The sequence below is a fragment of the Chroicocephalus ridibundus genome, chromosome 2, assembly GCF_963924245.1.
Source record: "Chroicocephalus ridibundus chromosome 2, bChrRid1.1, whole genome shotgun sequence".
Classification (NCBI taxonomy): Eukaryota; Metazoa; Chordata; class Aves; order Charadriiformes; family Laridae; genus Chroicocephalus; species Chroicocephalus ridibundus.
This window is the reverse complement of record NC_086285.1, coordinates 5,413,407-5,468,786: the sequence shown is the minus strand read 5'-3', so window position 1 is coordinate 5,468,786 and position 55,380 is coordinate 5,413,407. Positions and strand designations below refer to the sequence as shown.

Here is a 55,380-nt window from a genome sequence, read left to right as displayed (position 1 = left end):
TCCAGCCTTTCCAAAATTTCTTGACTGCTTTGCAGGAGTCCTTCTGCTCGAGGAAAGCTGGTGCAAAATACCTCCGCTGGTGTCTTGCAGGGTCTCTGCGCTGTCTGTTCCCTGGTTTTCCCACTTCAGACTCAGAGGCTCCTTTGCAACTCTGCTTCCCACCTAGGGCAGAAAGAGGGGAGCTGCTTTGATCTCCGTGCCACCGCACAGAAAACCCACTGAGGTGGGGTCAGACCCTGGCACAAGAAAAAGCTCCCCTTCTCTGCTCTGGCATGGATTTTGCTTTCCCTTTTTTTTCCTCTTTTTTTTTTTTTTTCTTTTCCTGAAATAGCTGTAGTAGTAGGCATCCTGAGGTCGAAAAGCCAAAAAGTAAAGCGAAACACTTCCACAGACCATGTCCAAACTGAACGCCACTGTTTGTTGTTTTTTTGGGTTCTTTTTTTTGCTCTGTTTTGCCTTACGGAGGGTTTTGACATGGTGGTGTTTTGTTCTGCGTCAGAAGGAAAACAAACCCTGAAATACCAAATTCTTTCACACAATGGACTTTCCTTTCTCTAAACATCCCTGTGAGATGGGCCTCTTGCAGCTCTCTCCTCTTCCCAGAACAAGGGAACAAATACTAGGAAATCTGGAGAGATGAACTGCACGGAGCTGGCTGCAGCGGAGGAGTGCGCACCAGCCCCACGTTACTCAACATCTCCACTGCTGGCTGGTCCGCACCCAGAGCGGGCAGGTGAACTTCCAGCAAGTGTTGAAGATCCCTGTGCTACTGGCAGTTTTCTGCTGCACATCACAGATGCCTTTTTGTGTCCCTGCAGGATGTGACAGGGGACAATTTCAGGTCCTCATCTCTTATCCTGGACTCTCTGTCATCTGCTACCCCTGTTTGTCATGTCACCTCCACGTGCAGTTCCAGGCTTCTTTAGTCACTCTACCATAGCCCCAAAAGTCTCTTTGGGAAATTCCCCCTTTTGTGGCAAATGCTGGTTTGTGGGTCCTCTCTAGGCTTGTGGTACTATGGAGGCACCAGAGAGTGTCCTGTGGAGATGAGAGAGGTGACCAGCAGAGAGCAGGAGCTCCAGGGGGACCTTCGGACCCAGCACCCTTCCTTGGGCAAGATGGTGGAGGTCCCACAAAACGTGAAGGTGATGTCATAGAATCATAGAATCACAGAATGTGTTGGGTTGGAAGGGACCTCTAAAGGTCATCTAGTCCAACCCCCCTGCAGTAAGCAGGGACATCTTCAACTAGATCAGGTTGCCCAGAGCCTCATCAAGCCTGGCCTTGACAGGAAGAAGCTGGTTGCTGCCTCATAAAAATAAGGAGGGAGAGGCTATCGCATGGGATCCTTGGGAAAATGAGGCTTGTTTCATGGTTTAGGATATTATCTTTTTCTTCCCGCCTTCTTTGTCTGCCTTCCCTTTCATAAAGTTGTGCTTTGATAAGATTTTCTGTTTTATCACTTGGGATGAAGGAAGTCACACAACGGTCTGAGATTTGGTTTCATTTTTCCTGGATTTGGAGGGGAAGGAAAAGGGGGCTTGACACAGCATTTAGCAACAGCGCTGGACACTGAACCAGGGCCAGACAAGACCTAGAGAGGGGGCTGCAGGTCCACCTTAGTTGATCCAGAAGACTTCGGCACTATAAGTGACATGAAGAAAGGATCTTGCCTTCCATTAGATCTTTCAGGTGACTGGCATGCTTTGAGGAACAGAAATCATCATTAGAAAATATTATATATATTTAGGCTTGATAGAAGTTCAGTTCAACTGCAGTGAACTCATTCGCTTTTGTTATGCTCCTTCAATTTGGGGGAAATACACTGACACTGCTTAGCAACATTTAATCATTTTGGCAGAGAACAATAATCAGGGAAGACCAAAGCTTATATCTGTTACCCTGCCCCAGATGGTTACTTGGTCACCCAAATAATAAGTTATCTGGCCTTGCCATTCGCTTCTAATCAGCATTACTTTCCGAATTGCAATTAAGCACCCTGAAATCATAGAATCATAGAATATCTCAAGTTGGAAGGTACCCATAAGGATCATTGAGTCAAACTCCTTGGTCTTTGCAGGGCTACTATAAATGTGTATTGCATTTAATGTTGGATTATTACTCGTTCTGCAGTGTGGCATGCTATCTCGGGCAGATCCAAGAATATAAGGCAGTAATATCTCCGTCTGACCCAGGCAGGCAGTCGCTGGTTTGACGCGGCGCTGCTCAGCAGTGGGATGTGCTGCCAAAGCAGATACTGTAGGTTCTTTATTTCCTAATTGTCACTTTTTCTATGACTGCTTCAAACAGAAACAAGGAGCACGGAAAGAACAGTGCTTCCCCTGTCAGGGATGGGGCGGAAAAGACAGAAAAAAAGACTAAAGGAAGAATGCGGTGAAAGGCACGACCACATCCAGGGGCCTGACTCTGATCTCGCTCAAACCAGTGTAAACAAGCAGGTTACAAAACCGAGGAGGTCTGACTGTGTCGCTGGCACCAGAAGAACAAGGAAAACATATTTTAGGTCAATTATGCCGTAAAATATACGTGAGATTTGCAAAGCACCTAAAGCCATCATTATCACGCAGTGCAGTAATTCGAGTTTTAGGGCCAGGTCTACACACTAGGGCCACAAGAACCAGATCTTTAACCCAATATAAAGTGACTCTGCTGTATTGTTTGGAAAGGTTTCCTATGGTATTGAAAGATTTATGACCACAAGATCTTTCTGCTGCTCTGCTAACCTCCCTGTTGGGACACCCTGCAGCTAGCCCAGACTCATCTCCCCATGTTCTCTATGTTCCCATCAGGAACCAGGCAGAGATACCTGGCTGGCATGGATTCAGCTAGCTGTCCCTCCTAGCCACCTCTCCACTGGTCACTGGTGCTGGTTAGGAACACAGGGCTGCTGCTCCAACTCCACCCACACCCTCCAGGATGGACCTAGAGACTTGGAGGATCATATAGTCAAGGCTCAAGAGGGCTCTTGGGCACTGTGTTAGGCTAGATGTATTGCTCCAGAGTATGGCCAGGGATTCCCTGGAACATTGCTTTATTCAGGGGCATCAGGTATCCCACAGTCCCATGAGCAAGCAGACTGTCATGCCTCATGATTCATCCTTCCTGGTTCCCATGGAGCAGTGAGAAAACCAGAGAAGCCCTTGGTGGTTTGGGTTCTCCTCAGCTGTGGTTCATTCCTCCAGTCCTTCTTGCTCTTACATCCTGCAGGGCAAAACAGAAAAGATCCCAGTACAGAAGCAACAATCAATATAATGGTCTGTTTTCCTTCATGCTAACCAGGCACCCACTCCATTGATGTCCCACAGGTGTCCAGGAGGAATCAGAAGGCATCTGGGAGATGATGAAGGGTGCTAGTGTATTGTTGCTTGAGCCCCTGCAGAAAGGGGTACAGGAAGGGTTTCAGGCAGTAACAGCATCGTGATTTAATCAACTTCAGCAGGCTCTTTGCCAGGCCAATTCCGTCCAGCTTGTGTTGAACTGACTGGCAATGAGGCAAGTGAGTGGCAGCCAACTCCAAATGACCAAGACTAGCCTCATTTGCTCAGTAGCTGATTCATGTTTTGGTCTTCCGCCCCACCCAGTCCAGAGTGAGTTCAACACTTCTCCCTGTGCATTGCTTTCCTGCCTTCAAGGCTCTCCCTCCTCCAGAGATCTTCCCACATTCACAGCCCAACCCTCTGCCACCAGACCTCTCTGTTCTCCTGGACTGGCGACCATGCAAGGTAGGAGCCAGCAGCTTGCTGGCTTTGATTCATCATCATCTAGGAAAAGTGCTGGCTGATCCTGCCGGCTCTGCTTCCTCTTGCACCATCTGCCGTTCATGATAGCCATCCCCAGCACAAAGACTTGGTGTTTATCTCCACCACCCTGCCTCCTGGGGAAAGGCCACTTCTAGGGTCACTGTGCCCATATGGCACTGCTGAAGATGGCATCTGGGAAGTGGAGCTGTAGAAATGGTGCCATGACATGCTCTGGCAAGGCAACAGCATCCTGTCTTGTTGCTTTTTCTGAGGCTTTTGCTAAGGTAGTGACTCAGAACCATCAGCCTGTCCTCAAAGCAATGCCCTTCACAAACCTCTCCACCATACAAGAGCATCCATGTGTCCTGGTGTGCCAGGGAACGAGGCAGTGCTGGCTGCGATGGCTGGTGGGATGGACAGGCTGCCAGTTGCCATGAAAACTGCAGCATGTGCTCTGGATTTGGCAAAAAAGCATGGTGATGGCACCAGGGGAACACATTATATCCCACCAGATTTGAACCACCACTTAATGTTCCAATTTTGTCTCAATGACTTACCTGTGTATGGTGTGAGTTAAGAATCAAAACCTGATGGCTTCCCATGGGACTTAGACTCTTGAAGGACCATTTGGGCTCCCTTTCCTTAAATGACTACAGAGCAGAGCGAAATGGGTTTTCTTTCCAACAGATGGGCTGCTGACAGAGGCTGTTGGAGGCTGAGAGATGGAAAATCAAAGAAGACGCCCTGAAGTGGTCCGTCACTAGTCGAAGAGAAAAAATCAGGTGAGGTCTGGTTTCCTTATTTTGCCAAGCTATTCAGATGCTCCAGCAGTACAATAACACAAATATTTATTAATTTTTCCTCTCTTTTCTGGTGGGTCAGGAAAATATTATTACCTTGTCTTAAAGGCAGGAGAGTGGAATGTGTCTTAAAGATGGGAGACTGGGGTATGTCCTTTGGGACAAAAAGGATCTGCTTACGTAGCACAGGTCCCAGAAGAAGCAGGGTTGTGTCATAATGGCATTCTGTAAAACAACAGAAAACAAAAGCTTTTCTTTCTCTCTAAATAAATCAGTTCTGTGTTTCCTTTGTGGTTCACTTTTAAAGGCTTGCTGAATTCAAGGAGGATGTGGTCACACTCATTGGAAACTCCAGATGCTACAATATATAAACACAAATCTGCATTAAACTCACATTTTTGATGAATTAAATCTCATGTGATTTCACTCTATTTTTTTGCTGGGTGATGGCAGGCTGCTACAGTTTTCATGTCCCTTGGAGAGCATTTGCCTGATACCTCTGGTATCTCCTCCTTGATTTGACAGGATCCAGTCTTTTGTTATTTACTGATGTCACTGTAGCCTAGGAGAGAAATCAACAGAGTCATGAATTATGGGCTATGCTGGTAGGACATTTCACTCTGATTGTTTGATTTTAGTGTGAACAAAGTCCAGATAATTAAAGATGAGTTCAAGCTACAACACTTCACTTCTGTCTTCTGAATTGCCCTAAGTGGTGAGAAGTGTCTGGGTTGAGTACTTCCATGTGGGTCATTAGGAAGGCGAGATCCTTCAGCAAAGCATGGATCTGTGTGTAGGTCTGAGTCTTGAAGAAGCCTAGTAGTATCGCAATGCAGCTGTATCTCCACTCAACTTTCACCAGACTTTTAAAAAAAATCTCAGAATCACTAGGATGGAAACACTCCGTGCCATTCTTCAGCTTTAGGCATGGCATCCTCCAACTGGTCCTTCACCCGCAGGACATTTCCATCCCACCTACCACCTTCTGCTGCTGAGCACCCGAGGGAGACGGAAAGCAGCGCCCTGGCTTGTGGGTGTGTGTTTCTGAGAAGCACGAGGGCACTGACTGCCAGGACATAACATGTACCGTCTCTGCAAAGGTTACCACTAGCATCCTCATTTTGTGCACAGAAAAGCAACTCCCAACACTACCTTAAAAAAGAAAAGAGGGGGGAGGAGGCCAGAGTCTTCCTTTCTCCTTGAACTGCAAAACTCTTGGACTCTGAGCAAAAGCGAACAGCAGTCACTGCATTTTGAAGTCACTTTGGAAGATGATGTACAGTGCTGTGGTACAACAGTGAGGGGAGGGTGTCCCCAAGCACATAGCCACCCTAGGGCATGATTAGAGAAGCAACTCAAGACTTTTTCATCTGAATGCTCCATTTATTATAAATAGCCACCATTTTTAATCATAATTTACTACCCGCTGGAAGGCCTGCAGTAATGCCGTTGTCATCTGCAAGCACTGGAGCCTGGGGAGAAGAGGGTAGGATGTGTTTAGTTATTTGATGGCCTTTTTCATGAGGGCCACATTCTGATCTACCCTTGCGCACAAAGCGCTGCAGTTTGGAAAGTCTGGGCAGTTTTTGGCAAGGCCCTCTTTGTACACCCAAACTACAGCGCCACACATACTCCTTAAGATAGTCAAGATACATGTGAATGCACTCTTGCCTACCCCTGGAGTTTATAGTTCTTCCTGTTGGTTAAAAATCTGAGAGAATTAGACAAATATGAGTACACTGGGTCTGGAGGATGCCTCAGCTTGGGGTTTGGAGATTTAGCTCATGATTTGTAATTCCTTGACACCACACGGGCAAACACTTGCTTTGCTGTCTGACGGATTCCCACAGTTTCCCATGGTTTCCAGCCAAGGGCTTGACCCAGAGAATCAAGCCCATTACTATGTGATTCACAAGGTAAAATCAACAACAACAACAACAAAAAACCCTCCTGGAAACACAGCCTGACTCCATTGCCCTGTAAAATACCACAATGGCACAATCAGATATGGAGCAGTATTTTTACCACCTGGGAGGAAAGGAGGCATGGACCCTATTTGGATGTGAAATTAGACCAGTGCTTATTTCTAGCAGATTCAGCCTAAAGAGACTTGGAGCTTATCTTCAAATTTAGAGGTTCCCTGCTGCCTTATGAGGAGCTTCTCTGATAGATTGGGTTGGGTCCATTTAGGGAACCATGGGTTTGCATCGCCTCAGGAGAGTCCCTGTGAGGAACAAGACAGTGAAGGTGGGGGCTCATCCCAGCTGTTGTCAAGAAACTGATTTTTGGGTTGACAAGATGAGGGGCTTTCTTTGTGATGGGTGGGACAAGGAGGTCACCAAGAAGCTAAAAACTGAGAAGGAATAAAATGAATATTTAAAGAAAAAAAAAATTGCAGCCTCTGGCAAAATATTTTCTCTTTATATCCTTCCATGGGGTAATGGTTATTCGGCACCTGATTTGCGCTGGTGTTGTGACTCCTCTCAAGACGTACATAGGAAGCACTGCTGCAGTGCATGTGTGATGGCCTGGATGGACAACTCAGTCCCTGGGGAGGTGTCTGGTGACTGCCGGCTTTGATGAGACCTATAGAAAAGCCACTTGGAGAGAAGACTGAAGACAAGCGCTTTAGATCCCAGCTGGTTCACGTTTTACATGTGGTCATAAAAAATCAATCATTTAGCATGCAATCAGCAGATGGAGTAAAGTTTTTTCAAACCAGAACTGCAATAGGTCATTCACTAATCTCTAGCTCTCATGGTCAAAGGCCCCCTCAGATGCATGTGGGGGACTCTCCTATCCTGCTCTGATGTCACGCAGCGGGTGACAGCCGCTTGCTGTCTTGGAGTTCCCCCAGGCTCTGGACCCATGCTCAGGGGTGAAGGCACTGATTAACGTTCAATGGCCTGTCCCACCAGAGACTGGATGGAAAGTATTGATTTCCTTTAAGAGCTTAGGAGAGGAGGCGGATTCACAGATGCAGTTGTCTCTCTGTTCACAAAACAGTGAGAGTGAGGACTGCCAGGGCTCAAGCTTTCCACATAGGCATTGACCCTGGTGGGCTGAGCAGTGGATCCGATATCACACCATCCATCTGGGGCTGTGCACTTGCTGTGGGTTTGTGTCTCCTTGGAGGCAAAGGGAATACAAAGACAAACCCCCTCCCATGCCACATTGAAGGCTCCAGTCATGGAGTAGGAGGATAACACTGAAATAAGACTCCATAACATGCAAGATCTTGTTCTTCTATACCAAACCACAATGCAGACCCCTGTCTCCTATGTCAGCCACCATGGAGCTAGCAAATATTAAATAAGCTGCTGTCTCCACCAAGCTGGGACATATTCACCCTGGGAGCCCCAGGCTGCCATCTTTTGCTGCTCCTTCTATGAAATGCCACATCCTCTCCGGGGGATGCTTTCAAGCCAAGGTGCCCTTTCAGACCTGAGCTTCAAGGCTAGGAGCAAGCCACCTGCGATCAGATGTAGAAGCAGAAAAAAACATGACTAAGGCGGCATGAGGTGTTCAACCTGGTGACAGTGATAATTGACTCAGATTTGTTCGGCTCATGTATATGCACTGGTGCTGTCGAAAGTGGCATGTGAGAGCATCACCAGCACTGAGGTGCCGCCGTTTGCTGTGTACTGCACATGGGTGCAGTTACTGGACGCTGAGGAAGGTCATTAATCTTTCCCATGTAATTGCCTTGAGTGTGAGAGCAGTGAAACCCTTGTTCTGCAGCCCCCCGCACTCAAATCAGCAGTGCTCAGAGGGGAAGTTCAAAGAAATGGCTCCTCAGATGGAATCCTCACGCACCCACTTGAAGGACAGTGGCTCCTCTCCAGGAGTGTCACAGTCACTTTGCAATTTGGGAACCTTGAGGTCGAAAGCCCTCCGCGGCACACACCTGAAGGGGCACTTCATCTTCTCTGGCTGAAGGAATTTGTCTTAACTAAAGCGTTTCAATTAAAAGTCAAGACTGAATCACTGCAAAGTGCCGGAGACAAGAGTCATTAATACTGGAATGCAAGTTTTAAATTAGTTTTAATATGCTCTGCAAGGCATCCATAAAAGGCCCTTAATCAATATGCATTTCAATTCCCTGCATTAGGGCTTGGAGAATTTAAATTCACAGCAGTGGAAGGGTCGGGAAACCAACCTGAATTTCTATCAGAGCTCTTGCACATTCAAACCTGGGAGACCGCCTGGGTCCAAGCTGTTGGGTGGGTGTCATCAGACTTTTTTGGTGGCCTGTGCCAAAATGAACTGGTGGTCCCAGACCCTGAAGAATGAGTGTCGGGGCACATCATTGACACGGGGGCAAGGTTTTGAGTCCCTGTCAGTGACAGCAACCAGATTTTGCTTGGCCATCTCAGCCAGTATCAAATATTCACAGGCACTACTGGCAATTTAAGCATTACCTGACCATCCCCTGGTGAGAAGAGCAGAGAGGATGAGGGTGGGCTGAGCCGTAGACATTAGCTTTCAGGGCTGGAGATGCTCATGCTTGGGGACCCCAGACCTTCATGCGCAGCATTCACATGCCCTCATGGCATACGCCATAAATTTGGTAACTCTCCCTGCATAGGTACAAGGTTAGTTTTGCGGCCAGTGCGCAGCAAAGCAAGCTGATACTCCTGCCTCCCGCTGCTGCCAGCAAGAGGAGACCCATCATCTCACAGCAGGAGATGGAGAGGCATGAGCTTTCCCAAGGTGAGAAGGGACAAGGGGACCTGTCCGAGAAGGCACTTGTGGAAACGCAGGGATTAGGTGGTTTGAAGTTAAGCGCGTGCTTAAGCATTTGGATGGATCAGGGCCAAGGGTGCAGAAAAGAAATTTCCGGCAAGGAGAAACCTCTAGGAAGAACCAAACCCTAGAGGAAGCTCAGGGTGAGGTCTGTGCTTCCTATTTCAGTCTAAAAATAGCCCTGTCCCAGGAGGGGGTGAGTTTCAGTAACATCTAGTGTGTCTGATCCCCCCGGCCCAATTCTTTGTATCCAGAATAGGGGTGATGGAAGTAAAGCACGTGGAAGCCCCACGATGCAGATGCATCCTCAGAGCATCCTTCCCTGCGGTCAGCATCCTGGGGCCCAGGGGCAGAGCAGCACCACGCTTTGAAGGGTTCATAGGAGGAGGGATGCAGCTAAAGGAGCAAAGGTGGTTGTTGCAGCTAACTTTACACCTAAATATGAAAACAGGGCCTGGGGGCAGATTTATCCCATGGTTATTTGCATGCTCTGTGCCATGGGTTTGGATGGGGACACCTATTTCTCTCCCCAGGCAGCCCTTAAACGTGGCTTGGGGGAAAGCAGGAGCTGGAGTCTGTACCCTAGAAGCAGGCTGGATGCAGCCACTCTGTTTTGGAGGCTAAAAAAATGCAGCCCCATAGAGGAAAGCCAGGTTAAGGCATTTATGTGCCTGCCTCAGGCCCTGCTTAGTTTACTGCCAGCCTAGAAATCCCCCGGTGCTGGGAAATCATCTTGAACCTCGTATGCACATTGCTGCGGCTCAGCTTGTGTTTGGAGGGATGCATCTGTCTGATTTTGCTACCTTGATGCTTGAAATGAGCTTGGGAAAAGCAGGCAGCCTTTTGGAGAGGAGAAAAAGAGAGAGAGAAAAACAGAGAAGAAAAACAGAAAGAAACCAAAAGCGGGGGCGGGAGGGAAGGAAAAAGGGAGGATTTTGTCTCGGCAAAAGGCAGCCTGGAGGCGTCGGAGCCTTGGAGGACCGTCCTCGACGTCTCCCCGCATTGCGAAAGACCCTTCTGCTTGGGCTCGGGTGCCCCTCGGTTTTGCAAAGCATCCCGACACGGAAACTCTGGCCCACGCTGCGCCTCCCAAAAACCCAGCGGGAATGCTGGAAAGCCGGGAGGCCCCGTGGCGGGGCCGGGAAAAGCGCCGGGGCTGCGGGGAGTGGAGCGGCGAGAGCCCGGCTGCCATCTAGCGGCACCGGGGCGCGGGGTGCGCAGGGTGCGCAACCCCCCGGCAGCCCAGGCAGGGGGAAAACACCCCAAAGCCAAGCCCAAACCCCTCCGACACCCTTTTGGCCCCCCATCCTTCTGCACGCAGGGGGGTCGGTTTCCGTTTTGGGGGGGTTTCGAGGGGTTTCTGCCAGCGGGGTCTTGTGCATCTGCCAGGAAAATGTGCCGAGACGAAGCGCAGTGGAGCAGAAATGTATTTGCAAACCGAGGAGCCAGGCTGAACCCAGGAGCCATGGGCTCCTGCCTGTGGGTATTTTTTTTTCTCCAGCTCCTGCACGGCTCCTGTCCCTCTCCTTTCGCCTCTGCAGGGGATTTCTTCCTCCTTTCCCTCCCTTAAAAGAAATCCCCCGTGGCTGGACCAGGGCTCTCCCCTCCTCTCCATCCCTTCCCATCTCCTCCGGCCTCCCTCCTGCCTCCCATTTTGTGGCCTCACCGCTCCTCCCCTGTTGCCAGCCCCGATGGGGACCCAGAGCAGGGGGGACACACAGCCACCCTTCTATTCTCCCTTTGGTGACCCTGTATCTCGTTAACACCCCCCAGACCTTCCAGGGGGTGCTGGTTCCCCTCTGATTCTGCACCCAAAAGTTTGAAAGCTGAAGGGGGGCGGATGCCTGAACCCCATCTTCCTTTGCCTCTTCCTGCAAATTCCCTCATGCAATAAGTCCCCCGTTGCCGTTGTGCTGGGGGCTTGGCTGTGCTGTGCCACGGGGGTGACGTGTCCCATTTTATCCCCACAGCATAGGCTCTGGGAAGGAACCCTAAAAGAGGATGGTGTAATGCGCTCCCTGGTCCCAGCCTGCCCTACGGGGTCCTTTTGCGGGGGCTGCAGACCAGAGACCCAACATGGGCATCCTTAAACTGCCTCCGCAAGGTGCTTATCGAATTTAAAGAGGTACAGAGCTGGGATCAGGTTTAAAAGGAGGCGAAAAGCTGGGCTCTGGACAACCGTGAGATGTTAACCAGCCCTGGGGGCGCTGGTGGTTCACCCACCCACGAGGGTGCCAGAAATGAAGCCAGCGCTTGGTCCTCCTAGCAAATCAGTGCGAGGCACAGAGCCCTCTGCAGCATCAGATCAATGGAGACCCTCTGCGCTGGAGGGGGGCTGAGAATTTTGGCAGCACCTCGGGACCCAAGGGAGATGGGGGAGATGGTACAGGCACATACGTCAATGTGCGCTCACAGCCTAGAAAGCCAACCGCATCCTGGGCTGCACCAAAAGAAGTGTGGCCATCAGGGCGAGGGATGGGATTCTGCCCCTCTACTCTGGTCTAGTGAGATCCCACCTGCAGTACTGCGTCCAGCTCTGAGCCCCCAACATAAAAAAGGACATGGACCTGTTGGAGAGGGTCCAGAGGAGGGCCATGAAGATGATCAGGGGGCTGGAGCGCCTCTCCTAGGAAGACAGGCTGAGAGAGTTGGGGTTGTTCAGCCTGGAGAAGAGAAGGCTCCGGGGAGACCTTATAGTCCCTTACAGTATCTGAAGGGCGCCTACAAGAAAGCTGGAGAGGGATTTTTTACAAGGGCATGTAGTGATAGGACAAGGGGTAATGGCTTCAAACTGGAAGAGGGTAGATTTATATTAGATATTAGGAAGAAATTTTTCACTGTGTGGGTGATGAGACACTGGCCCAGGTTGCCCAGAGAAGCTGTGGATGCCCCTTCCCTGGAGGTGTTCAAGGCCAGGCTGGATGGGGCTTTGAGCAGCCTGGTCTAGTGGGAGGTGTCCCTGCCCATGGCGGGGGAGTTGGAACTAGATGATCTTTAAGGTCCCTTCCAATCTAAACCTTTCTGTGATTCTATGATTCTATAGTGGGCCTGTGCCCTGGTCCACAGACCCTCTGTCAGCAGTGGATGCATGAAGTCCTTCCATGCAGCTCTACACTGATATAAAGCTTTATTTTTAGCTCCAATATTAGCTTCTTGGTAATTTCCATAAATATGTAGCCCTTCCCAAGGAAATCAGCTTGGAACAGGGTCCAGCTGACCCCGGGTATGACCCACTTCTGGGGGTCCGGTTTGCTCACGGTCTCTCATTTGCAGCTATGGTTTGGTGCAAAACACAGCCTAATTTTGCTCCCTTCCTGCACAACCTAGCAGGAATCTAGCAGCGTCCCTGGGGTCTGAGGACCCTAAATGGTCTTCAGCAGTACCATTGCAAAAGGGATGGTCGGGGTTTCCTTGTGTGCTCCCTTCCCACCCTCTAACCTTGCTCAGGAGATGTGTCCGCCTTCTTTTTCTTCTCTGTTTTCTTCTTTTATTGCTTCATTCCTTTTTGAATATTAAAAAACAACACAACTCTACAAGTTCAAGTTGACTTCACAGTCCAACCCTCGTGCGAGCCCAGAGCACGGGCAATCAAACGTGTCATGAAGGATTTACTCACAAGGCCAGGTCCTGCAGCTCAGTCTTGCTCTCAGCCAGATGCTTTTCAAAGTCCTTTGGGGGAAGAGCTGCACCCCAGCTGGATGGGAATGGGCAGGGGTTGTGTTGAGGTTGCCGTCCCCAGCACTGGGAAGCAGTCCCAGGCATGTTTCATCTGCAAGGAGAGACATTGGTGGGGCTAGCAGCGTGTGTGGGGAAGGATTTTATCGAGGGAAAAAGGCTCAAGGCACCAGCCTGGCCCATCTCCATCCTCAGCTGCAGCTCCACAGTGCTGCCCTCAGGATCAAGCCCACTCTGCTACGGAGAAAGGGAGGAAATCTAGCAGGGTGAAAAAAAGACATTTTGGTCCTCCGGGTTGAGCACAGGAGAACCAAGCTGCTCCCGGCCACGGGGTTTTCCTGTTTCTCTGGATCCAGCCCACATTTCCTCCATGCTCCCAGCTGGTTTGCCCTCTCCTGATTCCTCCACACGAATCAGTTTCTTCTGGGGCTGATTCCACTATCTTCACATCTTAGATCACTGGGACAAGATAGAAGTGGGTTGTGTGTCCTTCCACTCTTATCCACATTGGATTAATTAACAAAAATAATCAGGAATCAAGAGAAGCTCAGCATTAACCTCGCACTAGAGCGGTTTCCAAGTAGGTATGCCAGCGAAATAAAAACAGCAATTTGCAGCTAAATAAAAATAACAATTAAGCATTTGAAATACAAATATACCATTCAGAACAAGCAGATAAATATTCAGATGCGTTCATTACGAGGTTGAGGCTGTCTCTGAAATGAACAGACAGGTACAAAATAGCAGCCTGAATACTCCAATTAAGCCAACATGGCATCAGTGCCGATGCTCCCGGCTCTGAGAGGTGGGAGGGAGCAAAGGGGAGATGGTGAGGAGGATGGAGGCAAGCGTGCATGGAAAGCATTGTTGGTTTTTTTTTAAATTGGTCTTAAATTTTGTTTTATGTAACCAGCGTTTGGATTCTCCCTCACGGAGGGCTTTAATTCCCAGGAACGGGAAGTTCAGCCTGGAGAAGAGAAGGCTCTGGGGAAAACTCATTGCAGCCTTTGAGTACTTAAAGAAGGCTTATAAGAAAGATGGGGACAGACTTTTCGTCAGGGCCTGTTGCAATAGCACAAGGGGAAATGGTTTTAACCTGAAACTCTGTCCAGAGATGTTGAAGATGGAGGTTCAGAAATGTTCCCTGGAGGTGTTCAAGGCCAGGCTGGATGGGGCTTTGAGCAGCCTGGTCTAGTGGGAGGTGTCCCTGCCCAGGGCAGGGGGGTTGGAACTAGATGATCTTTAAGGTCCCTTCTAACCCGAACCATTCTGATTCTATGAAAGAGGGGAGATTTACACTTGATGTAAGGAAGAAACTCTTTACTGTGAGGGTGGCGAGACTGGCCCAGTTGCCCAGAGAGGTGGTAGACACTCCATCCCTGGAAACATTCAAGGTCAGGTTGGATGTGGCTCTGAGCAACCTGATCCCTGGAGGTGTTCAAGGCCAGGCTGGATGAGGCTTTGAGCAGCCTGGTCTAGTGGGAGGTGTCCCTGCCCGTGGCACTGGGGTTGGAACAAGATGATCTTTAAGGTCCCTTCCAACCCGAACCGTTCTATGATTCCATGTCCCTGCTCATGGCAGCGGGGTTGGACCGGGTGACTTTAAAGGTCCCTTCCAACCCCAAACCGTTCTATGATTCTCCTGTGTCTCTGGCGCTCCTTGTGGCTCCTCATTCTGGCATGGGGTTGTCCTTCCCCCCAGGGCAGCCCCACCGCCCTGGTGCCTGCAGGGGAAAGCAGGACCTGGCCTCCTGCCTGCTGCCCTCAACCCGGCCCGAGGGGTCCGGCGGTGGAGGGAACGCCGGCGGCTCAGCCAAAATCAAAACACCACCGAGCCCAAAAGCTACAAAAGCTTTTTGGCGCTCAAGTGCTGCGGATGCTGGAAAAAATAACACACCCTCCCCTCAGCGCCCCAGCGCACGGCGGGGGGGAGTGGGGGTGGCTGAGGGACAAGGGGACGCGGTGAGGCGGCCACGTCTCTCTGCGGGTGAGGCGGCCATGTCTGGGTGAGGCGGCCCGCGTCTCTGAGGCGGCCATCTCTCTGTGAGTCGACCCGTGCCTCTCCGTGTGAGGCGGCCGTCCCCGCGCTCCCCCTACCGACCCGCCGCCGCCTCACCGTGCCGAATCTGCGGTGGGGCGGGCGGCTACTGCCCGTGCGGAAAGTGCGGCGGCGGGGCGGCAGGCCGGCTTTACCCCGGCCGGGATTTCATCATGCGGTGGGGAGGGCGGCGCGCCGCGCCTCTCCATGCCGCTGCCGCCCCGTAGCGCCCTGCCCGCCTTGCCGCTGCTGCTCCGCCGCCTGCTCCGCCTCGCCTGCCCGCCCGCCGCCCCGCTCCGCTCCCGGCCGGCCCCGGCCGCGACCCCCATGGACGGTCCGCAAGCCGAGGCGCTGCTGGCGCCCCTGCGGCAGGCGGTGCGGCTCCAGGTAACCCGCCGCGGCCCGGCTGAGGGGAACGGGGGGGGGGGGGGGGTCCCGCTGAGGCGGGCGGCGCCTGAGGGGGGACACCCGCCGGGGAGGAGCCGCCTGAGGAGGGGTCCCGGCGGGGGGACGGGGGTCTCTCTGAGGGAGTCGGGTGTGTGACAGGCCCTCCGGTGGCCCGGGTCTGTGGGGAGGTGGACGCTGCGTCGCCCCCCTTCACCCCGAGCGCTGCCGGCTTGCGTGGGGTGCGCTCCGGGGGGTGTTTCCCCCCTCTGGTTCTGTGCGCCGGGGTACTGCAGTGAGCCCACGGTGGGGGGTCCCCCGTGGGTTTGCCCGGGGCTTCTGGCCAGCAGCCGGTTCCCTCGGGTGTCCCCCCGCCGGTGAGCCCGGCCCCGCACCGGGGGAGCGGGCTGGCAGGCGGTGCGGCGGCGGCCGCCCGTGGGGGTGCCCTTTCCCCTCCCCGAGGTGGCGGTGTGTGTCAGGGCTGTCTTGCAGAACTGGATCCCTGCGTCAGTTCCACCTGGCGCTCCTCTGCTGGGCTCCATGTGCCTCCTGTGCCCAACCCAGGGCTGACTTTGTCACGCTTTCCGGGCCCCGCTGCTGGCTCCTTCTTCACATTGTCTTTATGAAACAGCATGCATAGGTTTCTTCCTCCCACTGGGTCACAGAGCTGAGTTTGTGCTGGGTTTTGGAGGTAAAAGATATTCTTTAGAGTTGCATATTTGCCCGATGCAGTAAGGGATATTAATTCCTTTGCACGTTTTCCATTTCATCATTCTTATTTGTCTAGCTGTCTCCTATTAGCTGGGACTGCATCATGTTCTCTTTCCATCTCCCTCACAGATGAGGCTCTTATCTTCCTTCTCACCTGAGAAGGATTCGGTTGCCGCCTTATTTCCTAAGTGAATCTTGATCCCCTTGCAGTGTATGTTAATGGCAGTGGAGTCCTGCTTTAGCAGCAAGACCTATGGCTGTGGGTTCCCCAGGTCCTCCTCTAAGTGGCTGAATCCATGGCCTTCTGCTTAGCTGCACACATAGCTACGTGCGTGTCCCATGTATTTTTAGATTTGTGCATGTGTTTTCCCATTGAATGAGTGGGATTTATGGCCCTCTAATTATACCAGCACCAGCACTTCAATGAGTTTTTATTATGAATCATTGTAGAGCATAACGCCTTGGCAAGAGGGCTCCTTGTAAATAAAATTATGACCTCTAGAACTAGCCAATTTATTTATTTTCGAATCCTGTGCTGTCATTTGCTTTTGAAGCATCGATGCACCCCTTCTTCCTGGCTGCCTATGTGATTCAGACAGGAGCGTGGGGTGCCAAGGAGAGGTTTGTGGGTAAATTTGTGTTGCTGGGACCACAGATACTGTGTCCTACAGCTGACAGTAGTAATTCTCTGAGATCTTTGCACAAGAGGAAAGGGAGGGAGTAACGAAGATTGGGGTAGTTGATACCTTAAGATGCAGGGGGCCCTGCCTGTCAGCTCGTGGTGAAGCGGTTTAATTAAACCTAAGGGACGCAACCTATGGAGAGGAAATTGAGCAGCGTATCTTCCTGCAGCAGTGCCTGATGCAATAAGCTGCCGTGATCCAGGGGTGGATCCCTCTCTGCTTTACTGGTCTATGGGACAAAGCCGCAGCAAAATTTGCCACATCGAGTGCTGCTGTGCACTCCTCCTCTGGGTTGGGCTCAAGATCGCAGCTTTAATTAGATTGAGTCCTGTCAGCAAACATAATTATTTGCTTCAGTTGTGTTGTTTTTTTCCTCCTTGCGTATGTCTGAGGACTCTGTTACTTATAGATCAGGACAAAGAGTTGCTGTATGCTGCTTTTAGATGCTCAGCAATAAGCAGGGCGATAGCTCTGTTGAGTCAGCAGTAGCTGCTGCTGCCTTGATGTTTTTCCACTGCCGACCCCCTAGCTCAACAAAGACAATTTAGACTTACTACTTTAAAATAAAAAAAAAAAAAAATCAAATCCCTCCCTCTGCCACGTTACCCAGGAATGGCAGTTGAAGTCCTCAGCCCTAGAGTGAAACTTTCACGTTTTGGTATAACTAGTTAACAGGAAGGAAACAGCAGATTTGTTCTGTTCTTGTAGCTGTCGGGGTTAGGGAGCTTGAGAGGATTCTTATTTTTCTTTCTTTTCTTGGTGTGTTTGTTTTAGTGCAGTCTTTTGAGTCTTCCTCCCTTTATTAATAAAATTAGCCTTTGAGCCCCTTAGTCTCTGGAGCACTTTTAGCTTTTCTAATCTGATTACTGAATGGCAATCTGTGTATTCTCTTCTCTTTGTTTTCTCAGTTACCTGTAATATTAATGTCAGAAAAGCTCAGAATTTATGAAAAAGCTAGTACTGTGGAAATGTTCTTATCTCTTTGTTTTGTTTTTGTTTTGTTTTTTTTTTCTTTTTTTTTTCTTGTTATTTAATGGAGAAGTGCAAGATGCAAGAAAAATGCTGAACTTGGAGCATCTCATTCATAGAACATCCCACTTGAGAAGGCATTGACATCTTTGTGCTTTTTCCTTTTGGGTCACCTTCTTTGTCCTTCTCAGTAATTTGAGATAGACTTGGTTTTGACTGAAGAAGAGTAGACTGAAAGGAAGACTTTGAATGAATTTATCTCCAAGAGCAAATTGGGCATGACTGCTGAGGATCACGTTCAGAAAAGCCTGCTGTTGGGTATTTAGGGGTTGAGCACTTCCCTGGGGATAAAAGGGGAAAATCGTCCTCACAGGACAAAGAGGCCTTTGTGGAACTGTGACAAGGTGATGGTGGTTTGACCTCAGTGTAAGCCCACTGCAGGGTTTTGCTGCTCTTGCATATTTTGGCATATTTTTTTTCATGATTGTTTTTTATTTTTTATTCCATTCTTTTCTGAAGTTAGCCGAAGTTTTAAAAACAATAACAGTTTTTACAGATAATGCCATGCCTTCTTTGCTTAGACATTGGGCTATAAATGTCTGTCTTCTGTGAGACATTCTTATAAAAAATTGTGTACTTACTGACCATTTTTGAACAGATATGACAGAGGAAAAGAGGTGTAAAATGGTCATAAATTTTGAAGAAAAGGGAAGGGGTAGAAGGAAGAGAAGCCTTATTACCGAGATAGAAAGCACAAAGCCTGTTTATAACCAATAGAAAGCACAAAGCCTGTTTATAACCATCTGAGAATGCACTCAGTGCATCCTCAAAGACAGAAAACTAGGATTTGTGGAAATCTGCTCTGAAGTGGTACATACAGGAGTATATTTGCACGCTGAGATTTAATAACAGATCTGGGATTTAACAGTAGTGGGGGGGTGTGAATTTCTCTAATGATGTCTAGTTCTGTTGACTCTCAAATGCATAAGTGTTTCTCACTTCTAACAGTTCAAGCAGCCTCTTGAGACCCGCATGGAGAGTGGGAAGGCAGGACAAACCCCTCCTTTTGGATTGCCAGGAAGCTGAAAGAAGGAGACTTCTCGTCTATGGCATTCAAAAAAAGAATTATATCTTGTGTTTTGTCTCCTTCTTCTAGGGAGAACTGGTAAGGAAGCTGAAGGAAGAGAAAGCTCCTCAGGCAGATATAGACAGAGCTGTAGCAGAGCTCAAAGCTCGGAAGAGGGTCCTAGAAGCAAAGGTGAGTCTGGAAATTAAATTGGAGTTCCACAGTTTTGTCAGAAAATCTTTGAAATCTCTACTTAACGCTTTTTTACAGTACTGGTTTGGGTTAAAGAGTCATAGCAGGATAGACTGGTTCGCTTCTGAAATAGTTTGCAAGTTTCCAACTAGCGGCGATTTCATTCCTTATGTTACACATACATCTGTTAGCGTTAAATCACAGCATATGAATGAATAAATATGAGGTCAGGTTGTTCATAGTCAAAGTTGAAAGTCAATGTATATGTCGTTAATCTTTGTTTATTGTATAGTTGGTTTTTTTTGTACAGTGAGAGGACATGCTGTTCACTGTAGTGAGTTTCATCTTCAGATTCTTTATGCAGCATTTAAATTCCCAGGCTGGCATAGAACATGTTTCTTTGGAAAACATTTTATTTGCTACAGTTTAAACAAAGTTTCTGGAGATGTTTCAAATAGCCTATGGGTTTCCTCAGCCTTAAAGAGGGGGATGTATTGAAATTGTGCCCCGTTTTGAACACGATTGCACTCTGAAAAGTCTTTCTGCAAATGAAATGATGGAACTTCAAGTTTATTTTGTCTCTAGATCAATAAACAAGTAAAAATATACTTCCTTATCCTGGAAGCTTCCCTCCCCTTCTCAGACTGAAACAACAAAAAGAAACTCCTGCAGCTTAAAGGCAGTCAGGTGTGCATATTCACCCAGGAAACTGCGAGGCTCTTTATAATTTGTATTTCATATAAAAATTACTGTAGTTGTGGTTTGGTGGTACTCTTAAAAATAAATGCATAAATAAACTAGCACTTGCAACTAACTTACTGTGAGAATGTGAGCAGAGATGAACTGAAACCAGTTGAGCCTATTTGTCCTACAGAGTCACGGGGGGCAAACAGTTAACTCTCTCTGGCAGGCCTGGCGTTATGGCTAGCTATTTGCATACATTTAACCCAAGTAAAAAAGATGTCATTTTTACTTAGTATTCAGCATAGAACTGTGCTTTGATACCGGTGCATGAAACCTGTACTGATAGCTAGGTTGTCCGTGAGTAAATAGTTTCTAAATGTTTTCCCAGTTCTGTTTCCCAGCCCGCGAAAGCTTGATGTAGAGAGATGTAGCAAGGCAGGTTCAGAGTCTTGGTATCCCTGTGAGCCCCACCTTTCTGTTGGAAGGGTGCCTGTAGGATGCAGGCGTGCTTGCCAGTTACACAATTTGTGTGGGCTGTATCCCTGTCAGTGCAAGAATGACCTTGCAAACACAGCGTCTGCCCTTGTGAGCGCAGCACTCCAATATAGCCTTTCTCTCTCGACGATGTTTCCAGCAATGCATCACAGTCTCTTGCAACTTTTGCAGAAGGCAGCAGTGTGAATGCTCATTAGCTTTAGCAGCTGCTGGTGCAGTTTTCATTCCCTGTGATTCCTACTTAAAGATAGCAGAGCGGCTGTGAATTTGAAGCCTTGAACAGGGCAGAGTGATTGAGTGTTTAAAATTCCTTGTCTTTATGTCCTCAAATTATATTGTAAGTCAGTAAATGATTCTGCGCCTATACAGGGTCTTTCTTCCCCTTAAAGGCTAACACAGGCACTTTTCTGCCTTCTATTTGTGAATATACTTATGTTTATGAATATATACCAGGTAGAAGAGACTGTTTCTTTGAATTCTGCATCAGTTCATTAACTATTCTCTTGGGGCTCTGCAGAATTCTGTACCTAATCCAGTTACTACCGTGCTGCTGGCAATTTCTCCCTGCAAGTTCAGAATTGGGCTGTGTCACTGTTGCTCTCCTGTCCATCTCTGGGCAAAAGCCAGCCTTTCTCTTAAGAAATCCTGATCGTTGTGAAATGTGATTCTATGTTTTTAGGCAGAGCGTGCCAAATGGATTCCCTTTCCATGCTTTAAAAGTACTGTTCTGGTGCTTGCTCTCGTGTGTGTGCTCTCTGTCTTTTTGTTTCTCATGCAAAGTTACTCCTTGGCTTATGCTAATTCATGAGAGCAGCAGAGGTACAGTGCTTTTAAAATGAAACCACGTTTATTTGTCTTTATAGATGCTCAAAAAAAGAAAAGTTTGAAATTATTGGTCGTACAATACTTTTTGTTACCAAAAGGCTGTTCAAAATGATAGTGTTAGCCACTTGGCAGGATCTGAATTAATTTATTGAACTTTTTGGCTTAACTCTGCTTTAATTATCAAAATGTCTTTGTTGAAGAAAATGTTTCAAGTCTATTGACTTCACTAATGGGGTTGGCTGCAAAAATCATAGGTTTTCAGATAAAACAGCGAGTCTGCTGTAAAACATTTTCGCAGAATCTAATCAGGGCATTTAGATACTCCGTAACTAAATTTTCTGTGTTCACAGGGCCATATTTGTAAAAGCTTGTGTTTTGCAAATAGATATTCTTCATACAACTAGCTAAATACACACCTTTGGCAGAGCACAAGGATGATGTTCACAATCTTCATGGTAAAAACTCGTTCACATGAGGAACACTTAATTGAAAGCTTCATATATTCTGAGAGTTAGATGTTTGTAGTCTGAGATAGTCACTTTAAGCTTTTTCTATAGTTGGGAGAGGGAAATAGGTCAGGATTGCTTTAGAAATGGCCATTTCTCTCCACTGATTGTAAAGAAAGCTGGGGATAACTAGCCCAGACTTAGTTGTCTGAAAGTTAGGGCAGATGATTCAACCTCGAGTTGTAAAATGCTGCATTCAGACAATCCCGTTTATCATTGAGCGCTTGAGTGTGACCATTCCTCTTTGGAAAATGAGCATGTTGGCAGGATACCTTCGCTTCAAAATGGTCTTTACAGACTTTTGACACATAGTGTTGTATGGAGAAGATTTGTCCTTCTGCCAGAAACTGGAGTTATTAACTGTTTTTGGTTCGCTTGAATTACAGGAGCTGGCCTTACAGCCCAAAGATGACATTGTGGACAGAGTTAAAATGGAAGACACCCTGAAAAGGAGGTTTTTCTATGATCAAGCCTTTTCTATTTATGGAGGTACAGATTTGAAGAAATTTACATTTTGATCCCTTGAGGCTAATGTTCTGGTCTTTCTAGCTGTGTGAAATGCTGTACTCTTGCGATGTTATATTAATGCAACAAAAAATATTATTATTTTTTTAAGTTGGCTTTACACTGTCCTGCTGGAGTCTGTAAGCTTTTCAAAAGTTTCTCCCTTCCTAAAATCTCTGTGTCAGGAGGTGGTTCAAAGTTTGTCTTTTACATTCTGAATGCAAATGAGCAGACTTTAGGATGCAAGTTCTGAGCATTACATTGTAGAAGATGGTTTCTTTGCAGAGGGGTAGGATGTTTTGGTGTTCAAAGACGATCAGCTTATTTCCTCATAACCATTCATCTCTATCTGAGCTCTCCTGGGCAAGGTGATCCTCAAAACTACAGTGAACTTTAGAACCTCTTAACTTAATTGACAATGAACTTTATTGAACAGGTGAACAAATGTGGCTGTTAGACCTCTTCAGATAGCTGATTTGAGGCAGCTTGGGGTGGGCGGGGGCAGCACAGTGCCTGTGTAGTTACTTCTCTTTCATGTAAAATACTAAAATGTGTATAGGTCAGTGTCCATCTAGGTGCTTCATGGAGTTTACTTTCAACTTTATGTCATGGGTCTTTATGTGAAAACCTCTCTACACTGAGACACGTTCCATATTCTGTTTAGCACAGAGAAGCTGATGCTTCATGCTCAGAAAATGACCTCAGGCTTAAACCAACTGATGGAAACACTGAGAAGGGAGGACGTTTCCTCCAAATAATGCAGGTTCGTACAATCTCACACCTACCATGTTTTTTTATTTTTTCTCTTTGCAGGTGTCAGTGGTCTGTATGACTTTGGGCCTGTTGGGTGTGCTTTGAAGAACAACATCATCCAGGCGTGGAGACAGCACTTTATTCAGGAAGAGCAAATCCTGGAGATTGACTGTACCATGCTCACACCAGAGCCGGTTCTGAAGTAAATATGGGTCTTTTTTTCTGCAGCATGTAATTTCTGGTCTTCTGTAAAATTACCCACAGGGATCTTGAGACTGGGTCACCCAATTTCATACCCTGTTGCAGCACAAAATAATTATAGATATCAGTGCGCAGGTCTGTGTGAGAAACTGTTGTTCCATAAATCAGGGAGAGCAGTGGGACTCGTGTCTGAGAGTCTGATTTCTTAATGTCTCCTAGCAGTCCCTTTAGGTAAGAAATTGCCATTATCCCCTTTTCTAGAAGATCAAGACGACAAGAAAAAGGATTGGGTGGCTTGCCTAAATCTGAGACACGTGAGTCGTAGTTTAGGACAGTAGACAGGTTGCTTGACCATCCTTCCTTTCTCTGTGGAGGGACGGCAATATGCAGTGTGTTAATTGAGCTCTGAATGCAAATGATGCTTCTGTAACCCTGGGGATTGAAGCTCTCTTTTTATCCACAGACCAGGTAGAGGCACCATCTTCCAGGGTGAGAGCATAGTTCAGACTCTTCACCTCCATGTATCTCCGCTAAGACTACCCACAAGTTTGCTAAATATGTCAGGAGCTTTTGGAATGAGAGTCTGAGCTGAGTCAACTGCGTTACTTAGTATGGGCCATGGCATAATGGGCAGTAGCTTCCATGGATCACTGGTGTAAAATAGTGGGAATCTGTCCACCTGAACTACTGGTTACTCCTCACAACTGCATCTATATCTTGCTTCAATCATGATGCAGTTCCTAAAGGCACTAATTGTCATCTTAGTGACACGTTTTTTTAGGTGTATTGATACTTTCTCACAGATGGGATTTTCTGTGGGATGGTACTGCTTAATGTGAATTTATAATCTGAAGCAAGAGCGAGCCCGCAGTTTGGGTGCATAGTTTGAAGTGCTTCTCTTTGATAATGGTCTGTCTACTGGGATCACCCAATACCCAGGGTTGTCTGGTGGCAGCTTTCATGTTCCTTTTTTGTATCATCTTTTCTAGGACTTCTGGCCATGTAGACAAGTTTGCTGACTTCATGGTGAAAGATGTGAAAAATGGGGAATGTTTTCGTGCTGATCATCTCTTAAAAGGTTTGGTTTTGTTCCAAGGCTAGGTGGGCTTGGGGATTTCTTGCAGTGGTACGAACACGGGAAAAGTATCTTTCTCAGGGAAGAGCAGTTGGTGTAGCTAGTCTTTCATACCTGTGTTTCTAGTTCATTAGTCATACGCTATTAAAGATGCTGTAAGTTGTCAGTTCCACCCAAATGCTGTGTTAGTATCTTAAATGAGGTACAGGATCTCGAGTGAAAACATAGTTGGGTCCCTTTTTATGAAATCCTGTGTCATCAGGCCATAAGAGGTTACTGTGTTGCCTAAGCTGAGGGCTCCCTATATATCAAGGTTCCTGTTTTCTGCCGTGGTCTGGTCTTAGTTTTCTTGAGTTTCAGTTGCTTTTTGTTCAGAACTGAACAAATGATTTAATGGTGATCAGAGGGGACAGCGCATGCTTTCCCTATGCAAAGGTCGGTTACATGGCAGCTGCTGACTTTCATATACCTTAGAACTCAGCTGGCTTTTGGGAATGCTAAGCAGACTTCAGGCATTTCTTAGGTTTGCAAAGTTCTCACGCTTCTTTCTGGTTATTGATTAAAATTTGTTTAAAAAACAAACCAAAAAAATTCACATGAAGGAATCTTAGAAATAAGGAACCTGTCTGAAAGGTTTTTCATATACAGCTCTATTGGGAAAGGAAGGATTGTTCTGCTCTTGGTTTAAGTGGGTTGTGCTCTCCTAGTTTTCTAGCCTTCTCCTTGGAAGTTAAATATGTAGAACAATCATAGAATCATGTGATTGGCATATTGGCATTAAAGCTGTTTTCTTAATATTCAGTTAGTATTTTTGTTTTATGAAAAAAAACCCAAAAGAAGCTCATCTAACATCTGCCCACTTTGCACACTGAACAGCATCATAAATGAGTGTCCCTGTCTTTTCTGCAGCCCATCGCTGGTGAACAGCCACCTGCTGTTACTGCTGCTAAAAAGTCAGATTGCTTTTTTTGAACGAGTGGGAAGTCTTGGCATCACTGTCTGCCATTGTATCTCATGGAGGATGTTGTGCTTCAAAGTGGGATGCAGTCTAACCCTACTGTACCAAGTCAGTACATGCCTCTGAGTGCATTTGGATAAAATTAGCCTTGCTGGCTTGGGATCAGTGGTTGCTTTTAATTTCCAGTCTGTATAGAAAGAAAAAAAGGAGAAAGAGACTACAAAGCCATTGCTTGGGTTTAGAGGAATGAGTATCGGAAAGAAAGTAGGCAAGGACCTGTTGTTTTCCCTGTGGCAGGCCAGTACAGCAAACTGGTGTGGCTCCTCAGCTGTAGATCAGCATTGCCCTGATGACATGAGTGGAATTAACCTGATAGACACTGGCAAGAAAACTGGTGGACATACACTTATGCTCATGCTGGAGGATCCTCCTGAGTTTTCTAGCTTTAGGCTGGGGTCAGTGATGGGGTTGCTGCATAAAGTCACTACATTCTTTTCTTGCTTACAGCTCACCTGCAAAAGCTTATGTCTGACAAGAAGTGCACGGCAGAAAAAAAGGCAGAGATGGAAAACGTTCTAACACAGGTAGGTGCCTGCATGGGGAGGTGAATGCTTCAGGGATGTGTGTGTAACAGGAATTGTGATGCACTGAATCCAGAGGCAGTGTCCCTTCTGTGTCTCTAAAGATGCTCAGAAGTCTTTACCTCAGAGATACTTGTAGGCTGTATGCACTCCTAAATGCTGAAAACTTACTTGTTAACAAATACGATAAACTTGCTGGTTAACTGCATCTCCCTCCTTCTGCTATTTTGAGGAGTTATTGCTATTATATTAGCCTCTTGAATGTTGGATTGGTAGGGCTGAAGCTCTGTCCTTGGAGATGGTCTGCTCTGTTCCACTTCACACCCTGGCAAAAAGCCTTTTTCTTCTGAATCCCCCCTTTACCTTCGTAAATCCCTTGCTGCAGGATTATGATACAAAGGAGCAGAGGCAGATGAGAAGTTTTGTCAGGGTTTTACTGAATCACCTCAGCACTGAATTGGTATGTTTTAAAGTTGTCTCGGCTTTAAAATTGGTATGTCTCAGCTTTGAAGCACTTGAGACCTGTTCCTCTGTCTCTAGCAGCCCGCGCAGATCTTTCCTGTGTTTACTGTGAGAATAGTTGGTGCTCCAGGCTGACATTCCTGAGCAGCTGTGCAGACATTTGCCTTTATTTTTTATTTGTTTTTCCTGCTTTGTTTTTAGTGTTTTTTTTCTCGTGACTTCTAGGGTAAATGCTTCCAGAGCCATGCATAGAATTAATAACTCCTTCCAGAAAGAGCAATGTTTTTTTTTCAGTGTATTGTGTGACTGAACAGCTGTCATTAGCATTTCCACACTGTAACACTGAACTTTGACCATTCTTTAGGGGAATTCCTCTATGAATAAACCCTTTTTTATCTCCTGTCTTGAGTTTTCTCTGATATACGAAGGATCGTGACAATTAATGCTAGAATCGGCTCATCTGATTTTGAAGTTGAGTGTTATATCATTGCTGTACTGTTCATTGTAAATCTTTTATCGTACTTAAGTCTAGAAACTACATTTATGTGTACATATGCAAAAGGCTAGTACATAAAGGCACAAAACAATGCCAGAAATTGCGGCTTTTTTGCGGTTAGGTTGCAGTTAGATCTGTGGTTCTACTACTGCTTGATTCCCATCTTCCAGAGAAAAAGGGAAGGTAGCGGCCTGGAAGATTATCCCATTTGTGAAATTGTCCAGTCATTACCCAGTTGTTTTCAGAGAAAATGGAAAATATTTCACCAAGAATCCCTGTGCTGCAGATTTGCTCTAAAAGGGAGCACCTTCTGCATAGCTTGAATATTGTGTTTCATGTAGGAGAAAAAAGAGAAATGAATTCAGACAAAGCACTGCAGAAATTTTAGCTTTCTTCTCATTGCTGTGTTTCTTTTCCTTCCCAACACACTGCTCCCCATGTTTTAATTGAAACTGTTTAAAAGAAGCTGGTGGTGGGTGGTGATGCGGTCCCAATGACTTTTCTTCTTCTTTACACCCACTCTTAGGCTCAGTGCTTGCATTTCTATTTAGACTTCAGACTTTCTGTGGTTGAGTTGGGGACCTATATTACTAAAATGGCTTTGCAGATGTACAGTGTTTTCTTCTACCATCGGTTCGAGCTTTACCTTGCTTGAAAATTTAGGTTAAAAGTAAATATTTTGCATGGGTGATTCAGAGCTGCGGATCATGCGCAGTAAAAGATGAAGAGGACATAATTAATTCCTGTTATCTTGCCTAGTAATTCAAGTTCTCCTGTGTTTTGATATTAGTTGGACAACTATGGCCAGCAAGAACTTGCAGATCTCTTTGTGAACTACAATGTGAAATCACCTATCACTGGGAATGACCTGTCCCCTCCTGTTTCTTTCAATCTGATGTTCAAGACCTCCATTGGGCCTGGAGGAAACATGCCTGGGTAGGTACTAATCTCATCTGCTCCCACTCTCCCTTCTTCATTGATCACTTGGAATAAAAATGAAGTCTCAACAGGATTGAAATATGCAATTTCTTCTTGAGTAGCCTTCCCTTGCCTTTCAGTTCCAGTCTTGTCTGGCAGGTTGGCATTCTGGCAGGTTGACGAAAGGTAGAAGAAAAAAGGAGCAGTTGCAGAATCACAAAAATCCTTGAAGCAGCCAGACTATGTGGATCACAGCAATGCCTTTACTGGTTGGAGTTGTTTCCATAAAACCAGTTAATGTTGGGTTCCCAATTGTCAGCGACTTCATGGCTATAAAGAACCTGCTTCAGTGTACCTGTTTCAGAATGAAGTTACTTAGCAGTGTGATGCAGTGGTAGCATCATTTACTAGGTGTTTGTAGTTAGCATGTGAGAATGTACAGGCTATTGTCTTGAGTTGGCATCTCTAAAACTAAAAATGAAATCCCCGTTGAGGAGTGGAGAATAGGATTCTTGCATATCCTCTGGGATGGCATCAGAGATACGTGTAATATGTGTTCTCCAGAGTACTACATTAAGTAGTCTGTGTAGGTGGTATCCTCTGTGGAAGTCTCAAATCACTGTAGGGGTCGTAGGGGCCTTACACTAAATCCACTTCACAGTTTGTAACAGCAGAGGTGTAGTCATGGTTTGCCTGCAAAATCCACATTTGTAAGCAGCCTGGTACAGCTCCGGCCTACATAGGAAGGGCAAGGGGGGATACATTCCCTCTGACCTCTGTGATGTAACTGGCCACTGTATTTCATTTCAGACACCTTTTTCCATTCTGCGTTTGCATCTCAAAAGCAGCCCAAATCATCCAGTTTACTTTTGTGAGTAACTATGGAGTGCTGTGTTTGGGCTCCAGCTGATGTTTGGGGTTTTTTTTCCCTCTCAGTCTATTGCTTCATTGTTTTGTGTCTGGAGTTAAAAGACTCAAGAGATAAAGTAGCACCTTTAAGTTTTGTAGTAACCATGTTTTTCTTTTCTCACTACTTTCCCCACCCTTTTATCTTCCTGATTTTTTTTCTTCTGCTCTGTCTTCTTTCAGCTATCTGAGGCCAGAAACTGCACAGGGAATATTCCTCAACTTCAAACGTCTTCTGGAGTTTAACCAAGGCAAACTGCCTTTTGCTGCTGCCCAGATTGGAAATTCCTTCAGAAATGAAATCTCACCCCGCTCCGGCCTTATCAGAGTGAGGTACTGCAAATTTCCTCTTTCAACAGAAGGGTACCTGAGAGCATGTAGCACCTCCCTTTTGTTCCAGTGTTTGCACATGACTGTTTCACATCAGTGCTTTCTCCAGAGGACTCCTGATAATGTGCCCAGTGAGTCTCAGGGTCACGGGCAAAGAACGCATTTAGTTAAGGTTTTAACTATGGGATTCTATCTAAGCCTGGCTGGTGAGAAGTAGAATCCCTGAAATAGCTGTTGTATTAGAAACACCTAGATTAAACTCAGTTTTACTAACAAAATTTGGCTTTCATCATAATCTAAACAAATCATATTAAAAGTAGCTGTGTTCTACAGGACATGGAGCTTTGCTTGTTTAATTATGTTAATGTGATGTACTTTAAATCTGTACTGAAATCTGGAATCCAAATGTGATTGACCTTGCAGCAGCATTTCCTTCTCTCAGGAAACCTGCAGATTCTGCAGTTCTGCAGATTACTACAAAGAGGAAGTTGGGAGATAACTTGACTCGGGACATGTGCTTGTGTCCCAAAATCAGTCAGGCAGGAAAGCTCAGGGTTACTGAGAATTACTTTCAAAGCTTTCTATCTCAGGATAGAAGTGATTATTGCATTTCATTAAGGATAATACCAGTATTTCAGCTGAAGTATTCCGAACAGAAGTCTCTTCCATCTAATTTGGAACAAGAGCTTCTGTGTGGTCAGTGTGGTTGTGTCGCACACACAGGCAGTATATGTTGTAAACTTGGTAATTGATTAATGTGGTGCCATAAATGTCACCAAGAGGCAGTGGCATCATTAGCACTGAGGGAACTCTTTGGCATTTTCTCAGTCCTCCTATTCTCTCTTGCGCATCTGGAAACAAGAACTTTTCTCATTGAAATGCATTTTCAGTCAAATATAAATTATACGCTTGTGGCACATTTATTGGAGACTGTGTTATTATGCTATCATAGCAAATTACATCCTGATGCCAGTGATTTAAAGTTAATGATTACCTAGAGCTTTTTTTAAAGGTTCTTGATAACAAGCTAATTCAATGTAAAGGGATTTCAAGGAAGAAGGCTAAGAATCAATGTATGAATATAGATGTATTAGAGACAAGTTCTTAAAAGAGAATGTACACTATTAATGAATGTAACAATATCATTATCTCCAAGAAATTATCACCTCATCTGGCTATTTTGGGCACCTCTAATATGCGTTAAGGCTATTGAGTTAATCAGTGGATTAGTCTTCAGTAACCCTATAGGTAATGTGTACTTCTAATATGGGCATCCCAGCAGTCTGGAAAAAGTCCAGAGAACTTCTGGAAGTATTTCTGAAGGTGGTATTCTCTGCCCTGAATCACAGTGGTGATGACCATGGCCTGGAAATCTCATCTACAAATTCATTTCTAGATGAATTTGTAGAAAGTTTTATTAGGAATTTTAAGATGAAACTAAATCCAGTGTCGAGACTGGTTCATGTTCCAGTCTGTACATTGTCTTGGCTTTGGGTTTGTATATGTTTTTAAACTACTGACTTGCCTGTGAGAGGCTAAAGCATAATCATTTATTAAAGGGGCTGTGGCTAACATATAAAATATTTAATACAACTGGTTGTTTGTGTTTCCGTTAGGGAATTCACCATGGCGGAAATTGAGCACTTTGTGGATCCCAGTGAGAAAAATCACCCCAAGTTTGAGAATGTGGCAGATCTCAACATCCTGCTCTACTCTTCCAAGGCCCAGGTCAGCGGGCAGTCGGCCCATGTAATGCGGCTGGGAGATGCTGTCCAACAGGTAACGTTCTTCTTGCCAGCACATGGAGCTTGCTCTTTTGAGTATTGCTTTCAAGGCTAAATTAACGCACTGTTGTGTTGGTGCCAGCTGGAGTTTGCTCCCAGACATGAGAGTCGGTTGTCTTTAGTCAATCAGTGTGACTGAGATCCAAGCCTGGCCCTTGTTATCAGTAATGAAAGGCTGTGGGTGGTGCTGGGATAGTGGTTAGAGGTTGTTTCACACTTAGCTAATTGGAGAGAACAGTAAGGAATACTAATATCTGCCAAAAGCTCAGCAGTGACTGGGTATCTAATACTCAGCTGCTGGCCCCATCAGTGTATGGCTTTCACGTTGGGGTTTCACTACCTAATTCTCCATGCATGCAAATTGTGAATGAATAGGTTTACTAACCCCCTCCACCTCACCCCTGCAAAACCCCGAATAAAAAACCAGCAAAACACTGCCCCCAACCCAAACAACCATCCCCCCCAAAACAGCCAAGAAAAAGAACACCACCCCCCTGTTGTATTGCAGCTGTGAACTGTAGGGTACAGCTGTCGTGGGGTCCTGGGCCATAACTGCAATTCCCATGCACTGTTGTAATACCAGTGACAGCACTGTCAGATACTGCAGGGTATTTTCAAGTAGATGATCTTCAGAGACAGTTAGTGATGAGTCCTAGAGTAATAATAACTTACTATTTTGTTCAGATGGAGATACTGCCAGGGGCGCTAGTTGAATTTGAAAAGATGTAATAGTTTCGGGGGAGACATAGTACTTTATCACAGGCAGCTGCAAGAATTTTGTTTGTAACGTGTCAGGTTGTCTGCAGAAGTACAACAAATCATGACTTTGCTTCCTTAGGAATTAATGTCTGTGTGGGTTTTTTTCTTCCTGCCTTTTCCCTTTCCAGGGCGTGATCAATAACTCCGTTCTCGGTTACTTCATTGGCAGAATCTACCTCTTCCTTACAAAGGTTGGTGTATCCCCAGAGAAGCTGCGCTTCCGACAGCATATGGAGAATGAGATGGCTCATTACGCCTGTGACTGCTGGGATGCAGAGTCCAAAACATCGTATGTAAGTGGCAAAGTGAAACAGCAAGTCGCACTCCCTATCAGATCTGTTGATAATGCGGGAAGGGGCTCCGTTTTATTTCTTCTTATTTATGAGTCTGATGTTTCTGTTGAGCCCCACGTTGGTATGAACACAGTTACTGCTGTTGAAATATTCTGAATCCAGGGCTAAAGGGGCAGGTCGGCTCCCTGCAGTGGGCTTGCACAAAGGTTATGAACTGTTCATGCTTGTTTGTAGGTCCATGCTTCAGACTCCTGTGGTGGAGCCTGAAGTTGCCTGTGGACATGTTGCTGGTCGAATTTCATCTGAAATTAAAGGAAAGGTCCCAGTGCTTTCCAAAGACTCTAACCCCTGTAACAGCAGTGTGAAGGATTTGTTTTGCTGGAGGCGTTATTCCTGATCAGATTTCTTCCTGCTAGAATGCTTGCTCTTCCTTTCCCACTTCCAAGCTGTGAGAAATGAGAGTTCACTCCTGCCTGTTCAGACAGCTAGTGCTGGGAGAAAAATTTCCCAAGGATTTTTTTGTCTTCCTACTGAGTCAGTAAGAGCTTTTCAGTTCAGGCCTTGTAGGGCGCTTTGTTTTTCTCTTACATTGTTGGCAGGATTTTGAAAAATGTGTCATTTTTCTTTCAGGTAAACCAGCAGTAGGTAGTTGGCGACAAGGCTGTTAGACTCATTTTAGATTCTCTTGGAGAGCTTTCAGCCTCTTCAGTAAGTCTCAGCCAAGTATATCAGTTGGAATGATAGTTTCAAAAGAAATGTATTAGAAGGCATAGTAACTCGACGATATTGATTATGAAGTCATTCCCCTCTTTAAGGGTACGGAATCTACTTTCTAGGTCAATTCTGAGTTTAAAAAAAAAAAAGTTATTTCATTATTTTTCCCTCTTGTGTAGTGAAGCACATGTTCTTCTGCCTGCTTAGCCTTTCCCAGGAGTCTAGGTTGTGTGCAGATTCCTGAAAATATCTAGAGAACTCTGTGTGGTCTAGTTCCAATAAAGGGTCAAAAGATGGAAGGGATTTTGCTGAGGTCTGTCGCAGTGACCCTTATATGAGCAGACCCCATCCACGGTCCTGCCCAGTTTGATAGCCAGACTGGTAGCGTGCTCAGCCCAAATCGTGTCCACACAGGGAACGGGTAAGGCTTCATATGGTTCAGCCAGCCCTATTTATGGGCACGGAGAACCTCCAGCAACCTAGGGCTGAGGAGGTTGTGTGTGGTTGGTGGGTTTTGTCCATGTGGGTTTTTTTTTTTGTTTGGGTTTTTTATTTGTTTGTTTGGGGGGGTTGTTTTGTTTTTTTCTGTTTTCTTTTAAGGAGCTGAAACAGGCTAGTAATTTTTCATTACAGCTAGTTAGAGCAATAGCAGCCAGTAAAATTCCACCAAACTTAAGATGAGAAAAAATATTCTGCAGCTCAGATGAGTGATTTGTCTTCATATAGAAAAGACTTGAAAAGATTGATGGAATGGCTTCCTCTGAATGTAGATAGCTGACTTCCATAACTTCACAGGCTCTCTTCCCAGCCAGCCCAAAGCAGGCTGGACATGTGTGGGTCACACCATGTGAATAAGATTAATAAACTTTGCAAGCCTTGTCATGGATCAGGACGACGCTCACAGAACAGTATGTCCAGCAGCTTAAAGCAGAAGTGAAGACAGCAATCCCAGGGCCATGACAAAGCCATGCCAGACTCAAGCTGTGGTTTGTCACTTGACTCTGACCAAAAATGTTTATACCAACTTGCAGCACTCAGTAGGAAGAAGTTAACGGCTCTGAATAGCTTCAAATCCATTCTGTGAAGTTATTACATAAACCTAGATTTTGTGTTTTCTGAGTAGCTGTAGTATCCTAATGGCTTAATTTGTATTAAAAATTCCCCAAGATGTTCTGGAACACCGTGATTTTTCAAGCACAGAGATTTCTTCTGTTCACATACCTTTCCTGACACCTTGCTATATCACTGCAAACTGGAAAACCAGACGGCATCTGGCTGCCTGTATATCCATGCTGATGTGACAGAGTGAATGGAAAGCAGCTGATGTGCCTTTTCTTACATAGGGTTGCCTTTTAGAAGGTCCAGGTGGTGGTTGTATTTGCTGCAAGTGTTGGAAGGCTTCATCAATTCTGTGTGTGTGAGTGGCGTTTTGAGATTCCTCCTTGCCATACATGCTGCAATACTGAAAGAAGTCCTTCCGTTGCATATGATCTGTGTCTTACAAGCTCGTACGCCAGGCTTTTGGCTATTCTGATGTGACTGGTTGCCTGCTGTCTATTCCGTGCTTGCAGAGCAGCAAAGCCCCGAAGGCATGATGTCTTTTTTTGTGCCTGTAGCATGTGATAGAACTGTGTGCTCTGGCCCCAGCCCCAAGCTATTGACACAGTGCTGTGTTCTGCCAAGCCATGTAGAAAACCGGCCCTGAACACAGGCACTGGTTAGATAACTGATTGTTTCCTCTGGAAACAAACGGAATCATTCAAATGACGGAGCAACTAGTGAGTGAGTGCTGCTTATTGTAACAGAGCTAATTACGTAGAAAAAACAGTCATGGAAGTAGGGAGGGCTTAAGGGCGAATAAACATATTTGATGGTTAAGTGGACAAAAAAGCGAGTTGGTGAAAGCTTCCACTTTTGTTTTTTCAGGGTTGGATTGAGATCGTTGGCTGTGCTGATCGTTCCTGCTATGACCTCTCCTGCCATGCCCGTGCCACCAAAGTTCCTCTTATAGCTGAGAAGCCTCTCAAAGAACCTATATCCTTTCAGAATAAACCAGATTCTCTTGAAGTGGAAAGTGATTTGGCAGTGAGATGTTTTGGAGAGCTGTGCAGCTTTATTTAAAGTTACGTCTGTAAATTTAACAGGGAAACCTAGAGCTACAGACCAGCAGGACTGTGGGAAGTAACCTGGGGAAAGGGGATTTACTGTTATGCTTGTTTTTTTCTAGCTCTGTTTTGACTGTGAAGCATGATTTAAATGTGGGATTACTGTCCCAAGTTCTACTACTAGCTGTACTTGTAAAAAACAGTTGTATTCTTTCAAAATTTGTGATCTTCTGCCCTCCAGTAATTTTTACTGTTCTTTTCCTTTCTTGGAGGGAAGTTCCCTAATCCAGTAGCAGAGGAGATTTCTTTGTGTTGTGTAGCAATTAGCTTTGACATAGAAAAAGAACCAGGCCCTGCTTTTTGTCTTCTCAAACTCCTTAACTGCCTCGTACAGAACAGTCAACATTGTTCAGTTTGAGGCAAATAAGGGAGCCATTGGCAAAGCTTATAAGAAGGATGCAAAGGTGGTGATGGAGTACCTTTCCGTGTGTGATGAGTGTTACATCACTGAGATGGAGCAGCTGCTCAATGAGAAAGGGTGAGCTGGCTGTGTGTGCGTGGTACTCTTCCCTGACACCTCTGATGAGGGTTCCCAAAGTGCTGCTGGGTTAATTTGAGCCACCTGAAACCAGCTCTCTTGTGAGAGTAGGCTGAGTGGATCGCCTGAAATGTTTAGCGCTCAAAATGGGGAGAGAAAGTATTGCAGAATAAGGTGATGTGTAGACACATCAAAAGTAGAAGAAAGGGAAATTAGTTCATCCAGAATCCCACATCTATTGAATAGATGAGTTATAAGCAGTATCCTGGGTTTGAATTGATAGTGGACTGCAAATCATGACTGTGTTTAAACTCAGCATCCATTTGTAGCTGCATTCAAAGCAAAGCCTTTATAAATCTCAGCCCATTTGGTATCAGGTCCAAATGCAGGTGATCGGCACACACTTTTCTTGAACAGGTTGGGTTTTGTATTACACCAATCTGAATGCTTAGCAAGGAGGGTACCATTGCTAAGTACATACTGACAGCGTCAGTATGTTAGACCTGCCTTTCGTATGACCATCTTTGTATAAATCCATGATGTGAAGCCCTCAGGTTTACAGCAGCAGTTTTCTGTTAGGACGCATAATAACAAAGACATTTGCTCCCTGGAAGTGGGATAGGTCAATACAGCCTAAGTCCTCCTGGTCAAGGAGTGTGTGCTAGTTCCAGGTTAGCAAGGAGCAAGAGAAAGTGGTTACAAGATCATAATACCGAAAGCTTTAGAAATAAGCAATAAAATAACCGTGCTGTATCTTCCCCTTTGTTTGTCACCTGTGAAAATGACACAACTTCTGACACAACTCAGTTTTCCTGAGCAGTCCGTACACTCGACAAGTTGTACAAACTGCAGCAAGTGCCTGTTTTGTGTGCTTCCCTTTTTTTCTTTTGGTGTATATACTTCATCCTGAGATTCTTCCATTTCCTAATTGAGTTTGCTTCAGGCCGTTAACAGCAATTAAGTTCACTGTGATTACGAAGATGGTTACTTTTAATGTAGATGTAGTAATTTTATTATTAATGTAAATTTCTTTTAATGGGTATACCACTTGTTTCTTTGATCTCTGGGATTTGCCCTGGCTTCTATCGCCTCACTCTTAGAGTCAACCAACCGACACAATTAAGGAAATATAACTTGTTTATTTGTTACTGTAGCTTTTAAGTGACTTCTTTTTCCTTTGCAGGGAATTCACTGTTGAAACTGAAGGGAAAACTTTTAAATTAACAAATGACATGGTTACTGTGAAGAGATTTCAGAAGACATTACATGGTAAATTTGTATCTTTGTTGTTTGATCATCAACAAGAAGAGGCAGATTAGTTGCATTGTCCTGTTAGCATTGTACAGTGGCACAGGAAAAGTGCCAAATGTTATTTCCAATTTGACAATTTAAGAGTTGGAAAGCTTTCGCACAGCAGTGGGATTTCAGTGACCATTGATGCAGACCTGTCTGCCTGCTTCTCACCTGGTTTGTTCAGTATCCCATTTTAATAGACTTTGGGTGGCGTATTACATTCATGCTGCTTCAGTTGTATATTCTAGGATTTGTAAGGTCCCACGTGGTGCTAAGAACTGGCTGTTGTAGTGATGGAGGAGCTGGGGAAGATGCACCAGCTTTGGGAGCTTTCATCTTCCATTGCAGTGCAGCAGATGGATTGTGGCAGTCTGTTGGTAGGGCTATGGGCAGATCTCTGTCCCCAGAGCTCCTTTTGTCACTCCACTGCCTGAAGTCAAGCCTTGCAGCATCTGCCAGCTCGCCAGGCTGCTGTGCTGACCAAACTCTTTAAGCTGACGAGTCCAGTCAGTTCCTTTGGTAGTCGCTAATCGTATCAGCTTTGGTCAGCAGCTGCATCTCCACAGAGCTTTTGTCCTGATGTGGGAAATGGGGCTGGAAGGTAACTCTCCAAAATGCATGGATTTAGTTCCTCAAAAAAGTCTTGTCTTTCCAGCCAGCTCTTAAGCGCCTCACCTAAGGTCATTTGTGAAGTCTTTGACAGAGCTGGAGACTGAGGTAGATTTTCCCCCAGTTCATATTGTAACTAGTGGATCATCCTGCCCGAGGTTGGGAACATGATAAATACTCCTAGACAGAAGTAGAGCAACATGTAGCATGTGCAGAATGTATTTTTTTTCTTGCAGCTGCTGAGCCTTTGAGATGTCCAGGTGTCTTTTCATTCAGCACATGCTGCTGCTGTGCCAGGCTTTGCTTTCTCACAACGTCAAAGAAGGAATCAGAGTTGTAACTGTTAGTGATTGTAGTATTGCTGGGGGTCAGCAAGTAAAACCCCAGTTAATGTTTTTCATTTAAATTTGTACATTTGGCAGTTCGGCTGCTGTCCGCAAGCAGGAGACAAAGCTTATGATTTCCCCCTCTCTTGCTTGAAAACTGGTTGGTCAATGCACAAATGAAACAAGGCCGTTCTTTTGCAAGGTTAAGTCCCATGCTGGGTTAGGTGCTTAATTGAGGCACATAATGTAGGCACATAGAGTGGGAGGCAAATCTGGATGCAGTGCTGGAGAGCTGGGTTCTACCTTTGATTTTCAAAAGCAGCTGATGTCTATATTTGTTGTTTCTTCTCCAGTTGCTATCTGGGCTTTTTCTAAAAAGCTGCATTGTCTGAGCAGGGCCAGCTGTCCACTGAGCTCCTTTCATACGCAGAGGGGAGAAGGAGGAAAAAGCCTCTTTGACAGACATGTAGCAAGGGTTGGAGAGAATGATGGGTATATAATAACATAGCACATCACGTCTTCTGAGATTGTTTGCAAACACTAACTGGTTGATCCTCTTTCTTTCCCGCTCTCATGATGTGTTGCAGGGACGTGGAGAATAGGGAGGGGTAGCAGCATTGAAGCAGGCAGCTGAGCGACTCAAGAATAGAGAGGGGGTCTTTGCTGGAATTGGAGTTGGATCTGAAGCTCCAGACTTCTCTGCTTAGACTGGTGGATGCTGAGGCTGTGTCTGTACATTAAATCAAAGCGGGTCAGAGATTGAGCATTACCGTGCCATCATCCAGGCTGCTTAATTGTTAGCATATTCCCTGGCACAGTTTTGGCCTATGCCAAGTAGCACTCTCCCAGACAATGCCTGGAGATAGTTTGTGGCTTGGTGTGGAGCAGGGGCTGTTCCCAGTGAACAGTTTGGATGAGGCTTCGCCGTTGTGAAGTGGAAGAGGATTTATCTGCGTGGATGCAAGTTGTGCTGTGCTGTTTGCTCTCAGGGGCAGAGGAGGGGCCCTGACTTGTTATTTACAGCCTAAATACATTCTATATGTGGACTAAGTCCAAATCTGTGCTTCAGGTATTTGTATTTAGAGCAGAAATGTTTAACCTTTTATTTCCATGTGCTCAGCTACACGTAATAAGAACTTCTGAGCAGAAAAGCAGCTTCAGTAAACATCTTTTTTTGTGTATAAATTCTTATTTAATGATGATGTGGGTTCTTTTGTATTCCAGTGGAAGAAATAGTCCCAAATGTAATTGAACCCTCATTTGGTATTGGGAGGATCATGTACACAGTGTTTGAACACACATTCCGCATCCGGGAAGGAGACGAGCAGAGAACGGTGAGCTTTCCTGTGGCTGGGCCTCAGCTTGAAACCAGCTGCAAGCATTTGCCTTTCCCTAAAATCCAGGGGAAGGACTAAAATAAGACTGCACAATACACAGTAGAGATGGAGAAAACCCAGGTGGGCTGTTGAGTTGCCGTTTTTGCCAGCATACGTGTCGTTTATACACGCGTGTGGACAGCATTATGGGGCTGCGTGTGCATGAGGCTCTCAATATATTCCTGGCAAGGGGGTGAGAAATTCCTCCTTCTGGATTCACACTTGGCAATGTCCCATCGCTCAGAAAAAGGCATCTCTTCAGTGTTTTATTTCCTCTCTCTCTTTCCTGCTTTTCCTGTAATCATAGTTCTGTGCAGCAAGAGGGACAATAGACTAACTGTTTCCTCAGTCCCCCATGAAATTCAGCCTTCTCTGATTCTGGGCATCTCTAAAATCTTGGCCTGAAACTTTGCTGTAGCAGGGGCCAGAGGGAAGTGTGTGTTACATACAGACCGCCAGCCTGTTCCAGCCAGTGCCCAGACTGTGTTGCTCTGCACCATTGCTGGTGGCCCATGGGAAGCTGGCTGTAAACTTGTTGCTGGTTCCCGTTTGTTGTTTCTGGCTTCTAGACTGTTTAGAGAAAAGAAAAATAACAGTGCTCCTTAGTGTCACTGGTTGCCACAGGATGTGATACAGTTATGAGTGGGGGGAACAGGATTCAGGAGCCCAGAGTTAGGACACGCAGACTTCAGTCACAGACCACTCATGAAGTCTAAAATATTGGTCTTATCTTCCTTCTAGTACCCATTGATTTTCTGTGTAGCCTGGTCTGCTCTGTATTGTGGTACCTCTCAGTTGCATTACTTCTGTACCCTTACAGGCCTTGCTGATTGCCAGGAAAGATTTTTATTCCCCCCGCACAGTTTTTGCACATTTTTCTGAGGGTGTCCGTGGAGGGTTCTGAAAACCTTTGAGCTGCATATGCTCCATGTGTGTATGGAGTCCCTGGGGAAATCAAACAGGGAGTGAGATGATTGTGAGAACGCTTCCCTTTAGGCTGTCCATAAGACTAAATCTCCTGGAAAGACCCCTCTACCCTTCATTTTTCTGTAATTCAAATGAGGTTCACTTTCTTCAGGGAGGGCTCTGGTAGACCACTTTTGGTAGGAGGTATCGTTTAGCTGTCAGGAGGGAAGGGGGAGCGGAGGACAGCTGGAGAAAATCAAACTTGCTTCATCAATGTGAGGTGTTACTGCTGGAGCTCTGAATGCTAATGTCTTACAGAAGGCCAGGCACTCCCTCGGAACAGTCACCCCTCTTCCAGCCTCAGTCAGAGCTTATTCTCACCTCTGAAGAATCTGGCCTAACTGTTAAACTTGTATTTATTTGTGCTCTTTCTTTTTTTCCTTAGTTCTTCAGCTTCCCAGCTGTTGTAGCACCATTCAAGTGCTCCGTTCTTCCTCTAAGCCAGAATCAGGAATTCATGCCTTTTGTCAAGGAATTATGTAAGTATATTAAGCACTGTGGGTTTGATGGGGATGTGCACTGGGAAGAGAGGTTTCTTTTCCCAGAAAACAGCATTGGGATCACATGGTGCTCACACACGCACAGGGAGAGCCACCATCAAACTAAAGCGGCTGAGTTGGTTGGTGTCAGTCATCTTTGGGTATCTATCAAACCCTTCAGTCTAGCCTCAAAAAGCCCAACTCCCTGCCCTTCCCTGTGTTGGTCTGCAGTGTAAAAGATGTTTCTTTTTTTCCTCATGTCAAAAAGTCTTTCTCACTGCTTGGGAGAAGCTGACAGAAGCAATGTTTCATTTACTATTTTATTTAATTAAGTTATTGATTCTTGATGGCCAGCTAATTTATTGAATCGGTCCCAGAGCTGCTGAGCCTCCAAGTATTCTGCCAGAATGCCCACTGGTACCATCTAAAGGTGAGTACTTAAAAGATAGGAACATAGACTACACGTCAGACAGTGTCTTTTGCTGTCGGCAGCAGTTCTGCTTGGTACTTCGCCTTCCCGTGCTGGACATGCCCCTGCACACATGTAAAGCTGGTGTGTTTTTGAGTTAAAAGCGGAGTTCTGGGACCGTAATGACAGGTTGAAGAGGTCAGTGACTTTGCTTTTTGGGTGAGAGTTGAGCGACGCAATGTGGAGAGCTGTGAGTGCGGCGGCGTACCTGCGGGGTGGGTGTGAGCTTGTAGTCTTGGCAGGGACTGGAACCTTGGCTCTTCTGTCAAAATAAATGAGGGTCTGTGATGCCTCTTGAAACCGAGACACGTGGTGCCTCACGTCAGGGAGTGCCATGGGGATGTGGGAGCCACTGCTAGGATCACATTGCCTGCTGAGGATGTAATGAGTCCTGGGGATTCCCCCCTTCTCTGCTTCTTGCAGCTGAAGCACTCACCAGGAACGGCATCTCTCACAAGGTGGATGATTCCTCTGGATCCATCGGCCGGCGCTATGCCAGGACTGATGAGATTGGCGTGGCCTTTGGGATCACGATCGACTTTGACACCGTTAACCGGACACCTCACACCGCCACCCTGAGAGACCGCGACTCGATGCGCCAGATCCGAGCCGAGGTAAGGGGCAGGCAGGTGGATCTGGCTGCTGACAGAGACGAGTCTGTTTCTTATGGGCTAGGGGAGAGCATTAGCTGCTGTTTCTGATCGAGCGATGACTCTGGTCTATGTGGGAGCTGCCTCCAGCTGTCATGGGCAATTTAACTATTCTGAGAAATCCCCAGGGAAGAGATATTGGTCAAACAGAAGATTCTGTCCCTGCTGCTAAAGTGAGGAGAGGCTTTTATTTTTCTGGGATGCAGAGGTGTTGATCTTACTTGAAAGCCATGCCTTGTGCTGATTGTGCTGCTCTTCTGAGTGCCTTTTTCCCAGTGAAGGCTGATGAGTAAATGCATGTGCTGGCTTGTGTCAGGCTTTCAAAGGCTGGGCTCCTCTGAATCTACAGGCACCAAAAGCAGAAGATCTTTTGCTGCTACAGGCTGGCTGGCAGAGCATACCACAGCCATAACTCCTCAAAGCTTGCTTCTCAATTGTGTTGCCTGTGCAGCACCAGAGAAGCTGGAGAACCATTGCTCAAAAGCCGTGTGGGCCTTCAGCTTGCTCTGCTAGTACGGCCGTAATACAGAGACTGGACTAGCAAACCCCTCCCTGTGGTGGTCTCACTGCCTGCGGGCAGAACCTGCTCAGAGCTGTGAGGGACAGTCTTGGCACCTTACAGAATCACAGAATGACAGGGGTTGGAAGGGACCTCTGGAGATCATCTAATTCAACCCCCTGCCAGAGCAGGGTCACCCAGAGCAGGTGGCACAGGAACGTGTCCAGGTGGGTTTGGAATGTCTCCAGAGATGGAGACTCCACCACCTCTCTGGGCAGCCTGTGCCAGGGCTCTGCCACCCTCAAAGTAAAGAAGTTCCCTCTGTCGTGCCCTTCTCTCCCTGGCCCCCACCAGGAACAATTTGGCTCCTATAGGAAGAGGCCTTAGTGCTGATCTACGAGGCTGAGTTGTACTAGCTCCACTCTGTACAAAACCACTTGTACTTTGGGGCTGTACAAATACTGCTCGGGGCTACGGAGCTGGCTGTGGGTTTGGTTCAGTGTTAACAGCCAGCGCCGGCTCCTCACGGCACCCATCTGTCTCTCACCTGCGTGACCTCTCACTGCCGAGCCGCGGAGACGAGACTTTGTTATCCTTCTATTTCTGAAAATTTTCTAGTTTCTCTAGCTGATCCTTCGCACCATGACAGTGCGCTATGAGGAGCAAAGAAAAGGCAACCGGCAGCTTCTTTTATGCTGGTCTTACAGTAAATAGGGCTTGGCTAAATCCTGGCTTGCAGCATCGTTTGGATGTGTGTATTGTTTTCTTTCCTTTCCAAAACTGTAACATAACACTTCCAGGGATGAACCGTGCTGTGGTCCACGAGGGTGACAGTTGCATTTCCCCCCATGGGTCACCCTGAATAACTGAGCAGTCTTTGAGGTGACACAGACTGATTTAAGATGTCCTCCTAGTTAGTGGTTTTTCTCCCCGGAAATGATCTTGCAGGAAGACACCTTGCCGCTGTTCTGTTTCCAATGTAAAAATTACCTGTGTTGCCCAAGTATCCAACAGAGCAACTTGATTGCGATGGCTTCGTGTTTCATACGTCTTTGTGACTTTGCTTGCAGATCTCGGAACTTCCTGCCGTCATTCGTGACCTGGCCAACGGTTATCTAACTTGGGCTGACGTTGAGGCAAAGTATCCACAATTTGAGGGACAAGAGACTGGTAAAAAGGACACAATAGAGGAATAAAGAAAAGGACCTGAAGTAAAATCCTGTCAAATGTCCACTTTTTACTGTTCATGTTAATATGAAATAAACTTATCATGTATTATTCAAAGCTGCATTGTTTGTGCACACAGGGACTATTTGTTTTTTGTTTTTTTCCTCAATTGCTGCCTGAATTTAACTTTAAAAAATGAAATAATTGCAGTCCAAATTAAAGGTGTTATGAATAAAAACGCCATTATATATGCCTGCTTCTCTGTGTTCATGCAGCCTTGCACTTTCTTCAGGAATGTCTTTTTTTTTTCTCTCTTTTTTTTTTTTTTTCCCTTTTTTCCCCTCCTGCTGATGGCTGTGTGTGTTACAGGTTTACTACAGCCCCTCAAGAAGGCAGGGACCATACACCTTTCGTCTGGATTCAGATCACCTCGGACTCTGGTGCAAGACATTGCTAGTTGCTTGGTGTCGTGTTTGTGAAGGGGTGATCAAGGTTCTCCTTTCACCACTGCGCAGTGCTTCGAGCAGATGCTTGGAGAGGTGCTTTAGTGCCTTCTTTTGGCTGCAGGTGTTTAATACCTGTTTCTGGAGAAACTGGGAGCATTCGCATGCAGGACAAACAGAGAGGAGGTGGAAAATCCTGTTCCAGTTCTTGTTCTTGCTCGTCATGGTTGGTTTGCTTGGCTGAGGGAGCGAGCAGGTAGGAGTGTGGAGAGTAGGAGTGCCGGCAGGGTCTCTCTTTCGTTAAATGTCTTCTGGCAGCGAGGAGTGGAACTGGAGACTGCCCAAAGCAGGTGGGAAAAGAGCCAGGTACCCTCTGACTTCCCCGGGCACTGGGGAAATTCAAACCCGTGTGCTGTCAGAGCGCCTTGCTGCAGCCGGAGGTGGGAACGGGACCTTGGTCTTTGGGGAGCACCAAACCCCACCCCACCAGTTTGAGCCGCGTCTGGAAAGTCAGGCCAGCTCCTCTTCTTCCATCTCCCCATCCGTCTCTGTCCATGCTTGAAGAAGGTAATTAAACACCCCCACACTGCCAGCAAATGTAATAACAGATAAAGGTTCACAGCCATCCGTAGGAAACCATCACCAGGGAACTAATTAGCCAGCAAATTGTGTCTTGACTTCACCATTTGGCCTTCAAAGGGGAGTGTTAGCCCAGGTGAGCCCTGCAGTAGTAGTTAAAAACCTTGTTAATTACAATCCAAACAAGCCCTGGGACCAGCTGCCCTGTGTTAACTCCGTTCAAGTGGAGACCTGACCAACGAGCACCAGCGAGGAGCTCCTGTTGTCACAGAGGGCAGGGGAGGAGACCGATTTTGGAGGAGGCGGAATCTGGACCCCAGGCAGAGGGATGCTGATGGTGGCTGCCCCAGCGTCCCCGGGCAGCTGAGCTGCTCATCCCCTTCTTCGCTCACAGCCCGTGTCGCTGTGAGATGTAGCCGTCGGAACACGTGTGTTCTTGTCCTCTTCTCCCAAGTAACAGGCGATAGGACAAGAGTAAAAGATTTCAAGTTGCGCCAGGGGAGGTTTAGGTTGGATATTAGGAAAAATTTCTTCACCAAAAGGGTTGTCAGGCATTGGGACAGGCTGCCCAGGGAAGTGGTGGAGTCACCACCCCTGGAGGTATTTAAAAGATGGGTAGAGGTGGTGCTGAGGGACCTGGTTCAAGGGTGGCTTTGGCAGTGTTATGTTGATGGTTGGATTCGATGATCTGAAAGGTCCCTATGATTCTAATATGCACACGGTTTGGTAAAAGGTGCTCGCTCACCTGCGTTTCAAGCAAACAAATAAAAAGGCTGGGACGTGTCTGAGGACATAATGAAAAATTTTGGGGCAGTCCTCACCAGGACAGCACGGATTTTACCCGCTGCTCCGGCAACGCGAAGCAGCGATTTGCCAGGTTTTCACGGTGTCTGCGCCGATTCCTGGCTGCTGGGAGCTGCGCCCACCAGCTGCTGGGTACCGAATAACCGGGTGCTGGGACTTTGACTCCATCACACTGCCATCTTCACGCTCCTTCAAAAGGAAGCGGGAAAAAAATAGCTCAGAAGAGACCGTCTCATGCCACTCTGCTTAAATTCGCCCCGGAGGGCTCTGTCTTCTCCTTGGTGGTGCTCAGGATGGGATGGGAGCGGAGCAGGGTGCACCCTTCAGCGAGCAGCACCCGCTTCCCAGAAGAGGGTGCTGTCAGGCAGAAAATAGCGAGCACAAGGAAGGTATTTAGACACCGAAAGCCGCGTATTTTATTTTCTTTTTAACTCTTCAGGGTGTTCGGGCTGCGCTGCAGCCCTGGACCTCCAGCGCTGCGTTGCTCCAATGCTCGCTCTTTGTTAATTGAATGGCTGCAAATTTTAACATCAGTGAGACAACAGTCCTAAAAAAGTCTTAAAAATGTAATTGATAGTAGTTCATCTTCAGGGGAATGCATAACTGGGGTGCAAGAGTGACGTTTGGATCCCGCTGCCATAAGCTTATGGAGTTGGGGGGGATCCATCTGATTAAATTGGGTTGGACTCGATGATCCTAAAGGTCCCTCCCGACCTAGACGATTCTGTGATTCTATGATTTTAAATGCACTTATTTGCGGCGCGGATGGTTGCAGCCTCTGGGGCAGCTTCTGTGATCAGCTGAGCCTAGGGCTGGATTTGTCTCGGTCTGAAGTGGGCGTTGCAAACAGACGTCCCGAAACCACTGGTTTTGTCCCCGATGGAGGGGGACGCCGGGGAGGGGAGCGCAGCCAGCGCCCGGGGGTAGCAGCGTGCCCCTTGCCTAGCCTGCGCCTGGCAAAAATCCCCCTGATTAAAAAAAAAAAAAATAATAAAAAGCTGAAGGTGACGGGCTTGTCCTAACAAAGACGGCTCCAACAGATGTAGTTTGGAAATTCATCTTAAACCTTTTTGATTCCTATCTTTGCTGTGACCCGCAGTTCACCTTCTGCGCCGCATCGGCAGAGTTGAGTATTTATTAGCGGGGGCTGCTGGACCTCAGTCTAACTCCGCGTCGCTCTGCCACGCTCATTTCCATGTTCCCGTCCGAGCTGATCACGTAACGCCCCGCTTTCTGCTGTAATCTGCAGCTCCCTCTCTCCCCTGCGAGGGGATGGGAGAACGTTGCTCATTCGTTGCATAAAGCTGCAAAAAAGGAAAAGCGCTGGCAAAGCCCGTCGGTCCTTTCTAAGTAGCATCTTGGCTTGTGTCGCCGGGGCTCTCGCTCCGGATTTAGACAGTTATTTAGGGTCATCCCCACATGTAGGATGTGTGTGAAGAAGGGCAGTAGAAAAGAAAGGTTCCAGGGCTTGTTTGCAGGCTGAGGGGAGACCTTATCGCTCCCTACAACTCCCTGAAAGGGGGGTGTAGTGAGGGGGGGGTTGGTCTCTTCTCTCTTCTCCCAAGTAACAGGCGATAGGACAAGAGGAAATGGCCTCAAGTTGCACCAGGGGAGGTTTAGGTTGGATATTAGGAAAAATTTCTTCACCAAAAGGGTTGTCAAGCATTGGAACAGGCTGCCCAGGGAAGTGGTGGAATCGCCATCCCTGGAGGTGCTAAAAGACGGGCAGACGTGGTGCTGAGGGACATGCGTTAGTGGTGGACTTGGCAGTGTTAGGTTAATGGTTGGACTCAATGATCTTAAAGGTTCCTTCCAACCTAGACGATTCTCTGATTTTCTCCTCTAGGACAAGTGTGAATAATCAACAAAATCGGCAGGTGACAGCTTCAAAACAGGTACTTGGAGGAGAGATCACTGTGTACTCGTGCAGTTCTTCCTCTCTTTCCTTTGCACCTTCTGGTGGCCGCTGTTTGGTCTGTGAAGACTTGGAGGAGTGGGAAGAACCAGAGTCGCAATCAGTTGTTTTCCTAATGGTCAGCAAACAAATCAGCCCACACAAGCTAAATCCGTCTGTGCCACCCTTTAACTGATAGAGTGCAAAGGGCATCGCTCAAGCCAATTACTGTGTAATGGGGTTAAACAGGCACTGCTTCACACCGGACCTCTACGTCTGCATCTATGAACTGACAAGAGATGCAGCTGCTTTGTAGCAAGAAAAGCGAGAAACCCTCAGCACCTGTTCCCCAAAACCCAGAGCAAAGAGAGCTTGCCGGGGACTTCCCTTTTCGGTTTTCAATTCGGGCACAGAGCAAGGCTCGGCTCTTTCTTCAAGAGCTTCACGTTAGTGAAAGGGGTATTTACATGAGACCTGTTGTTACAGCAGCTGGACAGGAACCCAAGAATAAGGATTCCTGATCCTCCCCCAGGTAAATAATTCCCTATTTCTGAGCTCTGGTTTCTTCTAGTGTTCGGCAGCAACAGCAGGAGAGTTTGGAAAGTGCCTTCAGGGCTGGTTGAACTGGTGGGTATTTGCCACCCTCCCACTACCCCCAGCAGGTCCTGGATGAGGTCCCACACTGATTCGCGCTCATCCAGAGGGGGATGCCTCATTGCATCGTTCTCAGAAGACATAAAAAGTGAGCAGAGGTCTCGTCCCCCCTTTGCTAGCTGTCCCCCCTCTCATCAGGAGCCCCTCGGTAATTTTCCAAATCCCGCGACCCCATTTGCAAAAATATAATGACGAAAAGAAAAGCCCACGATTGAATTTTCTGCCTCTTGGGAGAAATCAGATATGAAATAATAAATATATATTATATTCTCCGGGCAAAACCCTGCTGGTCACTAATACCTACAGATTAGTTGTACTAATCCAGCGCGATCAAGGGGAGATGGTTGGCTACTTGGCACTGTTTTGGTCCCTCGCTTATGAAACTCCATCTCCGTGTTTGAAAGAAAAGTCTTTACATAACAGTAATCACTCAGATAAGAAAAGGACTAAACTGTCCCGAAACATTTTATCTTCTGCACAGATGCTGCCTATGAATTTTGACTTGATTAAATAACATGGCAACATAATATTTTGTTCTGAATAACAAACGTCCCTCTGTAGGAGGGAAGGAGCCAGTCTGCTCTCTTGACCAGCTCTTTGGTGCAAGCAGAAACGGGGACTGATGGAGGCTGGAGGATCCAGCAGTTCACCTGGTCCGTGAGAGCCGCTCGGAAAATAGCTAAGGGACATTGGAAAGAAACATCCCGTGGTGTCACCGAATGGCCTGTGACACCCGTCTGGCTCAGAGACATCCCCAAACGTGTAGTCCAGGTGCCATCACAACCACGAAGCAAAATTAAGGTCTGGGGCAAGCCGTGGGAAGGGAACAAGAGTGCCTGGGGACCAGCATCTTAGCTGAGTGCACCCGCAGGGGATTTGTTAAATACAAGTAATTTGTATCTTTTCATAGAATCATAGAATCATTTAGGTTGGAAAAGACCCTTGGGATCGAGTCCAACCATCAACTCCACTCTACAAAGTTCTCCCCTACACCACATCCCCCAACACCACATCTAAACGACTCTTAAACACATCCAGGGATGGTGACTCCACCACCTCCCTGGGCAGCCTATTCCAGTGTCTGACCACTCTTTCTGTGAAAAATTTTTTCCTAATGTCCGGCCTAAACCTACCCTGTTGCAGCTTGAAGCCATTCCCTGTTGTTCTATCACTTTTTTGATAACCATGTCTACTTCCTACTTCCTAAAAAAGGGTCTTCTCATGTCCCAGGAAGCAGGGCACTGGGCTGGCATGGAGAGAAGTGGTTTTAGGATGCTCATGATGCAAGGTCTTGGTCTGGTTTCCTGCCCTGCTGCCCATTCCCCGTTGACGAGCTCCTGTTTGCAGAACTACCATCACTAGGAAACAGTAATGACCTGAGCAGGAGAAAACCAGGATGGCACCAGACTCCTGGAGACAAGATTTCTCATCAGTCACAGATTTCAGATTTTTTTTGCCTGTTTATGACTTATTCGAACTTTGAGCAACCAGGTCTAGTGGGAGGTGTCCCTGCCCAGGGCAGGGGGTTGGAACTAAGTGATCTTTAAGGTCCCTTCCAACCCGAACCATTCTGTGATCGTATGATTTTTGCAGACTGAATTACACCAGGATGAGTGAGGACCTCGCAGGTACTTTTCCAAACGTTTATAGAGAGACTTGGAAAGTTAAGTTCCTTCTCAGTGACTCCTACAGCAAAACTTCAGTCTCACACAATCCGCCCTTCAGACCCGCCATGGGATGAAGGGTTGAATCCAGCTGGGGATGCTGGTGTCCTGGTCCCAGGTGGATGCTGCCATCCTAAGATCTCACCTCCACCACCTCCACCCCATTCGGGGTGACTTGAATCCAACAGCACTCAAGCACAGCTTTTTTTAATACAGCTTTTTGTTAGAAAAATAGAGGCAAACTATCTGCAAAGCAGAAGAAATACAGAAAAAAAAAATAGGGAAAAGAGGTGAATCTCATAGCTGGGGTATCCTGTACAGCAAAAGTATGCTGGGACGTGATGCTAAAAAGAAGGACAATTGAAAAATGTAATTTATTTTGGTTTGTAAAAAGAAAGGTACGAAAGAATAACAAATTACGTTGGATCATATGTTAATATTTCAGGGGGTGTTTACAACGCGTGCTAGTTCCTCTGTCTCCTGCACGGCTCCCTTCTGCCTACCAATAAATAAAAACAAAGTCATAAAAAATATACTTGGGAAATAATCATCTCCCTCTGAGTGGATGATATTGGCCTTTCCCCACCCCTGTGTGGACCAGCTCGCTCCCTCGGGGAGCCACTGGCAGCCGGGACCGTTTGCAGGCAGAGCTTCGCCAGCACGGCGCAGGAAACAAACTGTCAAGGGCTGGGACTTTTTTGCCTCAGAGGCACCTGCAGCGCTGACTGCGTGTGCCAATTACAATCATAGAATCACAGAATGGCTTGGGTTGGAAGGGACCTTAAAGATCATCCAGTTCCAACCCCCCTGCCCTGGGCAGGGACACCTCCCACTAGACCACGTTGCTCAAAGCCCCGTCCAGCCTGGCCTCAAACACCTCCAGGGATGGGGCATCCACAGTTATGTCTAAAACTGCCGGCTGTTGCAGCCTCTGTCCCTGCAGCCCCTGCTCCTTCCCCAAATAGATTGGCTGCGGTGGGCTAAAACCCCCATGGACCAGTGGGGACGTCTCCCTCTGAGCCCCGCTCCCCTTTGCAGCCCATGGAGATGTGGCCAGGAGAGTCAATGGAGCCTTGTTCCAGACTGGACATCTAAACAGGACAGAAAAATTACTTTCTCCATCTATCCATTTCTCTTCTTTGATTTTAAATGGGGGCGGACCGGCTCAGACATTTACATCTGTGCTGTAGAGACATGAGTTCAGGTGAGATAAAGCCAGCCCCACAGGATGGTGGACACACAACCACTGAGATAAGGAAAAAATAGATATATTCCTGATTTGTTTCATTTTCTTACTTGGCATTGGGATGATTTGCAGATGAGAGACTTTGTTAGATGAAGAAATCATTATCATTCACCCCACGCGGTCAAACTTTTCTAGAAAGCCAGTGGAAAACTCCCCAAGCACGGCTCATAAACACAGAGCTGCTCCCGTTCCCCGAAGCAGAGTCCAACCGGGCCGTGCTCATGCTCTATGATTTGTCCTCCTGGGTCTTGTATGAAAGATGCTTCGGCAAAGCGTTTTCTCCTTGCATCCGTGCTCCAGTAACACGATCTGTTACTCACGACTCACAATCCCCCTGCTCAGAAAAGTGGTCACCTAATCAGGGCAGAAGTTTTGCCATGTGATGTACGTAGCCGCTTCCCGACCATCCCCAGCTCGAGTTTGTTTCCACGCGGTGGGATTATTAGAAAGACGTAATGTGAGTTAAAGAAATCAGGATGAGTTAGAAAAGGGGAGGTGGATAACGTATTCCTCGCTGTCATTTAATTCCTGGGAGAAAATCCCCCAAACAAAGGACAAGGCTGGAACAACCGGCCAGCGAGGGCTGAGCCTGCCCGTCAGCTTGCTGCCTCTTTGCTAGAAACAGGGCAGAGCTGTGCAAAGATTACTGGAGCAAGAACATCTTGCGCGCACACACACACACAAAAAGCAAGCTTGAAAGGATACAAAGCTTTCAGGCAACAGCAATCTTCCAGCAGGGGCTGTTTTCCAGTGAATGACTCAATTCTCTGCTTTTTATGTGATAGTTTAGTGTGCTGTTATCAGGGTCTGTTATCATTCTACCTATTTATGGGTGATGAATTTACCACCAGTAAAACAAATGCGAGGGGAAAAAAAAAAAAAAAAAAAAAAAGCCGATTAAAACAACAGAAGTGCTGAAGGAAATCTTCAAAATCGAACAGGGGGAAAAAAAAAGAACGAAATGAAAACGATCCTTAATTTTATGTCACTATCCATTTGGCTCGTCTCACGACCACATGGGGGTTTGAAGACAGCCTGGCCCAGTTTTTGCAAGCTAATAGTGGCGTATCGAGCCTTCCTTCGGCCCCTGCCGTTGCTTCGTGGTGTCGGAGCTCTTTGCCGTGGCTAATGGTGGGGTATTAATTTAATGGGCAGGAGGGAGAGCAGCGGGGGCTGCGCCGGGGGACGGAGTGCAGGGAGCATGCCGAATCCCGCAACGCAGAGTGCTGCTAAAAGCACGCAGGGAAGGGGATCACTCCACACCGGGTCATTTTAATTATGGGGGCTCTTCTTGAGCTCCAGGGGCACACGCAGGTGCTGAAAGCTGTCAGGGTGTTGTGCTTCGCTGCCTTCGTGCAAACTGGAAGGCAAAACCTGGTGTCCGAGGAGGGAGCGGGAGGGTGGAGGGTGCTGCTGGGGGCGCGGGGAGCACCCAGCTCCCTGGGAACCCCCTTCTTGCTGCCGCTGAAGCAAACTCTGGCGGTAACATCCAGGATGCAAAAGCAGCCAACCCTCCCTGGCAAGTGCACCCTCAGCAAGTTTGCCGATGACACCAAGCTGTGTGGGGCGGCTGACACGCTGGAGGGAAGGGGTGCCATCCAGAGGGACCTTGACAGGCTGGAGAGGTGGCCCCATGCCAACCTCATGAAGTTCAACAAGACCAAGCGCAAGGTCCTCCGTCTGGGTCGGGGCAATCCCAAGCACTGATATGGGCTGGGCAGCGACTGGCTTGAGAGCAGCCCTGAAGAAAAGGACTTGGGGGTGCTGGTGGACGAGAGGCTCAACATGAGCCGTCAGGGTGCACTAGCAGCCCAGAAAGCCAGTCGTCTCCTGGGCTGCATCAGGAGAAGCGTGGCCAGCAGGTCGAGGGAGGAGATTATCCCCCTCTACTCCACTCTTGTGAGACCCCACCTGGAGTACTGTGTCCAGTTCTGGAGCCCCTACTACAAGAAAGATATGGACGTGCTGCAGCGTGTCCAGAGATGGGCCACGAGGATGATCAGAGGGCTGGAGCACCTCTCCTATGAGGGCAGACTGAGAGAGTTGGGGTTGTTCAGTCTGGAGAAAAGATGGCTCTGAGCAGACCTTACAGTGGCCTACCAGTATCTTAAGGGGGCCTACAAGAAAGCTGGTGAGGGACTTTTTAGGATGTTGGGTAATGGTAGGACTAGAGGGAATGGATTCAAGCTAGAGATGGGTCGATTCAGACTGGACATTAGGAAGAAGTTCTTCACCATGAGGGTGGTGAGACACGGGAACAGGTTGCCCAGAGAGGTGGTGGAAGCCCCACCCCTGGAAGTTTTTAAGGCCAGGCTGGACAGGGCTCTGAGCAACCTGGTCTAGTGGGAGATGTCCCTGCCCATGGCAGGGGGGTTGGAACAGGATGATCTTTAAGGTCCCTTCCAACCCTGACAATTCTATGATTCTATGATTCTAAGTCTGAAATGGCACTTCAAGTGATTGCCCAGCAAAGCCCTTCCGTCTTCTTCCCCCAAACCACCTTGAACAGCAAGTTGGCTGTCTCAGGTGGCCTTGGAGGTGCACCTTGGAGGTGGCCTCCGAGTGACTAAGCTGGGTCAGAGGGGTCCCATGGGACAGCGCCGACTGTAGAGCCAGAATCTCCACGCCAGATGTGGGAGGCTCATCCACAACCATGGTGGGAACAGCCTCTGCTCACCCCCAGGTCTACCAGGGGTGGTGGGGCCCTAGGAGCAACCTATCGCCTCCTTCTCTTGGCAGAGCAATTAAACACGCCTTTTGCTGGTGCCACACTGTGGTAACGACTGCAAATAAGTGACACAGGGGACGTCTGCAGAGGGTTTCTCCCTCCCTCAGCACAGAGCAGTGGTCTTCAGGTTTAGGAGCCACATCTTGACTTTGCGACTTGTCCTGGTTCCAGGGGGGACAGGGTTAATTCTCCCCACCATCTGAAGCTAAACCACAACACAACTGAGCATGTGGTGCAAGAAACAGGTCTGGAAACCTCCCAGGTGCTGCTCTGAAGCTGTGGCTGCGCAACGAACGCCCTCAACTCCATAATAAATGTGCCCAGGGATCACCCTGCACCACCAACCCATGTGTGAGGTTATTTTAAACTAGGAAAAGTGATATCTTGGTATAAACCCTGCATTAGTTCCCAGCCAGGGCTTTTATTCTGCCTCTGCAAACTTGGCCATGTGGGTGGGTGTTTGCCCTCCGTTACTGATCTCAGTGGCCCTTCTCTGGTTGCCAGTGGGGTCCCCATCCTCGAGTCCTTTGGCCACGACGTCCTCCTTTATTTCTGGCTGCAATTATTTCCCCGTGCTGCTCTGCATGTCTGCAGGACGGCTGGTGTTGGCTGCTGGAAGGTTAGGGAGCAACGATGGTCTGCTCTGACTCCTGCTGCGAAGCTGGTGATGGCAAGTCTTATAACATTTAGTGAGATTTTTAGTCCTGTTTTTTTTTAAAAAAAAAAAGCTCTTGGAGGCATGTGAATATATCCAAAATCACAGATTTCATTTACTTGCTTAAAAACCTGAGCTTCTGAGCCTTCCTGTTAGCAAGAAAACCCCCAGCCCCTCTTGAAATGGGGAGCCATATAAGAAATAAAAAAGGAGCAAAAATATGCTTTATATCCCTCCCCCGCCCCCAAATGTCACATTTTTTGTCAGACAGGTTTGATGGAGGCTTGATTCAGGGATTGCTGCACGCTGAAGTCCAGATCCTTGCAGGTTTTGTGTTCCTGGCTCCCACCAAATACTGTGAGATATTCCCAAGGGAGCAGCACCCACAGGACCATGGACCTTTGTGACGGTCACAGCACCCCCATCCCCAAGTGAGCAGGCGTCAGCCCTTCCATCCCTGAATGCTTGATGCTCGCCATCATTGGACCTGCAGGACCTCATAGTCATCAGCATCAGCCTCTGTCTTCACCACGATGATAGGGCTGCTGTGACCACCGATTGGCTCTGCTGGCACACAGGTGGTCGCCAGGTCCTCAGGGGACTCCTCTCCCTCACCAGGAGGGCTTTGCCTCTTGAGGTGGCTCTTCTGGTGCCTCTTGAAATGTCCAACGGTGGTGTAGCTTTGCCCACAGTCGGAACAGATAAATGGACCCCGGAGGGTGTGAGTGACCTGGTGCTTCATGAGGTCGGGGCCTTCTGTGAGAAGCTTTTGCTGCACTGAGGGAACTAGAAGGGCGCATCTCCCATGCGGACCCGCTGGTGGGTAATCAAGATTTCCTTCCTCTTGAAGTCCTTCCCACCTGTGGCACACTTGAATGGCCAGTCCTCAGCTTGGGGGGGCTGGTGGAGCTGGAGTTGGGCCCTGTTGGGAAAGACATGCCCATACTTGCTGCAGCGGTTGGGTTCATACTTGGTGTGGACCCGCTGGTGGGTGATGATAGCAATCTCCTTGCAGAAACCTCTCCCACAGATGGCATACGTGAAGGGCCGCTCCTCACCATGGGGTCCAAGGAGAACTGGGGCTGGTGGTGGCTGGTGGTCTTGCGTGTGGACCTGCTGGTGGGTGGCATCACTGGGGGTCCTCCTGGCCATCACCACCAGCTTTTCCTGCCTAACAGAGATGCTGGGAGGTGGTGATCATGGGAAAATGCCAGCACTGGCTTGAGTTACTCTTCTTTAGATGAAAGCCTATGTTATCTTTCATGAGGGCTGAACCTGAGAAAAAAACAAAACAGGTGTTATTGTCACGGACAACAGGAAAAATCCCCAACAAACAAAAAACTTTTAGTGTGGTAAGCTGTTACGTGGGAAAGAAAATCACAAATAAAAGCCCAGCCAACCTCAGGTAATTCTCGTAAAACCAAAGGCCAAGAGACTGCAAAATCTAGGAAGGGATTGAAGGGGGTGGCTGGAACTGCATGTCACAGGCTGGAGTTTCTCCACATCTCCATGTAGTCACAACAAGAAACTGATGGTTTGGGGGACTGCTCCTGCTGTGTTGATCTCTGAGAAGGAACGAACACCACTTTACCTTCCAGGGAGTGGTAAAGGCTGGCAGTCATAATCATCGAAGACCAAATCGTGGTCATCATCACCTCTAGAAGGAAATCCCTCTCGGTAAAGAGGGATGGGGATGCAGCCAGACCCATTTCTGGAAGATCCCTGGGGTGGTGCAATCCCTGCTCTGAGCCAGGATGGTCAGAACAGGGTCACGGCCAGACATGTCCCATGTGAAGAGTGGTCACAGAGACCATCTGTGCCTCCTTCACTGGCAGAGAGGGACCTTCTGGAACCACACGGAGAAATGTTGAGGCTGAGCAAACAGCTGTTCGTCTCTAGGACATATCAGGTTGTGCTCTCCGGCCTCCAGGCAGCACCAAAATCTCACATCTGTGAAGCAGAACTGT

At 47.2% G+C, this 55,380-nt stretch overlaps 1 protein-coding gene across 1 annotated transcript; it reads left to right on the top strand.

Annotated features, from left to right (window-relative positions):
- Nucleotides 1-15,082: 15,082 nt before the first annotated feature.
- GARS1 (glycyl-tRNA synthetase 1) lies at nt 15,083-42,996 on the top strand. The gene is made up of 17 exons (XM_063324320.1): nt 15,083-15,407; nt 18,924-19,025; nt 21,922-22,024; nt 22,853-22,994; nt 23,983-24,071; nt 25,534-25,610; nt 27,356-27,501; nt 28,573-28,722; nt 30,336-30,498; nt 31,391-31,555; nt 34,196-34,304; nt 34,768-34,912; nt 36,096-36,181; nt 38,365-38,474; nt 39,868-39,961; nt 40,854-41,044; nt 42,650-42,996. Exons 1-17 carry the CDS (start codon nt 15,228-15,230, stop codon nt 42,773-42,775), a joined length of 2,178 nt encoding a protein of 725 aa, XP_063180390.1. The 5' UTR covers nt 15,083-15,227; the 3' UTR covers nt 42,776-42,996.
- Nucleotides 42,997-55,380: the final 12,384 nt, after the last annotated feature.

Excerpts from the sequence above, each read along its gene's own strand:
- GARS1 (XM_063324320.1), top strand. The coding sequence starts at position 15,228 with ATGCCGCTGCCGCCCCGTAGCGCCCTGCCCGCCTTGCCGCTGCTGCTC. Across the intron at positions 25,611-27,355 it reads TGGAAAACGTTCTAACACAG|TTGGACAACTATGGCCAGCA; the intron begins GTAGGTGCCTGC and ends TTTTGATATTAG. Across the intron at positions 34,305-34,767 it reads GAAGCCTCTCAAAGAACCTA|GAACAGTCAACATTGTTCAG; the intron begins TATCCTTTCAGA and ends CTGCCTCGTACA.